General features: G+C 41.2%; 2 protein-coding genes across 3 annotated transcripts in view; one reads left to right on the top strand and one right to left on the bottom strand.

Moving 5' to 3' along the window:
• STAM (signal transducing adaptor molecule) overlaps positions 1-23,524 on the bottom strand; it is a 73,648-nt gene extending 50,124 nt beyond the window's left edge. Inside the window, exon 1 of the mRNA XM_067562313.1 lies at positions 23,341-23,524. Within this exon, the coding sequence (XP_067418414.1) occupies positions 23,341-23,380 (40 nt within the window). The 5' untranslated portion in view covers positions 23,381-23,524. The remainder of the gene's footprint in view (positions 1-23,340) is intronic.
• Positions 23,525-38,501: 14,977 nt separating this feature from the next.
• Positions 38,502-57,079, top strand: HACD1 (3-hydroxyacyl-CoA dehydratase 1). 2 transcript variants are annotated; one of them, XM_067562312.1, is made up of 7 exons: positions 38,502-38,942; positions 45,907-46,024; positions 47,252-47,270; positions 47,360-47,442; positions 50,217-50,338; positions 52,960-53,138; positions 56,871-57,079. In XM_067562312.1, exons 1-7 carry the CDS (start codon positions 38,815-38,817, stop codon positions 56,951-56,953), a joined length of 732 nt encoding a protein of 243 aa, XP_067418413.1. In that variant the 5' UTR covers positions 38,502-38,814; the 3' UTR covers positions 56,954-57,079. The 2 variants fall into 2 exon arrangements, with proteins under 2 accessions (XP_067418413.1, XP_067418412.1); XM_067562311.1 differs by having other exon boundaries at positions 47,354-47,442.
• Positions 57,080-72,089: the final 15,010 nt, after the last annotated feature.

Here is a 72,089-nt window from a genome sequence, read left to right as displayed (position 1 = left end):
AAAAAATCTCTTCACAAAAATAATTGCATTTTTTCTTTTTGTGTGTGAGGCAAAACTTGATTCCTTCCATCCCACCCATCTCCATGCCGTTTTAAAAAAAACCCAGCAGACTTCAGCATGGCAATAGGTTGTTTACTTCCCTATTAGTAAAAAGCATAACATGCTGACAACTTTGAGGGCAGTAACAATCTGGGATCAGGTATTAGTAATTAACTTGCACTCCCTCTGAAGCAGCAAACTACACAATAGGGATATTAAAGGATTAATAGCAATGGTTTCAGATGGACACAAGACTGCTGAAACCCCACACATCCTCCCTCCCAGTTACAGTCTGCATTTTAATTTTCAGTAAGAAAAATCACCTATCAGAATGACTACATCTTGTTCCTAAGAAGTATTGCTTTCCAGCCTGCATCAGTAAACGCATGACTGTCACTAAAAGTGAGACCACATGTAGAGAATTCATTCACTTCTAGATTATTTGCTCAAAATCAGGCCAGAGCTATAATGCTTAGAAGCTCTATTTGGTTGCCAATATGAAATGAATCCAGTCCAGAATCAACAGATATCCATATCACAAAAAACAGCTTACAATGTGTGTAGTAGTCCTGTCTCACCAGGTTATCCCTCCTGATATTGAGACATACCACCGCTTTCCCATGCAAACTCTGCTATAGCCAGTCCCAAGACCAGATGAAAATGGAGGAGGGTTGGCATCAGGCTGGCAGCCATCCATAAATATTTTCTATAAGCTGACACTGAGTCCTCAAATGAATAGGTATTCTAGAAATGACACACAGTGCCCCAACCAAATGTTGTGGAAAGTAGGCGAGCATTATGACTTTGTATGCCCAAGTAAAGAAGCTAGCCTAGAAAACTAAGGCCAGACTGGCAAGTAGGATGCTGACACACTAACTGGCCTTTACATGAAGCTGGTAGAGACACTGAAGAGGAGGAAGGTACAGATAGTGTACATCCATGAAACAAAATGGAAAGCAGAGAAGACCAAAGACACGGAAGAAAGATACAAAATAATTTACTGAGGCCTCAAACTCAAGAAACAGAATAAGTATAGCTATTGATAGTAAAATAAAGGAAAGAATGATGACAGTAAATAGAATTAACAACAGGCTAATGATCAGCCAGTTGGCTTTTGAATGTGGCTGGCTAAATATAATTAGCACATATGACCCAGTCTAGCTGTGCCGAGGATAAGAAGACAAGTTTCTTGGAAATGTTAGACACTGCTCTTTAGAAAATTCCAGGAAATAGTTAATGGTACTAACTTAAATGTTAGGGAGCTGGTTAGGGAGAAGATAAGGTCGGTACTACATGCGGAAGGAATAGACAAATGTGGGGATTTTGTGGTCACAAATATATTGGAGAGTGCTAAACAAGTTGTGTGTGAATCAAAAGGAAAAAGCCTTTCCTTCAAAAAAAGAAACTTGATGGTGGAGCAAAGAAGTACAAGTGATAAAAGATAAGAGAAAAAAGTTTAAACTCTGGCAAAGGAGTAGGAACAAATGAGATCTGGAGATATACAAAGGTGTAAATAAAATGGCCGGGAATGTAGTTGCCAAAGCAAAAACAAAGATTTTTCAGGAACTTTATGCAAGACTTTGAGCAAAGGAAAGGGGGGGAATACACATTGGTAAAAGCACAGGACAGAGTACCAAAGATATAAAGGAAGTGGGATTCACCAAAAACTAAATTTAAATTAAGAAAAGTCAAGAGAGCAAAGCAAGTCAATACAGGTTTATGGAAAATAGATCCTGTCAAACTAATTTGTTATCTTTTTTGATGAAATTACAAGTTTGATTGATAAAGGTAATATTGTTGACATAATATACTTAGGCTTCTGTAAGGTGTTTTGTGGTACCACACAAGTTTTTATTAAAAAATTAGAAAAATGAGAAATTAACATGACATACGTTAAATGGATTAAGAACTGGCTAACTGACAGGTCTCAAAATGCAAACATCAACAAGCGGGTGTCTCTCTAGTGGGATCCCACAGGGATCTGTTCTTGTCTCTATGCTATTTAATATTGTTATCAATTACTTGAAAGTAAACAAAATCATCAATAATAATGATTATAGATGACACAAAAATCAGGGGAGTGGTAAATAATGAAGAAGACAGGTTACAGATTCAGAGCATTCTGGATTGCTTGATCAACTGGACATAAGCAAACAATACAAGTTTTAATATAGCTAAATGTCAATGTACACATCTAGGAACAATGAACATAGGTCATGTTTACAGGATGGGGGACTCAATCCTGGGAAGCAGAAAGTCTGAAAAAGATTTGGGGGTCGTGATGAATAATCAGCTGAACATGGCCAGAAGAGCCAATGCAACCCTGGGATGCATAAACAGGGGCATCTTAAGTAGGAGTAGAGAGGTTATTTGATGCAATCACCACTGGAATACTGTGTCTAATTCTTGTGTCCACAATTCAAGAAAGATGTTGATAAACTGGAAAGGGTTCACAGAGCCACGAGAATGATTAATGGATTAGAAAACATGCCTTATAGCTATTAACTCAAAGAGCTCAATCTATTTATCTTAACAAAAAGAAGGGGTGACTTGATTACAAGTCTGTAAATATCAACATGCAGAACAAATATTTAATGATGGGCTCTTCAGTCTAGAAAAAAAAGATATTAACATGATCCATTGGCTAGAAGCTGAAACTGGATAAAAATGTATGCCTTATTTCCCATCTGAATTTAACAGTGAGAATATTTAACCACTGGAACAATTTACCAAAAGTTGTGGTGGATCCTCCATCACTGGACATTTTTAAAATCAAGATTGACTGTTTTTCTAAAAGATATGCCCCCTAGAAAATATTTTGGGGAAGTTCTATGGCCTGTGTAATACAGGAAGTCAGACTAGATTATCACAATGGTCTCTTCTGGCTTTGGAATCTATGACTTCAAAATGATAAACTTTGGTGCAGTAGAGCTTATCACACTAGATGAAGTGGCAAATGGTAAAAAGAAATTAAAAATAGTAAGATCCTGGCCCAGATGGAATCCCTACTGACACATGGAGAAACTTTGGAATAGAAGGCATCCATCTGCTGACACCTCTGTTCAATCAAGAGATAAGAAAAAAATACCAAACACATACAGAAAAAGTATCTTGGTGTCAATATATAAAAGAAAAGTGATGGTGGCAACTGTACAAGTTATAGAGGTATAAAGCTGATGAGTTACACAATGGAACTGGGAGAAAGAGTCATTGATAAGAGACTAAGAAGTGAAGTAGATATTAGCACAAAACAATATGGATTCATGCCAGGAAGGTCAACAATAGATGCTGGTTTTGCACTGAGGCAGCAAGTGGAAAGATTTAGAGAGAAAAGGAAAAATATTCACATGGCATTGATTGAGCTGGACAAGGCCTTTGACTGAGTTCCAAAGGCAGTCATCTGGTGGTGGATGAGGGAAAAAACGGTATTTGAACTTCATGTACGGCTTGTTCAATCTAACTATATAGGTACAACACCAAAAGTCAGAACTTCTAGTGTTGAAACAAATTAATTATTGGTAAAGGAGTGCATCAGAGATCAGCAATGAGCTCTTTCTTATTTATCCTCATCTTGGATACCCTTCACAAGGAATATACAGAAGGTGGCACTTGGTGCATGTTGTTTGCAGATGACATCACTATATGCAGTGAAGTCTAGACAGTCTAGAAAAGGATCTTGATAAATGGAGAGATGTGTTGGAGAGACATAGGCTCAAAATAAGCAGAAGAAAATTAGAGTATATGGTATGTAACTTCAACAATCTGAACACTGAAGAATTATGTTTGAAACTACACGGGCAAACAATACTAAAAATGCAAAAAGTTTTGAGTACCTGTGTTCCAGAATCCTGGAAAAATGGAGGATAAAAACAGAATTACGATAATAAAAGCGTGGCTCAAATTGAGAGAGTTAAATGAGAGGTATGTGAAAGGAAGATACCAGTAAGATTAAAAGAGCAAGTCTAAAAAACGGTGGCCTGTCCAGTTTTAGTGTATGACACTGAGTGTTGGATAACAAGGAACAAACATGAGCAAATGATCTGTTCCATAGACATGCAAACGTTGAGATGGATGAGTGGGGTAAGCAAGAAAAACCACATGAAGAATGTGTATGTTAAAGACATGCTCAAATTAACACCCATAAATAAATAAAGAAAGTTCAGGCTCCGATGGTTTGTTTATATAAAGTGCACTCCTGACAACTATGTGGGTAAGAGTACAATACATCAAGATTGAAGGAAAAAGAGTTCAACTCAGAAGCAGCAGTGGGATATCATATAGGAAAAGAAGATTACTCACCTTGTGCAGCAACTGAGGCTCTTCAAGATGTTGTCTCTGTGGGTGCTCCACTTTAAGTGTCCATGTGCCCTGCATATGAGATCAGAGTTTTATGGTAGCACTGCCTGGCTGGGTCACACATGTGCTGTCGCCACCTTGCGCTGTTCTTGGCCGTTACACAGCGTCATGCAACTAACCGTCCTTCTGTTCCTTCTCTACCGCTGAGCGTATTTTATCTTTTTATAATTCTGAAATAGAGGGGAGGTGGAAGGTTAGTGGAGCACCCACAGGGACAACTATCTCGAAGAACCTCAGTTACTGCACAAGGTGAGTAGCCTTTTCTTCTTCTTCAAGGAGCATCCCTGTGGGTGCCCCATTTTAGGTGACTGTTGAGCAGTGCCCCTCGGTGGAAGGAAGGGGCTTTGGAGTTGTGCTCTATATTGTTGATAAGACAGTGAGTTCGAATAGGGCATCTGAAGCTGATAGCTATTCTATAGCATAGCGTTTTGAAAAGGTGCAGGTAGATGCCCAAGTGGCTGTTTTATAAATGTCTGTAAATTGGTACATTGTTGAGAAAAGCAATGGATGTTGAGACTGCTCTTGTGGAATGTGTGTGGATCCCTGTTGGGCCTGTTGTTGGTGTTTTTGGTAACAGAAGTGAATACACCCTAATATCCACTTGGATAGTCTCTGTTCCAAGATAGTTTCTCCATTTGATCGCTCTGTTTTACAGATGAACCACCTCAGTGATTTTCTACAGCTTTTTGTTCTCTCTAGGTAGAAGGCCAGTGCTCTTCTGAAGTCGAGAGTGTGGAACGCTGCTTCTCTCTTATCCACTTGGGATCTTGGGAAAAATGCAGGTAAGTGAACAGGTTCGTTTAAGTGAAGGAAAATGCAACCCTGCGTAGAAATTTTGGATGTGATCTCAGGGTGACCTTGCCTTTAAAGAAAATTGTGTATGGAGTGTATGCCATTAGTGCACCCAATTCTCCTACTCGTCTAGCTGACATGATGGCAGTGAGAAAGGCGACTTTCATGGAAAGATGCAGCAAGGAGCGCATGGCAAGTGGTTCAAAGGGGAGTTCCATGAGTCTGCGTAAAATCAGGTTAAGGTCCCACATTGGATTTGGAGTTTTGGTCTCCAAGTAAGTGTTTTTATTGCCCTTGAGGAATCATTTCATTGTAAGATGGGTGAATATGGTGGCCCATCCACTTTGTCATGGAACGCTGTGATGGCCACCAGGTGTACTTTAATGGAACTTAGGGTAAGTCCATGTTTTTTTAGTTCCATTATGTAGTTTAGTACTTGTGGTAAATGAGAGGAAGTTGGAATAAGGTGTTTGTTGTGGCACCATGTGCAGAATCTTTTCCACTTGTGAATGTGTGCCTTCCTCATGTTTGGTCTTGTGCTGTTTAATAAGACGTCTTTTATCTCATCCGAACAGGTTAATTCTCTTTCCGTGAGCCATGGAGTAACCATTCTTTCAGGTGCAGGATCGTCAGGTTCGGATGATGGATGTATCCCAAGTCCTGAGAGAGGAGATTGTGTATTTGTGGAAGACTTCGTAGTGGGCACACTGCCATTTGTGAAAGGGTAAGGAAACCAGGTTTGCCCGAGTCACTTAGGTGCTAACAGGATGATTCTGGATTTGTCCCTCTGTAGGAATAAAATTGTAATTGTAACCCTGTAGCTTAATTCAGAGGTTTTTAATTGTAATTGTAACCCTGTAGATTAATTCATAGCTTTCAATTCATACCCTTATTTGTGTCAACCTCTATATGGTTATTATTGAAATCGTGTAACATTTGAACTTCTCTCAGTCATACTCCACATTGTGAATATAAAACCCCATTTTGACCTATGTACTCCATCTTGTGTAAAAACCCCATTTTGACCCTATGTACTCCATCTTGTGTCAAACCCTTTCTAAACCTTTAGATGAATAAGATAGTTATCTGAACAAGGTATGAATGGAGGCTGTATGTGTGTGTGAGTCAGACCCAAACTGCCAGCTTGTCTTGATGAAGTTGTCCTGATGAAGTGTGAAGTCCATCCTAGGCTGAAGAGTGTGAACATAGCCCCAAAAAGCAAAGAAGGATCCACCCCAGAAAAACTTAATCAAACTTAATCAAGACATCAAAGAACAAGCTGAAAGTCACGTCTGCTATTGTACCAGCAATCAAGGGTCACAGAGAAGCGACGTGACACAGCAGAACTGAAAAACCTATAAAAGACTGGGTGAGATTTCAAGGCTTTGGGGGAAAAACAGCGTTCTACACATCATCTAAAGAAGAGCGTCGGTGCGCGCCGACAAGGACCCTGCTCTCCTCGTGCCCAGCTTCCCTGGCCAGGTAGCTGCCACGAGCCACGAACTCCAGCAACGGACCCTAGCTACGGTCTCAAGCCACAATCAGGACTGGTAGCTATATATAACTATAGAACGCTTTCTGTGTGTGTGTGTGTGTGTGTGTGTGTGTGTGTGTGTGTGTGTGTGTGTGTGTGTGTGTGTGTGTGTGTGTTTAAGTTAGTTATTACTTTAGTTTCTGTCAATAAATGCGGCATACAGCCTTTTCCCCTTGAAAAAGTCCCGAGTGCTTAATTTTGCACAACACCTCCTGATTTTGTGAATGACCCGGGCTAATAGTGATAGGGGTGGAAATGCATACATTAGGGATGTATCCCACTTGATGAAGAGAGCATTGCCTAATGAGTTTGGACCCAGTCCTGCTCTGAAGCAGAATTGTGGGCACTTGGTGTTTTGTGCTGTTGCAAACAAGTCTATTGTAGTGAATCACCATTGACCAAATTTTGTGTGAAGGACTCCAGGATCCATTTCCCATTTGGGGCTTTGTGCAAAGTCTCTGCTCAGTGCATCCGCTGTCGTGTTCTGGGAGCCTGGAAAATATGATGCCATTATATAGATGTTGTAGCTGATGCACCAATTCCAGAGATGTACTGCTTCTGTGCATAGGGATTGCGACCTTGCATCCCCTTGGCAGTTTATGTAAAACATGCATGCCATGTTGTCCATTAGAATCCTGATTGATTTGTCCTCGATCAGTGGAAGAAAGTTCTTGCATGCATTCCACAGCAGGTTGTTCTGCTATGGTGTTGTTTCCCCCTCTGATTTGCTGCAGGGTGTGAGAACAAGAATTCATTATCTTTGAGGGAACATAATATTTTTTGTCCGATCTCTTGCACAAAGGTGGTGCCGTTGCAGGTGTCTGCCAGATCGTCTTGGCTGGTTCCATGATGGCATCATTAATGGGTAATGCTATCTTAGAAAAGGGGCCGGCTGTAGCATGTTGCACAATTTGTTTCATGACTAAGGTACTTCAAGGGGTATGTCGAGAGCCTGTGACACCCTTATGAAAAGGTCCTGGAATTGCCTGAAGTCATCCCGTGTGGGTGCATTCCGGTTCCATCGGTGGAAGATGACAACAAGTCCAGTGGAGAGGAGTCTTCATGACTGGAGACTTTGTTGGTGTCTTCAACTACTTCTTGTGGTTCAGAGGGAAGTGGAGCAGTTGTTGTTGAAGAACATGGTGCCCTAGATCTTGGTGGACTTAGGGTCTTTGGGTGTTGAGCCCTGTACATGGCCCAAGGGTCCCAATATTGCCATTGAGGTAGGAATGGTATGGGGGAGGAGGGGGGCGATATCAAGGGTGCCCATACCAACTGGGTGCTCAAGATGTAGAGCGATTGGATGGCCCCAATCTGGGTGAATCAGCAGGGGAGGAGTGATAAGGCAAGTATATTTCTCCTTCCTCTTCCTCCTCCTCATCATGGGATAGTGGAGGGGCAGATCTTTGTGGTGTGATGATGCGTCTCAGTACCGAGCACAACGGAGTGATGTCGGTACCAAAGAGAGGGGACTCTGGAGTTGCTGAGACTACCAGATCTCTCTGCCTCAGAAACTGTTGCATAGTACCAGGAGGGACGGTACCGCTGTTGGCATAGATGGTGGTACCGATGTAGTTGTTGTCGGTGCTGATGGTTTCACCGGTATCGTAGGTGGCGGCATGGACTGGAGTATAGTTGAGGTACTCGGTGCTGAGTGTCTTTTTGGTTCCATGGATCCTGAGGCCGTGGGCTTCTCCTTGCCCTTGGTGCCCTTCTCCAAGCTTGCCCTCTTAGGGTGTTTTGCTCTGTGGGTACCAGCAGCGTCTGACAGTCATGAAGTCTCAGAGTTCAAAACTCTCAGTGCCAATTGTACCAAAGAAATTTCCGTGGCCAAGGAATACTTTGTCTTGGTCGGTTCCCTCTGAGGTGAAGCTGAGGAGCACTATTTTTTGCAGTATTTTTTGGCACAGGCTCTTTGGTAGGCATTTTTGTGGCCAGCCCTGTGTCAGAGGCTGCCGATAGTGACTGTTGGCAAGGAAAGGAGCCTGGCTCAGGTTCCGCTGTGGGTCTCAGTGATTTCTCCATCATTAGGAGTTTTAGTTGAAGGTCTCTAGCGTTCCTTGCTCTCACCTTTAAGTTGTGGTAATGTGAGCAATTCTGGGGAATATGTGATTTACCCACGCAACGGCCACACTGAGCGTGACCATCTGAAAGCATAACGGAGAGCCTGCAGGTCAGGCGCCGCTTGAACCCCAGGCATACCAGGCTTTACAGTGGGGTTTTTTTGTCTCTGTCCCAAGGTGGGAAGGCATGATAGTTGTTATACTATAGCATAAATTCTAAAAAAAGACTATTTCCTAACTATTCACTATTAGAAAGGGAAGAAAGGGGAAAAGAAAATTTTTTTTTTCCTTGAGGATAGGGTGAACGAATAGGAAGAGGGTAAGTTATTGAAGTGCTAAATAATTCCTAATCTTAATAACTATCTACTACTTCAGTTCTAAATGAGAAAGAAGGGTGCTGCTGAACACTCAGTCTCAAGCCAAAGGCGGTAGAGAAAGAACTGAGGGATGGTTGGTCACACAGTGCTATGTAACTGTCAAAAAAAGCATGAGGCGGAGACAGCACATTTGCAACCCAACCAGGCACTGCTACCATAAATCTCTGATCTCATGTGCAGGGTGCACGGACACCTAAAGGGGAGCACGTCAGGGACACTCCTCGAAGAAGAAGATACATTAGATTTGGAGTTATAGAGGATATGGCGTTGAACAGAGTGCTTTGGAGGGAGAGAACTCAGAGCAAATCCCATTTGATGGGATTAATGCAAGGAAGACTATGACCATTGCTTGCCGATGCTATTGTTTTTCTGTATAGAGCTTTCAGCATTATCTAACAGCTTTCATAAGAACCAATCTCACTTTCACGCTCTCTGAATATACATCAGCGAGATTAGTTCTTATCAAAGCTATTTATATAGACACACATACTTTTGAAATACATACACTTTGGAAATAATGTAACATGAGTTTAGCATACCTGATAATACAAAAATATAAACTGGGTGTTTGGGTTTATAAAGTTTATGACAACATATCTGCTCTGCCAGTTGCTTTATTAAGTAAAAGAATACATTTTCCCTTACACCAGCCCTCCTACTCCGTATTTAAGACCGTTAAAAATTATTCAGTATGTTACATGATTATTACTTATTTTTCTCATTAGCTCATTCCAGAATCCATCAATGCCATTTATTAGTAAATCAAAAGGGTAACTAACTACAGAGTTGCAAGCCCACAACTAATTTTAATTTATGAAGCACAAAACAGTTTTGGATTGGCTCAGTGTTAAACAAAATATAACACAGAACAATCTTACTTGCAGATTTCTGTCTGCCAGTATTTCTAAAGACCCCTCATTAAGAATAGGTCATATTAGTTCTTTTTCCTAGCATTAACAAACCTGCTAAATGTTTACAGAAAGGGATTGGCAAGGCAATACAGAATCCTTCACCTCTAGATCTTCAGTTAAATTGTTCTGATGAGTAGAGGCTACTGGTCAACACCTCACTGTGGCTGTTCAGAGTAGATTCTCCGACACCAGCCATTTTAAAACAAGGGTGGTATCTCAGCCAACACAGCATCAACAATTTAATTACCATCATAACTGTGACAGTAGTATCTCCAATGCAATTTAGGGATGCTGGCAACATAAAAAAGCTTGGAGGGCAGTTGCCTATGCTGCATCTGTTCTGTGTATAGAAGACATGAGTCGCACTAAACTCACTTAAAACAATCTCTTCACTTATTCCACCATGTTTCTAAAGAATTATAAATGTTTATAGCCAAGACAACTCAAATTCCCCCATTAGATTAATCTAAATTAATCTCAGTTTATCAGCAGCTGACACTCAGACAACCCGGGAATACCGTCATTACTATAAACCATATCTTGACATCAAAAAAGGCCTCTGATATTGTAAATATGAATCTCTTTTTAAAATATTGGTGCGGGAGGAGAAAAAAAAAAAGTATCCAAAGCCATTTTTAAATTCAAGTTGTTTCTCTGTCTTCTGATTTTGTGATCGCAAATCATTGTCTCTCACAGCTGTCATCGCTTCACTGCTACTCACATCCCCTGTACTGCCATTGTTATGAAATCACATCATCAGGTTATTGGCTGCAAAGATAAAATCTGACAACATTTTCGAACCAAATGTTTGCAAATCATTACTATACTTGTATGTTACATTCTTTCCCTTTGTCTTGTCTAGTTAGGTTAGGGATTTAAAATACTAAATGATTAATCAATAAGTATTAGTTTTACTATTAAGACTAATACTTATCGGTTAACTGGAGGCGTGGGCTCTCTGTCTCCATGGTGATGGCGTCGGGCCACGGCAGAGGCAGCCACGCTGCTGCTGCTGCCCAGGGAGGTGGATGCCCTGGTGCAGCCGCTGCGAAGCACCCCACTGTAAAACATCAGGGACCACGGGTCTGAGATAAGGGGTCCCCCATTAAGCTGGGCTGGAAGCGCTACCTGCGAGCTGAGGGGAAAGGGTGGGTTGTGGGGGCGGACAAAAAATTATATCGGTTAAACTGTTAACCGATATAATTTTAATAGTTTAATCAGTTACTTTTTTAAACAAAATTTACATCCCTAATTTAGGTATAAGCATTTTGGGGCAAAGACTATATTACTCTGTATTTGTATAGTGCCTAACACAATAGGATCCCATTCTCAGATGGCCACTGGGCAATATAATAATGTCCAAAAATCTTTCAGCAAAGCAAGCGGGAGTTGTGGTATAAAAGTATAGGTTGGTGCATATTTCCAACAACCTCCACAGAAGCTCACCTAAACTATCTACTCCTGCAGCTTACCTTCATCCATATGAAACACTCTAGTATGAGCCTATCTCCTACCTTTTGAATGTTACTCCTTCCTTCCATAACTAAATGTTTTCAAGGGTCCTATTTGTCTCGATAAACAACCTTATTTAACCCAGATACACTGACCAGTGGATCCCTTTACCCTTTTTTAATCCTATTTTCACAATAATCTAGCATACCCATTCACCATCTTGCGTGCTTGTTCTAATCAGATGTCTTTACCAACTCTAGTCCAAGGAGTAAGCAACTTGCAAGAAAGCACTGAAATTCAAAATTGAATTCTCTACTGGATGGATGGACTGTTGCTGTGGTTAACAACTATCATTTCTTCTTTGTCACTATACTGACCATTGCAGCTCTAAGGACATTCCAAAACAGATATGAGACCAGCAGTCAGGAAGCAGTGATAGAATTGCTTACATGCCAGAGGTCCAATAAGGGAAAAAAGCAATGATTTATTACTAGACAAAGATATGAATGGGGACTTGGACTGAATGTATAAGGAGCATAAATTTAAGGAGCAAGATTCAAAGACTGGACTGGCTCAGGTAGAAAAGCAGGGAACCAATGCAGCACTATTTCTGAACAAGAGGAAAATGAAAAAAAAAGTTATAATTTGAAAATTTCAACAGACAGAAGACTGAAGACAAGAGCATGCTCCTATAGCTGCAAATAATCATAGCACACTACTACTTACTGGATCTACCATTTAGCTCCCTCATTCATGTGTGTCCCATGCATTCTATCACTCCCAATATACATTCAAGTGACATCTGATATGAAGGTTGTCGACCATGACATTTCATCTTTTGCAGTTGCAACAGAGGTGTAAAACTTTCATTCTTCTTTGGATACCAGTCCATCTAGTGATGTTTTCAATGTAGTGCGCTCTCCTACTCCCTCTTTTTGCTTTGCCTGTGAACTTGCCTGACAGTATGAGTGCTGAAATCGAGTCACTCTGTGATCAGTAAGCAATGTGTCTGCAGAAAGATGTTATTCTCTTACTTTGGGTCTCAAGTAATTTTGCTCTTTTTTAAATTCATCCTCCTTATCACCTCATCATTCATAGTTTTGGTTATCCAGCTAATTTTTAACAGTCTTTGTACTCAGTCATTTCTTAGTGTCCTTAAGGGTCCAGTTCTCACATCCATGCAGGAGGCTTGACTATATGTAACACTTCTGCAACCTAGTGAGGATGTACAGTTTTAACTTTCAACATCACAGAAGCCTTTGAAAGTTGATGAATGTATTTTTGCAAGCTGTATTCTTCTCTTGATTTCTTCATCAGATCCATCCAATGTTATTTAGACTCCCTAAACAGAAGGAACTATACAGTTATTTCACCACTTGACCATGAAATTTAGGTGCTACCTACCTCGTACACTGCTGTTTACACTTATTGTCATACTTATCTTCCTAAATTTGTCATTCCATATTTCTTAGTGGCATTATTCACGGCAATAAGCATGTTCTGAAGTTCTTCCCTACCTGAAGTGATGTGAACTAGGTCATCAGCATATCTCATGTCATTGATGTATATGCCATTGACCTGTACACCCTGGCTGATGTCTTCTAAACTTTCCATCATTATACCTTCTATATATATGTTGAACAGTTATGGCGATTGGATGCAACGCTGGCGTACACATTTACTGATGTTGCTATACTTGGATATTTCAATTTGTTCAAATTGCAGCTTTCTGTCTAGCTTTTTATTAATTGTAGATCTTGGAAATCAATACTACATTCTTCAAGAACATGTATCATCTTGCCATGCTGCATTTTATCAAATGCCTACTCAAAATCTATAGTGCACATGTAAATTTCCCTTTACACTTGATCACACACTCACATACGCTCCTCAGAGCAAAAACTGCCTTCTTCATGCCTACTTCTGGGTGGAAACCAAACCAACCTCCGCTAATTCTTGTCTCAAGATGTGGATGTACTCCTGTGCCAATGATTTTCAACAAATCTTTCAGTGTGATCAGGCTTATAGTTTGATGCTTTTCACATTCTCTACTACCATTATCATCTTTGGGAGAGGAATGAAGATGGGTCTTTCATTGTGGGAAACAGAAAAAGCACTAAAAAGTATAAAGTGAGGGAAAGCAGCTGGGGAGGATGGTATTGTGATTGAAATGATACAACTCCTGAACAAAGATTCAAAAAGTTATCAGCTAAAACTTTGCAGTCAGATACACACACACACAAAGGAGAACTTCTGATGACTTCTGATGACAAAGATACTTTGTAAAATAGTACAATAATCTCTCTATTGGCCTTTTTATTGTGAACATATTACCTAGATTTGCAACTTTGTTTATAAAGCAGACTCTGGAAAAAGGACAACTAACACATCAAGCGTACTGTTGCTTAATGTCAATAAATCATCAATTACACATCCATAAATTTCCTCACCATAACTAATTATGATAAAAATAAATGCCTGAGATCAATAGTAAAATACTACCATCACAAGTATATAAAAGTCTCTAAGAAATCCATGTGATAAAACCATAAAAAGAACATGAAATTTCACTAACATACATTAAGACTAGGACAACGGTAACATTCCATTTCACTGATCTACCCCCTCACTTCCACAGTCAGAAAGTGTGAGCAAAGAACAGTTGTAGTTGAGGCAACAAACACACTTGCATGTTATGCTAATTTAAATTAGCAGCCTCAAGCATACCATCTTGTCCAAACTACTGGTTCCTCACTTTTGCATTCATCTATATTATGCAAAATGCAACACATTGATATTATAGCTGCTACACTGGTAAGAAAACTGTCATGGTAAGTCAGATATCACCATCTTCCTTTCAGTCTCCCAAAAGCACAATCCTCCACCATCTTGCACCTACCAAACAGAGTTGCATCTCTCAGGAATGACCTCATGAATTATATTAGGGGATGAGCAAAAAAATGATATTAAGGTCTTTCAGAAAATTCATGAGGACAAAGACATAAATGTCAATGTTTTACAATAGGATAGAGTCCTCCTTTGTACAAATCCAGAGTTTTGTTTCCTTAAATTCTGGCACCATGCACTCTGCCTAGCCACCTTGTATACACATACAGGAATCTCCCACAGTGATTTACTAAGGCTTGCATCTCCACTAACTCTTCTGTTAAAGTACTCCTGAAGTTGGTGGTGGTGGAGGTACAAGCAGATCAAAAAATGAGCATTTAGATTCTATCAAGAGATCTTGCACACTTCGGGAATCAAAACTATTTAAACCATAGAAATGTAGGACTGCAAGGGACCTCATTAGCTCATTTTGCCCAGTCCCCCACACTGAGGCAAGACTAAGGATTATCTAGACCATCCCTGACAGGTGTTTGTCTAACTTGTTCTTAAAAACCTGCAATGGAGATTTCACAATCTCCATAGGTAATTTGTTCCAGTGCTTAACCTTGCCCTTACAGTTAGGCAGTTTTTCCAAATATCTTAACTAAATTTCCCTTGCTCCAATTTAAACCCATTATTTACTTGTCCTGTCCTCAGTGGACAAGGAGAACAGTGTATTAGCCTCCTCTTTATAACAAATTTTTACATACTTGAAGACCCATGTCTTCCCTCAGCCTTCCCTTCTGCAGACTAAAAACCCAGATGTTTCAATCTTTCCTCATAAACCATGTTTTCTAGACCTTTAATCATTTTTCTTCTCTCCTCTGGACTTTCTCTAATTTGTCCACATCCTTCCCAAAATGTGGTGCACAGAACTGGACACAGTATTCCTGCTGAAGCCTTAAAAGTGCTGAGTAAAGTGGAAGAATTACTTCTTGTGTCTTGCTTACAACACTCCTGATAACATATCCCAGAATGAGATTTGCTTTTTTGCAACAGTAGTACACTGACAACTTTCATGTAGTTTATGATTCACTGTAACCCCCAGATCCTTTTTCTGCAGTACTTCTTCATAGGTAGTCATTTCCCATTTGTGCAGTTGATTATCCCTTTCTAAGTGTAGTACTTTGCATTTGTCCTTATCAAATTTGATTCTATTTATTTCAGACCATTTCTCCAGTTTGTCAAGATCATTTTGAATTCTAATCCTATCCTCCAAAATGTTTGCAACCCACAGCTTGGTATCGTCCAGAAACTTTGTGTCCTCTCTATGCCATTATCCAAATCTTTTATGAAGATACTGAATAGAACCAGACCCAGGACAGCTCCCTGGGTGCACCGGATATGCCCTTTCAACTTAATTGTCCACCACTGATATTCTCAGAGTACATTTTTCCAATTAGTGGTGCACCACCTTATAGTAGCTGTGCCTAGGCTCTATTTCCCTAGTTTGCTTATGAGAAGGTCCTGTGAAACAGTACCAAAAGCCTTACTAAAGTCAAGTAGTATCACATCTGCTGCTTCCCCCTATCCACAAGGCCTGTCACCCTGTCAATGAAGAATATCAGGTTGGTTTGACATGATTTGTTATTGACCAATGCATATTGACTGTTACTTATCTCCTTATTTTCTTCTAGGTGCTTATAAACTGACTTATTATTTGCTCCATTTTCTTTCCAGGTACCAAAGTTAAACTGACTGGTCTATAATTGGGTTGTCCTTATTCCTTCTTTTATAGCTAGGTACTATATTTGCCCTTTTCCAGTACTCGGGTATGTCTCCCATCCTCCATGAGTTCTCAAAGATAATTGCTAATGGCCCAGAGATCTCTTCAGCCAGCTCCTTAAGTAATCTATGATGTATTTTGTCAGGCCCTGATGATTTGAAGACATCTAGCTTATCTAAGTCATTCTTAAAATGTTCTTCCCTTTTTTAGCCTCAGATCCTACTCCATTTACAGTGATGTTCACTATGTTAATCATTCGATCACCTTTTTGGTGAAAACTGAAACAAAACGGGCATTTAATACTTTGGCCGCTGCTGTTTTCTATTGTCTTTCCTGCCTCATTGAGTAATGGGCCTACTCTGTCCTTGGTCTTCCTCTTGCTTCTAATGTATCTGTCCAATATTTTTTGTTTCGCTTTATGTCCCCAGCCAATTTAATCTCTTTTTTTTCTTTTTTTTGGTCCTTGTCCTTTCTAATTTTATCCCTATATGCTTCTGTTCCTGTTTTTATATTCATCCTTCGTGATTTGACCTAATTTCACTTTTTTTGTATGAATCTGTGGTATGTAACCTATCATTTAAATCAGTTTCTGTACCAGATGAATGAAGGATAGCTAATGTGATGCCAATTTTTAAAAAAGGCTCCAGAGGCGATCCTCGTAATTACAGGCCAGTAAGCCTAACTTCAGTCCTAGGCAAACTGGTTGAAACTATAGTCAAGAATAGTATGATCACGCATATAAACAAACAAGATATGTTGGGGAAGAGTCAAGATGGCTTTTGTAAAGGGAAATTACGCCTCACTAATCTACTAGAATTTGTTAACGGGGTCAACAAGCATGTGGCCAAGGGGGATCCAGTGGATAGAGCGTACTTAGATTTTCAGAAAGCCTTTGACAAGGTCCCTCGCCTAAGCAAAGTAAGCTGTCATGGGATAAGATGGATCAGTAACTGGTTAAAAGACAGGAAACAAAGAGTAGGAATAAGTGGTCAGTTTTCAGAATGGAGTGAGGTAAATAGTGATATCCATCCCTCAGAGGTCTGTACTGGGACCAGGACTATTCAACATATTCATAAATTATCTGGAAAAAGTGGTAAACAAAGAGTTGGCGAAGTTTGCAGATGATACAAAACAACTCAAGCTAGTTAAGTCCAAAGGAGACAGCAAAGAGTTATAAAGGAATCTCATAAAATTGGATGATGGTGCAACAAAATGGTAGATGAAATTCAATGTTGATAAATGCAAAGTAATGCACAATGGAAAACATAATCCCAACTATACATATAAAATGATGGGGTTTAAATTAGCTATTACCTTTCAAGAAAGAGATCTTGTTGTCATTGTGGATAATTCTCTGAAAACACCCACTTAATGTGCAGCAACAGTAAAAAAAGATAACAGAATTTTGGGAATCATTAAGAAAGGGATAGATAAGGAAGAAAATATATTGCTTCTTCATAAATCCATGGTATACCGACATCTTGAATACTGTGTGCAGATCTGGTTGCCCCACCCCAAATAAAGATATATTGAAATTGGAAAAAAGGTACAAAAAAGGACAACTAAAATGATTAGGGGTATGAGAAATCTTCCATATGAGGGGAGGTTAATAAGACTTGGACTTTTCAGCTTGAAAAAGAGACGACTAAGGGAAGAATATGGCAGAGGTCTACAAAATCATGACTGATGTGGAGAAAGTAAATAAGAAAATGTTATTTACTCCTTCCCATAACTAGTTCCCAAGAACTAGGGGTCACCAAATGAAATTAATAGGCAGGAGGTTTAAAATGAACAAAAGGAAGTATTTCTTCACATAACGCACAGTAAACCTGTGGTACTCTTTCCCAGAGGATGTTGTAAAAGCCAGGACTATAATAGGGTTCAAAAAAGAACTAGATAAGTTCATGGAGGATATGTCCATCAATGGCTGTTATCCAGGATGGGCAGGAATGCAAAACCATGCTTTGAAATATCCCTAACCTCTGTTCGCCAGAAGCTAGGAATGGGTGACAGGGGACTTGATTACCTGTTCTGTTCCTTCCCTCTGAAGTGCCTGGCATTGGCCACTGTTGGAAGACAAGATATTGGACTAGATGGACCATTGGTCTGACCCAGCACAGCCATTTTATGTTCTTTTTTAAGTTTCAGGTTGTTGAAGATTTCCTCATTAAGCCATGGTGGTCTCTTAACATACTTTCTATCTTTCCTCCGCATTAGGATAGTTTGTTCTTGTGCCCTTAGTAGTTTTTTAAAAACTGCCAGCTCTCCTGCACTCTTTTTTCCCTTAAGACCCATGGGAAGCGAGTCTATCTCCAAAATCCCTGAGCTTGCTAACTCTGCCTTCCTGAAGTGTGTCCTTATTCTACTGATTTTCCTCCTACCATTTCTTAGAATCATGAACTCTATCATTTCATGACCTCTTTCACCCAAGCTGCCTTTCACCTTAAAATTCTCAGCCAGTTCCTCCCTATTTTTCAGAATCAATTCTATGACAGCCTCTCCCCTAGTTACTTGCTCATCTTCTATAGTAAAAAGTTGTCTCCAGTGCATTGCAAGAACTTACTGGACAGTTTGTGTCCTGCGGTATTATTTCCCAACAGATGTCTACCTGGATTTCAGCAAGGCCGGTTGACACAGTTCCACACAAGTAATTATTAGTTAAACGGGAGAAGATGGGGATTAATATGAGAATTTAAAGGTGGATAAGGAACTGGTTAAAGGGGAGACTACAACGGGTCATAGTGAAGGGTGAACAGTCAGGCTGGAGGGAGGTTACTAGTGGAGTTCCTCAGAAATCGGTCTTGGGACCTATCTTATTTAACATTTTTATTAATGACTTTGGCACAAAAAGTTGGAGTGTGTTAATAAAATTTGTGGATGACACAAAGGTCATTGGGAGGTACTGCCAATATGGAGGAGAGCTGGAATATCATACAAGATCTGGATTACCTTGAAAACTGAAGTAATGGAAATATGATGAAATTTATTAATGCAAAGTCATGCACTTACAGACTAACAACATCCTGGGCACTTATCAGTTGAAAATGACAGTGTACTGGTTGATCACAGGATGACTGTGAGCTACCAATGTGATGTGGCCATGAAAACAGCTAATGCAGTCCTGGTATACATCAGGTGAGGTATTTCCAATAGAGACAGGGAAGTGTTAGTACTGTTACATAAGGCACTGATGAGACCTCATCTGGAATACTGTGTACAATTCTGGTCTCCCATATTTTAAGAAAGATCAATTCAAACTGGAACAGGTGCAGAGAAAGGCTATTAGGATGATCAAAGGAGACTAAAAGAACTTAGCTTGTTTTGCCTGACCAAAAGAAGACTGAGGGGAGATATGATTGTTCTCTATAAATACATCAGAGGGATAAATACCAGGGAGTGAGAGGAGTTAAGTTAAGCACCAATGCGGATGCAAAACAAATAGATACAAACTGGCGATCAAGAAGTGTAGGCTTGAAATTAGATGAAGGTTTCTAACCATCGGAGGAGTGAAGTTCTGAAAAACTGTTCCAAGGAGAGAAATGGGTGCAAAAGCCTAACTGGCTTCAAGGCTGAGCTTGCTAAGTTTATGAAGGGGGAAGTATGATGAAACTGCCTACAATGGCACGTAACCGATCTGTGTCTGCTAGTAGCAAATATCTCCAACCACCCATGATGGGACACTAGCTGGAGAGGGCTCTGACGTACAACAAAGAATTCTTTCCAAGGTGTCTGACTGATGGGTCTTGCCCGCATGGTAAGGGTCTAACTGACTGCTGTATTTGGGATTGGAAAGGAATTTTCCCCCCCACATCAGATTGGCAGAGACGCTGGAGGTTTTTCATCTTCCTCTGCAGCCTGGGGTATGGGTCACTTGCAAGTTTAAACTAGTGTAAATGATGGACTCTCTGTAACATGAAGTCTTTAAATCATGATTTGAGCACTTCAGTAACTAAGCCAGAGGTTACGGATCTATTACAAGAGTGGGTGGGCAAGGTTCTGTGGCCTGCAGTGTTCAGGAGGTCAGGCTAGATGATCATGATGGTCCCTTCGGGCCTTAAAGTCTATGACTTGATTGTTGAAGTCTCCCATCACCACCAAGTTCTGCACTTTGGATGATTCCTTGTGCTTAAGTAATTTGCATGTCACCTGTATGGCCGAGCTTCATCACAGAATGTCAGTCATGAATGATAAAAGCATCATCTTCACTGCTTGAACAGAACATGCCACAAAAGTGATGCTCAACATCGATATGGCAAGCAAGCAAATCATGAAATTGCTATAATAAGGCACTCTCTTGTTAACAGGATGTATACTTATTCCCCTGATGGTCATTGATGGTATTTAGAAAACAAGGAGCTTGCCAGCACCTGAATGACAAAAAGTCGAGCAGCAGATATTTCACATGCCTGCAGTATACTGTCAAACATGGAAGTGTTTCTGCCTTGCTGCTGGGCTTTCCTGTACACGCTTGTCTAAGTGTCAGAAGTGTGAAAACATTGACAAAATAAGCTGCTGAACCTGTCATTCACAATGACATGTCCAATGAGAGAGACTTTGAAAGTAGACAATCAGAGGGGGAAATAAAAATGTATTTTACTCAGGAAATAGCACTTCAGTGTCAACAGCAATACACAGTTCAAAATGAACACTGGATTTGAAGAAAATAAAATGTTGATCTATACAGATAATCACATCAATTCATACCAATCCAGATAAGCTGTCACTTACAAATATTTGAGAAATACAGTAAATATCATATACAAGGGGATTCCAGTAAAAAGGTTTGTTTTACTTTTCTCAGTGCTGTTGCTGAGGAAAATATGCTGGCTGTCAAAGAAAACAGTAATAGTTTAGGTATTTGCATAGAAAAAAGTATCAAATGTATTAAATTTACATTTAATATTAAATGTATCAGTTAGTCTGGTATACAAACACTTCTCCTGAGGGAAAATGGCAAAATAGTCCAGCCTACAGTAAAAGATTGCTAAGAAAAACAAAATTATGGGGATCGGGTAATACCTTGACCTATATTTACTAACAAAAGATAGACATGGTAATGGATTGCACATTATCTGTTAGACTGAGGATTGTAGAAAATATTAACGCATAAAACATCCCAGTAGGGCAAGAATTTTTAGTTCTTTAGGATATTTTATTGCCTATAAAAATAAAGAAATTTTCACTCAAACTGGCTATTTGCAATATTTTTTTCTTGTATATGACTTCTAAGTTTCTCAGTCCATTCAGCTCTGCCTTTAACATACTTCCATATACATTTCAATCGTTTTCAGCCAATATGGGCCTTTAAAGGGCAAATATTAATCAAGTTATGGACAAGAACCCTTTGTCAGTATAGCATCAAAATTGGTAACTTTGGACGTGCTGAGACAGAAAACTCCAGAGTTTCTTGGGGAGAACTTTTAACACAAGGTCTTTTGGGCTATTGGCTACATAAATCTGCAGAGAGTAAGTAGTGCCAGAATCAAACTCATTTTCTAAGCACAATAATTGGCCTCACGGTTCTGATGACCAAAAAATTATGTAACTTTGACCTCTTCTCCTATAATGCCACCAGAAGGCCTTTCAAAGCTTCCCACAAGACAATGCTGTGCCAGGAATTGTGCAATAGCTATCTAAAAAGTAAGCAAACTGTAATGGTGGCGAATAGTACATATGTAGGTGTGGGGTGGGAAAAAAAAAAATCACACCTGAAATAGCATGACTACTGTGAACACATTACACTATTGGTATCTATAACTGGTACTATTGCACTGATTCAGGCATCTACAATTCAATTCTCTAGTGTAGAGATTCTTAAATTGTCATCTGTGGAACACTTGATTGTGGTTCCCAGGAAGCTGACTGATTATATGGTGCAGCTGTCTGGGGAACTGGGAGAGTTAATGGGAGCCTTGAATTTTAAAAGAGTACTGATATATACAAATTGAATCATTCATTAACTTGTAGTTTATAAGTCCTGAACACAAAAAGTTATAAGAGTACTGAAGAAACTTGATCCTGAAAGCATATTTCAACAAGTACAATTTTTTTAGATCATGAGACAGGGTTTATTTGCTTATCAAAATAAGGTGAATCAAAGATATCTACCTTTAAAGCAGTTATGTCACAGATAGTGTAATTGTCTTTAAAAGCATATTTGCCTTAACATTAACTTCTCAGTGTAACACAGTACTGAAAAATGTGAAGCTAATCATTAATAAAAGACAAACTACACACAAAAATCAAATAGATAGGCAGAAAATAACTTCAGATCACTTATATGTAGCTTTCCAATTTGGCAGAATCAAGACACTAAGCATAATTTAGATCAAGTAAAAGGCACATATTTCCTCTCCCTTCAGTTTAGTCCTGGTCAGGAATAGAGCAGGGAGGAAAATAGATCATATCAGACCTGCCAAGTCTCATTTATCAGAGAAGAAGAAAGTTCCTCTTTGGTGATTAACTCTAAAGCAATGTTTACAGTCTGTCTCTGGGGAGAAGGATAATTGTGCTGCCTGTGCTTCTCTCTCAGTAGTTACTGCAGGTGGGAATTTTACTGTGTGTATGTTTCAACAGGACATTCACAACCACAGATTTTTTGCAGCTTCCTTCTGATGCAGCCCCTGTGATAAAATACATCTGAGTGTTTCATTAGTCAAGTCAGGGGCCTTGTTGCCTCTGTACAGCAGCACATGCACCAATGACACCCACAACAACCAGCAGAACGAGCTTTGTTTGAGTCACTCAGGTAGACACCAGCTCCTCGCAGTCTCCACAGCGCTGTCATCAGTGAGCATTTCTGTCCGCTTTGTGTCGTGACTGAGTCCAGCCCCTGAGGGCGCAGTGGTGATTCACAAACATACGCAGGGCTCAGCACAGCCCATCCCTCTTGCCTGCCCCTTGGTCCCAGCCCCGTCTGCCCCTCCCCCAGACAACAAAGACATGAACAAGGGGGCTCGTGCGGGGTGGGCAGGCAAAACAAGTTTAAGGCGAAGACTGGAGACCACGCAGAGCGGGAGGAAGGGGCGGACCAGAGGTGACAGAGCCGGGGGGAGAGGGGCAGCGGGGCCAGGCAGCATAGCCACACAGCGGGGGGGGGGTTGGGCGGGTAAGACACTAGGAGCCCGGGGTTGGGTGCCCGGCAGCAGGGGCCGGGCGCGGAGGGAGGCGGGCCGGGGCTGCTGTCTGTGTCTGTGCCACTTACCCACATCCTGGTCAAAAGGGTTGGTGGCGAAGAGCGGCATCTCGGGTCCGCGCGCTGGGGGCGAGGAGCAGCCTCAGCCTCCCCTGCCGGCCGTGGGGTACGGGCTGTGAGTAGTGTCAGTGTCTGTGAATGCGATGGAGGGGGCGGGGGGGGGAGCCCTCGGCGGCGGCCTCAGCTCCTCCTCCCAGTCGGGGCACCGGTCAGGAGCCGCCGCCTCCCCGTGCTCGCAGAGCATGCTGGGGAAAGCAGGGCTGCCCTCCCCACTGCCTGAGCGGGAGGCCAAGACGCCCCTCAGCAGCGCAGCCGCACAGGACTGGGAGGGGTTCTGCCCTCGAGCTGCAGGTTAATGCCGGTGCTTTCACTGCTCGGCCCCCCCCGGGTGACTCGTTGGGCGAGTGGCTGGGTCAGCCCGCAGAGGACGGAGGCCCCTCAGGCGCACTCAGGCAGCTCTGGCCCTAGCAGTCCGTGGCTGTGTGTCCTCCTCCCTCCCACTGGGGCAGCTGTGGGGGGACGGAGCCGGGCACGGGACGTTACACCTGCCAGCAAGCGGCCCGCTTTCACGCGAGCGGTGCTCTCCCTTTAGGGCGTCGGGAGAGAGAGGCGCGCTCATCTGCCACACACGGGCGGCCACGCAGCACCCACCGCGGCAGCTCGCGCCTCTTAACCCCACCGTTAGTGACAACGGCGGGCCGGGGGGGTCCCCTCCCCAAGCCCCGTGACTGCTGCTGACGTGGCTTGCCCGAGGGATGGATGGGGGGAGTCACGAGGCTGGACCCGGCACTGTTGGGTGGATACAGCCGCGCGTGGCTGGGAGTCCTCGTGCTGCTGGGCAGCTCAGCTGCCGCGCGCTGTGCGTGGCAGTGGCAGTGAGAGAGCAGCACAACACCTCCCGACTGAGGGCCTGGCAGATGAGGGGGCCCTGGAAACCGCAGCTGGGCGCTGCCCGGGACCCGGACCCCGACCCCCGCCGCTTCATCCTCCCTATCCCCAAACTAGCTTCTGCCCTCTCAGTGCCTGCTCCCACCTCGTGAGAAAGAGCAGTGGCTTTTTCTCTGGTGGGTGTGACTCATTCCCCCCCTCAGCACCTTCCTCCCTCCCAGCTTCATCCAATTCTGGCTGCCCCAGGGCAAGCAATTTAGGGCTGTAAGGTCAAGGAGCAAGTAAAATATCATTAAAAGGGACCTCCTCGTCCCCATCCCTCCTCTTGTTGCTGTCCCAACTCCCAATGGTGCATGAGTCCGTTTGTGCCCAGATTAGTCTATCTTCAAGGCTTTCTGGGGATGGGGCTGATCTAATGCTACTGCTGTTAACTCCCTCAAACCTTTGAAATAAATGACAAAATTAAGGATGGGTGTCAGGGTGATGGCACTGTTAGATTATGTCAAATAAACCTGGACTGGTCACTTGTCCAGATGGATTATATGTAGATGCAATTTATTGATAAAAGTATTATTGTTTATAGGGTAATAAATATTTACATGATATTAACCATAAGGCCACATCTTGTTTCCCTACTTCGTAGGAGTGACCCCATCACCTCCAATGGAATTTATTCCATGAGCAGGATTTGGGTCACAGCATATGATGCATTTCCTCCTTATCCCTGCCATGCAAAGCTTAGTCGTTTTCTTTTAGGGCAGCATAATTAGTTAGTTGGAAAAAGGGTAAATGGTAGTGACAGAGTCATAAGAAAAGTATCTGCTTAGGAAAGATGGTGTTGAAATATAAAAGAAAACAAAATAGCAACAAGCATAAATAAAAAATAGTATTTATACTAATTTCAGCAGCACTTAAAAGAAATTGGAAATATCTGTTATTTCCCTCTCTGCTTGGTCCATGTCTTCATGACTTACTGATGTCTCATATGCTTGGAACAGCCTTTCACAAAATCCTTCAGAAAAACCACTTAAAAATCACCTTTCTTCTGCATAGGAAGGTCTACAGGCCTTTGAGACAGGGACTTATTATATATTTGGTACCCTTTACCTTTTATATAGTAGTATTAATAGATATGTCACTAATTTATTAATAATAAAGCTCAGTTAATTATCTTTGCAGCTTAGTCAGTTCCTGTTTCTTAATCTGTCTGTGCTTACACATACCTCATATGGGGCAGTGATATCCATGTGACAAATTACAGAACCAGGTGTTACATGTATTTTTCATGTTTCTCACTGCCTCATCTGCTTTCCATCCATTAAGTCAGGACTTGTTCTAATATTCCAAACCCCTGAGCAGCTTCATATAGTCACCATTTTTATAAAAAACAGTTCACCAGAGAAACATTGCCTGCATATGTTATAGGAAAAGACTTTTTCAAATAATTACAGGAACTATTTTTTTATCTGTTTTTAAAAGGTTAAAGTAGCTTATGCATATAAAAATGTTCTGCTTTTAAAGTACTGTTATCTCAGGCCTTTACAGGTTTAGAACTGATTTGTGGATCTCATTGTACGTAGGGAATTTCTCCTGAATACAATAAAGCTCCTGTTTCTAGAACTGCAGGGATGTAGAATCATGATTTTTAAAGCCCTGACATATAGAAAACTTGACTGGCCCAGGACTGCATTTTGTTTTTCTTGGTTTCTGGGCCTGTGTAATTTTGTGGGAAATTCCACATGTAGGGAAAAAAGCAATCATTTATCTGAAAATGTCTCCCCCCTCCACACTTTTTGTTTTTTCATTTCTCTGTAACTAATTTCACAATTTGTAAGCCACGCACACATCTGGGTATTTGTTTTTAAATAACTTGGATGAAGATTGATTCTTATTCTCACTGGTCTAGAAAATATGAAGGTTTTCAGAAGCCTGTCTCAAATTGCATAGAATACTGTACTTTGACATCTTAAACAAAGGATTTTATGTCTGTTGCATATTATGTACAGCAAAAAAAATGAAGGATAGTTTTACTAAAAGGCAAAATACTCTGGAGCAAATTCTCTGCTGGTGCAACTCTTTGGACTTCAGTGGGGTTAACCATCAGAGAATTTTGTCTCTATATTTGTTCATTTCAAATTGCAATCTAGTTTCAGTCCCAGCTTTACAGACAGTAGTAGCACTGTTATAAACTTATTTATAATTAATATTACTTAAGTGATTTCCCTTAAACTTTCCAATTTCCTTAGATAATTAGATTTCAATATTTACAGTATTCTCTGCAATTACTATAGAGAGTATTTAGAGAATACTTCAAATGCTATTTAGTAAATAGGGCAAAATTAGAAAGATTTTAATGGTGACCATTATGAATGTAGTATTCATGAAATTTTCTAGGCTAACACCCCAGGGGACTGAAATCTTCACCTCATTGATAATGCTTTAAAACCGGAGGGAACAGCTTGTTGATCTAAGCATCATTTCTGGTATGCTGAGGCTCCTTGGAATCACAGGGTGCAGTCCAATCTGACGTGATTTAGATCTTCATTTTTCCAAGATGGATAATTTTAGAACCATGCCGTTTACTGTGTGATGATATTTCAGATAAGACTTTAAAAACCAGAGCTGTTGCTGCTCTGCATAAATATAAACTACAATGGCAATTTAAGAATAGAGGTTTGCTTGTCTGTTCTAGGCCAGAATTGTCCCGTCCTCTTACTATTTTGCAGCACTCTGTGTGATGGTTGGCTGCAGTTCAATGATATTTTAGGTATATGGTTTGTGAAAAGCTTTGGGATGAAATAGGGTGTGTAAATCATGAAATATATTAATTTTCAAAGTTTTCTATTGTAAAATTTCTATTGGGATCATTAAAACACCAGCAATATAGCACTACCCTGTTTTGAAGGACCATCTGTAGGTATGAGAGAGAGAAGTTCAGTCTCCTTCGCTTTCTTGCCAAGATTGACAACAGGTGTCAGTTATGAAAGATTTTTTGGAATATGGCCGGCCACCTGTCCACTATGAAATTGACTGAGATTCCCAACTTATTTCACAAAGGCCATCAAGTAGTCTTCTAATAATAATAACTTTCAACTAGTGCTCTGAAGCAATTTACTCTAATAAAACATAATTAATATAAAAATATTACACAGACAATACAAATAAGTAATTTATTTATTAACTTACAAAGTGCATTTTTTCACATGACTCAGGGGCAAGCAAATCCATAGCCACATGTGACTTCTTGGTTATCAGCATGTTATAGATCACGACTGCTCAGAGCTTCATAGGAGCACCAGGGATAGAATTCAGATTCTCCAACAATGATTTCTCCAAAATCATAAGCACGTAAGCCTGATGCACAAAAGGCATTAAGTGCCTGAGTCCCTAGGTTCCAGTTTTGGAACTACTCTGACACACAAAACTCTCTCTGAACCTTGTACACACCTATGTTTTTGCAGTAGAAGTTCCTTAAATGTCTATGTTTCTGCTTCTTAGCATACATACTCCTGCCTCTTTCTAGGGGCCTATCTCCCATCTAAGCCTCAGAGTGAGTCACAGACCAGGGGAAGATAGGTGTTCAGCCACCTAAGCAGCATGCATGGCCTGATAGCTAGCCTCTGAGCACAGCTATGTTATCTGATCAGGCCCTTCAAGAGAATTCACACAAAACAGCCAGAGAGAGAGAGATTCCTCATAACTTTTAGCATAGTGGATAGTGTACTCACTTGGGATATGGGAAACACCCAGTTAAAGTCCTCCTTCCACCTAAGATGAGTGTTACTGCTCAGGTGTCTGCTCTAACCATTGAGCTATGGGATGTTCTGCTGTTGAAGATGTTACACTCTGGATAAATAATTAAAGAGGCATTGAAGCAGGGGGATAGATCCTAGGTTTCCCTTCTTCCCCAGCAAGTGCTCAAACCATCAGGCTATAGAGCAAGTCTCAGAGTTGTGCTCTCTCTCAAATAGTTTCTCTTCCTCCTCACTCCTCCATCCCTATTTTTTGCTAAAACAGTGTAAGCACCTAATGCCAGGAGGGGTTTACAGCTGAGAATCCCAAACACAGATAGGTTTTTAAGTCTGGGCTGCATGGAGGCACCTATCACTGAGACCGACAGGGCTTAGCACACACCCCTCTTGTCACCATCTCCCATTGGCTAGCTTAGGCAGCTCCCTGGCTTTTGTGAATTGCAGTCTAAGGGTACATCTCAACACACACACACAAACTGTAGCAGCAAGTCTCAGACCACCCCTGGTGAAATGATTCCAGCTTGCAGGGATTAAAAATAGAAGTGTAGACACCCAGGCTCAGGCTGGAGTCCAGGCTCTGACTCAAACACAGCCAGGTGGAATGGTCTTGAAACCAGTCATGCTGCAGCCTGGAACGTGTAGACATACCTTATGGTGCCAATCTCTTCCCATTCATTGTATAGGAGTTTAAGCACTGAACTCAGACATTGTGAATCAGTGATTTTCTAGGCACCTAAAACGTAGGTGTTGTGACACTCAGCGTCACAATGCAAAATTTCCATTAACTTGTAGCACTCTAGGGGCTATGACATACAGCTAAACAACTCTGATTCCATTGTGGTACAGATACACAGACTATTGTATATTACCTTAGTCAGACAAAACTTACCTGAGAATAGAAAAATACAGCCAAATGATATACAGCCAATGAAATCCTCTACACTAGAACGTACAGACTAAAGACTATGTTGTATCACATTGTAATTATAGTCTTAAGTTAGTCATGACTGAAATTAATAGTTATTAAAGAAATATTTTCCCATGCTTATTGAGTTTTGCAATCCAGACCAAATTTGATTTGACAGCAATAAATAAGCACATGTTGAAACATTATTTGCTTCTGGAATAAACAAACAAAAAAACATCTTAAGGGAGAGGGAGGCACCTGCACCATTATATTTTCATAATATCTGCACTCTGTCCTCTAGCTGCTTAATTTTAAGTCACTTAAAATGGAATGGAATTTTGAGTACATCAACACTCCACTTCTGTATGTTAAAGTCTTACATTGAAACAAAACTTTCACAACCCATAGACACATACACAGTAGAACCTCGGAGTTACGAACTGACCAGTCAACACACCCTCATTTGGAACTGGAAGTACGCGATAAGGCAGCAGCAGAGACCAAAAAAAAAAAAACCCCAAAAAACAGCAAATACAGTACATGTTAAATGTAAGCTACTAAAAAAAAAATGAAGAGAAAGTTTAAAAAAAGATTTGACAAAATAAGGAAACTTTCTGTGCTTGTTTCATTTAAATTAAGATAGTTAAACGCAGATTTTTTTCTTCTGCATAGTAGTTTCAAAGTTGTATTAAGACTATGTTCAGGTGTAGACTTTAGAAAGAATAACCATAATGTCAGAGTTACAAACAACCTCCATTCCTGGGATGTTTGTAACTGAGGTTCTACTGTGTATACACACTTTTCAATTTTTCTTTTTGCTGTAAATCCAAAAGGACTTTTTGTTAGTAGCTATTTAAGATGTTTTGTTCACATAATGTGTCTGTTACGTTTGATTCTAGATAGCAAGTTCAGTCATGGCAAAGTTAGATGTTGATCATAACAACATAGTGTACCCTATCTCCTTGTTTTCTAACTTTTAAACAGTTATTTCTACATTTGAACTGGTTAGGCCAGTTGTCAGGATATAGCCTATTTCCAGTCAGAGTATATTATTTGGCAGTCTGTTGGTAAGCCCACACTGCAGTGAGCATATTCTTTAGAGACAAAAATACTGTGACCATCAAAGGAAGGTCAATTGGAGTTCCAGGGAGCATGTTCAGTGGAGAAATGCTCACACCTGACATCCATATTTAATGTAGCACACCTGCCCAGCGTATCAGCATGAGATTTTTAGCGGCTGCCCTTGAGTGACATGATCCAGAAAAGAACTCATACAGATTGTTCTGTGCCTGAGTCTGATACTGAGACCAAACTTCCAGCCAAGGTATCAGCCACATACAGGACTCACCTCATGAGTATTTTAATTTTAGTTTTCCAGGGAGATCCTTTGTTATAAATTGCTTTTTTACTTGGAACTATGCACAGTGGGAACATGGATGCAGAAAACAAAATCTCAGAACAAAGGAATTGTCAATAGCATATCTAATCCCATATCCTGTCTTCAACAGTGGTCAGTAACAGACCTTTAGAGGAGAATGCAAGATCTTCATAATGGATAATATAGCAATATGGCTAAGGGGAAATTTCTTCCTAGTCCCGGCCAGTGATAATTTGTTGTAAATCATGAAGTATAATGATTGATTTCCCATGTAAAATTTTATATTAAGAGTAATTCTGGGTATTTTCTCTTATCTCAATACATCTACTCCCTTTTTCATTTCTGTTAAATTATTTCCCTCAGTACTGAATAATATGGAATAATTACTCATTGTGTTAACACAATTTAAGATTTGCTGCCTTTTCATCCAAATGTGTGTTCCTTTCTTCCTATATTAAGTATGCAAATGAGGATGATATGAATCATGTAGCTGGAACTCCCTGGGGTCATGATACCACTAGAACAAGGCAATTATTACAAAATATATATTAGAGAGACAAATAGGTGAGGTAATATCTTCTATTGGATCCACTTTTGTTGGTAGAAGGTACAAGTTTTTGAACTACACAGAGCTCTTCTTCAGGTTTGGGGAAAGAAATTGACATGTCTGAGCTAAATATAAGTTGGGACAGATAGTTACGCTTTGGGACACCATATTAGAGGATCACTTGAACAAATATTCACAAACATGTATTAGACTTTTGAAAACAAATTCACTTTACCTATATGATAGGTTCTCAGAGGGCCAGATAGTCTAGCAGTTAGTGCACCTGTCTTCTGGCCCTATGCGTCCCTGGCAGCAGTGCCAGGTCCCAGCCTAAGGTCAGGAATCATTTGGTCTCCACTTGCATTGGGGCTTCAGTCCTGAAAGAGGTGGGGTGGAGTGACCTAGGCCCTCCCTCTCCATGGAGTCCCAGCACAGGGCCCTGTGCAAGGCAATACCCACAGAATCCTCCCGGCACAGAGTGTTGGGCTACTTCCTACCCATGTCCCTTCAGTTTGTGGCATGGTCCGTTCAGTCCAAACAGTCTGTTGTGGCTCTCCAAAAGTAGCATCCCCTTGTGGACCTTTTGTGGCATCCTGCTATTGTCTCAGGACAGGGTGGATGTAAGATTGGAGGGGTTCAAGCCCCATAGTGTCTTTATAGTCAGATTCTACAGTTCACATGCTGCTGGATGTTCCCCAGCTGTCTCTCTCACTCAAGGACACGCTGCTTCTCCACTGGTGGCTGTCCAGCTTGTGATGCTCCCCTCATGTCTAGAGACAGTTCTGTCTCTTTTCGGAGTCAACTTTGAACTGAGCAACATTCTCTCCTTTTCTTTCACCTCCAGGCCTGGCATTAGCTGCAGGTACTGCAGGGCAGCACTAGCAGAGCCTATAGGCTCTCTTTAATCCTTTTCATGCTGGTGTGAGGTATCTCTCCTTCATCACAGCCTGTGATCACTTTGAAAAAAGCAACTACTGCAGAATATCCACAGAATACAAAATTTCCCACTCATATTTGCAGGTATTGCACCAGAAACATGGCTCTAGAATTTATGCACATCTAACCCAGAGACAGCTCAAGTTGTTTGTTTTTCCATACTCAGAAACAATATTTGCAGCAAGCAGTTAATCAGCAAGCCCCAGGCTGAAATATTTACATCAAAGTTTCTTCAAATCATTTTGAACAACAAAAATCACTGAATTCATAATCGAGTCAGAGGCAATACATGAACAGAACCAGGGCTAAATTATTTAAATCATTTGCTTCTAATAGGCCAATGATAGTTGATTGTGATATACCTTTAAGAAGCAGGCACTATCCATTTGCTGTATCATTTCTACCTACTGCATCTGAGGAAGTGAGCTGAGGTTCATGAAAGCTTATGCCTGCTAAAATTAAATTTGTTAGTCTTTAAAGTGCCACAGAACTCTTGTCGTTTTTGCTGTATACCGACTAACACGGCTACCCCCCTGGAACTATTAGTTTTGTCATCTGCAGGTTTCTTAGATTCCTAGGTGCAAGGTCCTTCGTGCTAGGTGTTGTTTGAAGCTTTTGGAGTTGCCGGGGGCAAACTGCCAGGGCCATTTTTACCTGCTGGGCCTCATTTGGCAGTTCCCAACACCTCTGTATTCCTTATCCTTTTACTCACTAGCATAAGAACAGTTTTAGACACCACTAAGGGACATTAAACAGTTCCTTTTTTCCCACCTTTATTGACTGAATCCATCTCAGAGCTGTATTTTTCACATGGAATGGTGACTTCTGTGTAGAGTTCTAATCTCTCCCAAGGGAGTCATGAGCAAGATCAGGCAACAGAATTTTTCTTCCCTTTAAATTTGGCAAACTGTTACCTTATATTGAATAATGTTTCCTAAATACTATATAGACAGCTCCTTTGGTGGATGTATATATTCTTTTTATCTTCAGTCTTTGGCACTTTACTGTTATTGCCAAGAAGGATCCGGTTGTCATGGGCTTTTTTTGGTACAGACACCTGTTCTGTTTGTGACCACAAATCCAGTACAGATGCAGCGTGCCCAAGATGGTCACTTTAATCTGCTGATAACCTGGGCCAGATTTCAACAAAACATTGAAGTGAAAATTAGCCTTCTCTCCCCACAATCGCTATGCCATTTCAGGCCCCCACCAACTCCAACAAAAGAAAAAGGGGGTATTTCCATTGACTTTAAAAGCAGTTGGATTGGGACCCTAGACCCTAGCAAAGTAGGCCTCTTGAAAACTATTTCTTATTTATATTTATTTTAAATAAGTATGTCAATGCTGTGTGAGACTGATAATGGAAACATTCCCAGCATTAGAGCCTGTAGTGCTCTGGTGTTAGACATTTATTGTTGAAATTATAGTGAAAGATAGCAGGGTAATTTTTCACCTTTATTGAATTGAGTGTTGCAAGCCCATCCTGTAAGATGCTGTATTAAATTAAAGAAAATCATTGCAATGTACTTGGTGAATAGCATAGTCTTTATTTCACATAAAAATGACTAAAGTGTAGTTATTGTATATGTTTAAAGGAGGGGACTGTGAGAATAAGATACGTAAGTGAGGTAACAATGAGACTGCAGCAAACACTTTTAGATGGGATTCACAAAGGTATTTAGGCACCTAATATGGCAGTTAAGTGCCTACATACCTTTGTGAATCCCACCTGAAAGTATTTGCTGGAGTCTCATTGTTACCTCACTTACGTATCTTATTCTCACAGTCCCCTCCCTTAAACATATACAATAACTACGCTTTAGTCATTTTTATGTGAAATAAAGACTATGCTATTCACCAAGTATATTGCAATATTCTGTGACTGACACAGCTACAATATTGCACACAATAATTTATTTAGACTTCCAAAAGGCTGTTGCTGATAAGGTCCCTTACAAGTGTCTACTAAAGAAACTAAATAGTTTGGAGGTAAGACACAAAACATTGCCTTGAATCAAAAACTGGCTAAGAGATAGAAGACTGAGTGTAGGTATAAATGGTCAATTTTCATCATGGCAGAAAATTAACAGAATGGTTCCATAATGTTCTGTACTAGGACTTGTGTTGTTTAATGTACTTATTAACAATATAGAAAAGTGGATGAGCAGTGAAGTGGCAAATGTGCAGATGGCACAAAATTATTCAGTTGAGGCAAGTCCAGAAAGGACTAAGGAACTCCAGAAGGAACTAATCAAGGTGAATTAGGTGAAAGGGCAACTTGATGGCAGGTGAAATTAAATGTTGATAAATGACAGCTAATGCACATTACAGTAAAAACATTGAATTGCTTATACATGTTAATGAGCTCTAAATGAACTATATCAGCTCAGGAAAAGGACCTGAGCATCGTTATCGATAGTTCTATGTGCAGTTGCTATAAAAAACAAAAACCACAAAAATCTAAAAAAAGAGTTTAGGATGCATCAGGAACAGGAGGGAAAATAATATAGAAAATATTATAATGCCATTATATAAATCATTGGTTCGGCTTCATCTCCAATACTGTGTTTGGCACTAGTCACTCCATCTCAAAATTGATACTGTAGAATTTGAGAGGGTTCCGACATAGACAAAGAGAATGACTGGGGGTATGGAAAAACTCTCATGTGAAGAGATTGGAAAAAATTGAAATAGTTTACCTTAGAAAGGCAATGGGTCTTGTGCTCCTAAACCCCTTAGGCACTTTTTAAATACTTTCAAGATAAATAAGAAGGGACATGATAAAAATCAGGAATTCTCTTTATCTCATAACACAAGAACCAAGGGACATTAAATTGAAAGGCAGGAAACTCAAATGATAAAAAGAAATACTGCCTGATCAGACTGTGGAATTCATTGCAACAGGAATTATTTCAGGGAAGTTCTATGGCCTGTATTATGCAGGAAATCAGACTAGAAAGATGATCATAATAGTTCCTTTTTGCCTTTAAATCTATGAATCCAAGAAGTTGAAGCCAAAAATTTAACAAGATTCAAAGAAGAAATTTACACTTATGCAGGTAATAAGAACACGCAGAATTATAACAGCAAAAATTTAAACAAAATGTTTTGGAATGGGTATAAAACCTCTCATGCTTCTGGATTTATGCCAATCTCTAACTGTTCGGGGTAGATGTTGGATAATCTGCCCATTATAGGGTTTGTTGAAACTTCCTCTGAAGCATTTGGTGCTGGCCACTGTTGGCAACAGGTACTAGATTAGATGGACCCTGGGTCAGATCCAGTCTGGCAATTCCTTATGTCTATATAAGGAAATTTTATTAATAATAGGGCTCAGGCTAAGATACTTTTCCTAATATATGTATGTGACACCCTCATGTTCACCATTTTTGTAAGGTTATAATATATTTTGTACAAAGAATGCCTGGTAAGGTATCATTTGAAAACTCATAATATGCTGAATGTTATTATCCTGTTGAAATGTGTGTAACATAACAGCATGTAAAATGATGAGATTTTGCTATATGATCGTTACTGAAATATGTTGTAATTCTGGGTAATGCCCACAAACCATTTTCTCAGAGACAAAGGCAAACTAGCATGCCAGCAAGATGCTAAAACACCTATCACTTACTTAATTGTCCATTCACTAGTGGGATTGTGAGAGAGGAGGAAGGTATAAACAAGAAATGTAGGTTGCATCACAGGAACATTTTAAATCTCATGTAGACAGGGAATTGTTTGTCTGCATCCCAGCAGGGGATAATCTTCAAAGAGAGGAGGAGGGTATAAAAATAAGAGACAGTAACCTTCACCTCACCTCTCTCCTCATGTCAACAACATCTCAAAGAACTGAAGAAAGCGGGGTGTGAGGGGAGTGGTCCCAAACTGGAAAGGGACAAAGCCTATGAAATGTATTGCAGCTCATGGTGAGACAAACTTTTTGCTTTTAAGCCTATTAGTCTTGGTAAAATTTAGGAATTAGCTTGTATGTTTATCCTTTTATTTCTTTTGTAACCAATCCTGACTTCTAATCACTTAAAATCTATCTTTCTGTAGTTAATAAACTTGTTTTATTGTTTTATCTAAACCAGTTTGTTTTGGTTGAAGTGCCTGGGAATTTCTGCTTTGGTCAACAAACCTGGTAGGTAATCATTGCCCATTGTTGGAATGATGAACTATCTATGAGTTTGTACTGTCAAGTGGGCACATTTCTGGGGAACAAGGCTGGGGCAGAGGGATATGTGGATGTTACCTTGTATGTAATTCATGGAGGGCTCAGCACAGCATTAATGTATTTAGCTGGGAGTGACTTTGCATGCTGGTGGCTGTGAGTAAGCAGAGCCTGGAGGTGCTGCTGTTCGTCAGCAAAGTAGTGTAAAAGACACCCAGGTTGGAAAGCTAAGACACAGCAGTTCAATGGTTCAGATTGCACCCTGGGGAATGTCACAATGTATATGCAGGGGAAACTTTTCATATAAGCAGCAGGGATCTGTACACTAAGTCTAGGCTCTGACTCAGATTTGAGCCCAAGCCCCCATTCCATCCACGCACAAGTCAGTCTGACTCAGGTCAGCAAACACTTAGGACCCACTCAGTTGCACACATACAAAAAGGGAAATGACTGTCTGGGAAGAAGCACTGTAGAAAGGGATCTTGGGGGAGAGGGGTCCGGTGATCACAAGCTAAATGAGTCAACAGTATAACACTGTTGCAAAAAAAGCAAAACATGATTCTGGCATGTATTAGCGGCAGTGTTGTAAGCAAGACAAAAGAAGTAATTCTTCCACTCTACTCTGCGCTGTTTAGATCTCAACTGGAGTATTGTGTTCAGTTCTGGGCACCACAGTTCAGGAAAGATGTGGAGAAAGTCTAGAGAAGAGCAACAAAAATGATTAAAAGTCTAGAAAACATGATCTATGAGGGAAGATTGAAATAATTAGGTTTGTTTAGTCTGGGGAAGTAAAGACTGATGGGGGACAGTTTTTAAGACCATAAAAGATTGTTACAAGGAGGAGGGTGAAAAATTGTTCTCTTTAACCTCTGATAGGACAAGAAGCAATAGGCTTAAATTGCAGCAAGGGGTGGGGGTGGGGGGGAGTTAGGTTAGACATTAGGAAAAACCTCATCAAGGTAGTTAAGCCCTGGAATAAATTGCCTAGGGAAGTTGTGGAATAACCATCATTGGAGATTTTTAAGAGCAGGTTATACAAACACCTGTCAGGGATGATCTAGATCAGTGTTTCTCAACCTGGGGGTTTAGAGCTGTTGCAAGTGCAGAGCTGGTATTGGGGGTGGCAAGAAAGGCAATTGCCTGGAGCCACAGGGGCACCATGAAACTAAGTTACATGCCTCAGCCCCGTGGGGGTGGGACTCAGGCTTCAGGGGTACAGTAGTTTGGAAAGGTTAAGAACCACTGATCTAGATAATACTTAGTCCTGTCTTCAGTGCAGGGGACTGGACAAGAAAGTCTCTTGAGGTCCTTTCCAGTCCTATGATTCTAAAGTCATAAGCGTGGGCCACACAGACTAGGATTTACAATGCACTGTAGACATACCCAGGGTGACTGCATATCCAACATGTGCTTCCAGGGATCACCTAAGTCCATGTTTCTCAACCTTTTAAGTAGAAAGTACCTCCTAGCTTCTGAAAATTTCAATAAGTACCAACACTCAATTTTCCACTGGATTTTATGTTTACAGACTAATGTGAGCCATATGTTGGAAGAAGGGCCAAATATATAAGGCCGTGATATGACAGATGTCAGACCTAGTGTGGGTAGAGTTACCATCTTTATACCAGGGTTGTGCAACTCAAGTATGTTCCTGGGCTAGAGGTGATGCTGGCCAAAGGTAGGAGGCTTTGAGCGGCATGCCAATGCTGGGGAATATAAAGCACCATGCCAAATTTTTTGCCACAGATTTGAGAGGAGGAAGGGGTGAGAGAGAGACAGGGAAGGAGGGTAACTGGTGAAATCTGGGGCTGTCATAGTTGTCAGTTTCACTGCTCAGCTAGAGCAGTGAAATTGACAAGTTTTCTGGGCACTGGGCTTTGAGCCAGGGAGTGGGACTGCCACCTGGGCAAGTTGTACGTGGCTGCCCAGGAGGTGGGGGACTGCCACCCAATCAGAGCTGGGGCAGAGGAGGCTTCCGCGTTGGCTGGGACCTAAGGATGGGACCTAAGGATGTGGCCTGGCAGTTGCTGCCTGTCTTCAAGCTGCAGCGCTGGAGGCTGTCCCTTGGCTCGGAGCTGGGGCATGGGTGGCTGCCACCCAGCTGTGCGCCCAGCTCGCAAGACACAGGAGGCTGCCACCGGGCTCCCACCTGGGAGCTGGGACCCAGCGGGAAGCAGGCGCCTGCAGCCCAGCTTCCCAGGACTGTAGCAACTGCTGCCCACCTCCCAGCTGGCAGCTGTGACCCGGCAAGAAGCGGCAGCTGCTGCGCACCTACCCCCACCTCCCAGCTGGGTCTGGGTGGGAAGTGAGCTGTTGCACCAGGCTTCCCCAGAAGTCAGCAGCTGCCACCCACCTCCCCTTCACTGTTTTTTCCGGGGTACCCCCTGCCTGGGTCTCACGTACCACCAGGGGTATGCGTACCACGGGTTGAGAAACTATGCCCTAAGCAACAGGTACCCCTGCGCGGGCAAAGTAGCCATTTGGACATACACTTGGCTATCCTGCCAACCCCTCATCTCGCACACCTAGCCAGTTCTCCTCCCCGCAGGGATATGTTCTGTGGTTGCAATTTAGGGGCGCGTGTAAAACCCTCCCTCTCCGGGCTCAGAGAAGCTAGACTGGAGAATGCGCGGCTCGCGGCAATCGGGGGGAAGCCTCTCCCCGCAGCCCCGCAAGCCGGGGGGGGAGGGGGAGGCTCGCGTAAGTGAGTCTCCCGGGAGGGGAAGGGAGGAGCCGGCAGCACCATGAGAGCCGCTGGCCGGGGGCAGCAGCAGCCGTGAAGACAGATGGGGTGAGAGCGAGTCAGCGCCAGCTGACAGCGCGGCGTCAGCCCTGCCCCTGCCGCCTGCGCCCCTCCTCCCAGTCCCCACGCGGCGTCTTTCCCCCGGCCGCGGGCAAACCATGGCGTCCAGCGAGGAGGACGGGGGCGGCAGCGGCTCGCTGGAGGAGAAGGAGAAGGGCAGGAAGAGGCGCCTGGGCGCGTTGGCGACAGCCTGGCTCATCGGCTACAACATCGCCATGACCGCCGGGTGCGTGCCGGGAAGGCGCCGGACGCGGCCAGACACGGCATGGTCGGGGGCAGCGGGCGGCCGCACTCCTGGGGCGGGAGCTGGGCTGGGGGGCCCGGCAGCTGCGGTGACAGAGGGCGGGGGCTCGCGGCAGAGAGACGTGGGGGTGGGGGGCGGCAGAGGGGGCTGCCTGCCTGCCTGGCATTTCCTAATACGGCGCAGCGGTAGAGCCGCGAGCGCGTCATCTCTCAGCCCGGCGGGGAGGTTAAGTATAGCCCGAGCCAGGATCCCAGGAATGCCGGGCGGGGCTGCCGGGGGCAGGCGGCTCCGGACTCCCCTAAGCGGAGAGTCACCGCGGCCGCCCCTGCACGCTGAGCCGGCTCCTCGCTGGAGCTCCCCGAGCGAGGCCCGGTCCGCGCTGCCGCTGCTGACCCCAGAGACCCAGCAGCGAGTGGAGCGGCTCTGAGATTAATCCCCGCCCCCTGGGGCGGGGGCTTGGTCGGGGTTGGCTGAGGCTGCAGCGCCTGGCTGCCGACGGCTGCCTTGGGGCTCGCTCCGGGCTCTGAGCAGGGCTGGCTGGAATTCCAGCCGGGCCGGACCAGGCCACGCAGACAGCTGTCTGCCAGCTGGGATGCTGTGGCTGTACTTGTCCCAGGAGCCTTGGCAGATGGTGATTTCCAGAGGCCAGTGAAGGCTTCCAGAGGGGCTGCGAAGCGTGGGGAACCCTAGCTAGGGTGACCAGATAGCAAATGTGACAAAGTGGGACAGCGGTAAGGGATCATAGGGACCTAAATAAGACAAAGCCCCCCCTATTGGGAGTGTCCCTATAAAATCAGGCCATCTGCTCACTCTCCTTATAGCAGGATTCATCAGTTTTCTCCAAGGCTTGAAGTTTGGGACCCACTGAACCCCAGCAGCAAGCCTCCCTTGCACTGATGCTGGCTGAACGCAATAGATCCAGGGGGTACTCCTGGCCTGAAATGTCTCAATAGGTTTGGTTCACATTCTTGTTTTGGAGAGCACTTAGGAAACAGGCAAACTGATTTTCATTTCTTCCCTCTGCCATATTAAGAATAAACGGCAAGAAACTACTACTACTATTATAGTGAAAACCCATCTTGGCATCAGTCTAAGCAGCATCACTGATCAATATTTAGCAGATATTGAAACAGTATTTTAAGATGTAAGTTTCTTTTTTCCCAGTCTATCTTGGTCCCCCTAACTTGCTGCTCTACAAATCAAACAGTCTCTCAGTATTGTGACTGAAAACAGAGGTTAAAGGCCAGATTCAGCCCTGACCTAAGCAGACACAACTCAATGAAATCAATGGAGTTACACCCACTTGCTGAAGCGGAATTTGGCTCAGTATGTTGCAATTCAATTTTTGTCATTAATTCAACTACTGGTAGGGCCATTCCAATCTGAGTGCTTTGGAGTGGAACTGTTAATAACCCCAGGGGTGCATTTAAACTAATGCCCAGTATTACAATGTATTCTTTTGAGAAAATGTGTATTGGTGCTGAAGGATTGCACTGTGTTTTTATGTTAAGGGAATTCTGGCTTATATTTAAGTGGTTGGTGTACATATTTTCATTTCTTTTCAAGATTTGTCATGTTACTAGCAATAGTTTTCATAACATACTTAAAGTTAATTGATTTAATTTTCTGTTGAATGTCTGAAAATTGTCAGATTCCCACAAATTTTAATACTTAGGGTAATTATATGTTGGAACATTTTACGAAGGGAATTGTTGAAGTCAAGCATGGGCTCTATCAGAGTATAATTGTGTCAGCTTTAATTGGAGTTTTTACTTACTGGTCATAATCTTTGCTGGTTTGAAATTAATATGTTTCCTCATTGTATTCCCCAACAGTCCACCCCTTGCTTTGTTGTTGTTCATTTACTGATGAGCACTGGGCTCCTGCCACAGACTTTTAAGGTGGAAACATTCATTTTAGTTGGGATCCTACCTGGTGCTGAAGCATCACATCTCCCATCAAAGCTGCTACTAGTTGAGAGCAACCAGCACTTGTAAAAATGGGCCCTTTGTTTCTTGTGTGGGATGGGAGAAAGAAGAAAAACATTTCATCATCTTTTCAAACCAATAAAGCACAGTAGATATGCTGATGGGGAGACTGAAGGGTAATAAGAGTATGGACAAGTTTAGCCACTTGGCAAGACAGTACTTGTTAATAAAATTCTAGAAATACCCTGGTTCATCAGTAATTGTGCTAACTCCTCTTTTTAGTACGGGATTACATTTTATCATTCATACTGGTAAATGCATAGCTGGAGATGTTCAAAGGCAAAACTGGCAGATAGGTAAGTACCCAGAAAGCCCCTTGAAAGTCAATGGAAGTTAGGCCCCTAACTGTCCTTTAGACCTCTGAAGGCTTCCCCCAGGGGAATTTATCATGTAGAGTATATTCATACTCAGTGCTAGTCTGATGTTGAGTGAAAATTGCCATTTTTCTATATGCAATACGAAGGCTCAGAAGGGATTAAAAAAAAAAAGTCAAAGAAGTTGCAGGTCACTGAAAGCCAAATAAAATGGTCTGTGGAAGTACTTGTCTAAAGAATAACCTATCTAAGCAGGAGACCTACTAACTTTTTTTTAAAATTAGTGAAACATTTTATGTTCCCTTTTTGTTGCAATATGAGGTTTAGAGAGCCTTTTTGGTTTACACTTATTGCCTTTTTGATCAGATATAATATGGCTTCTCAGAGTATCTCTAATATAAAGGTACTGCTGTCACCTGCCATACAGACAAACATAAAAATCCATTATAATTCCCTTGACACACACTTCACCATAAAACATTTGGGGCCCAGGACAGCATTATTGTGACCACAGGATGAACTGATGAAGTTAAAATAATCCACTGATTTCAGTAGTGGTTGGAGACCACCTCTAATTTTGCACTCTACAAAAATGTACTCACATTTTACACTAGCCATAAAAAAACCCCTAAATAATACCTGTGGGTATTGTTTAAATGGCACTTGTGTTCCATTCTCAGGGCTACAAGTGGAATTCACCCTGTGCCCCAGCATTACAGAACCACAGTAGCTACACTACACATAGTATGCAGAAGGGGCAGGGAGAGGGAATCCACATCTGCAGTGTATGGTAGAACCCAGTTCCATGTGAGTTCCACCTATTGAAAGAAAGTCTTGGAGATGGGCAAAGGGTAGCCATCATCACAGGGAGTGATGCTCTATAGGGCATAGTTTCTCAACCTGTGGTATGCGTACCCTTGGGGGTACGCAAAACACAGGCAGGGGGTATGCGGCGAAAAACCCAGTGAAGGGAGGCAGGTGGCAGCGGCTGACTTCTGGAGAAGCCAGGTGGCAGCTGCCCGCTTCCCGCCCGGTCCCAGCTCCCATCTGGGAGGTGGGCTGCAGCCACCAGCTTCCGGGGGAGGCGGGCAGCAGCCACTGGCTTCCTGCCCAGTCCCACCTCCTAGCTGGAAGGCAGACAGCAGCAGTCCCAGTCCTCAGAAGCTAGGCGCCTTGGATGGCAGCTGCTGGCTTTTTGAGAAGCCGAGTGGCCACTGCCTGCATCCAGCCTGGTCCCACCTCCCAAGTGGGAGCCCGGTAGCAGCCTCCTGCGCCTTGCGAGCTCGGCTCACAGCTGGGTGGCAGCCACCCGCACCCCAGCTCTGAGCTGAGAGACAGCCTCCTGCACCCTGGCTTGAATATGGGCTGCAGCTGCCTGCCGCCTGCCCACATCCCCAGGCCCCAGCCTGCGCGGAAGCCTCCTCCGCCCCAGCTTCCGGACTGGCAGGTAGGCAGCAGCTGCCTGCAACTCGCCCAGGTGGCAGCTCCCCTCCCCAGCTCAAAGCCTGGTGCCCAGAAAGCCAGGCGAAGAACCCAGGGGCTTGCCCAGTCCTGGAGCCGGGCTCTTTCCACAGATTTACTTGTCAATTTCACTGCTCCAATTTCACAGCCCCAGATTTTACCAGTATCACTCAGTGTGATTTGCCCCAGGCCCGCACTCCCCTAGGGACAGCCATGGGGAGCGCTGCTATCCACTCTGGTGGGCCGCTAGTGCCTGCTCATACCTCACAAGTTCCCACCTGTGTGAGGAGAACACCACATGACCCTGCCGTCAGGCCATAGTGATTGGCTGGCGTTGACCTTTGCTCCTATATGGAGGAAGGTGAGGAGAAAGGAGGGGAGAAACAGCAGCGCGTTTTGTGATCTGCCACAGCCACACAGCACTCCTGCTTTACAAGAAATACAGCGTCCAGCAGTAAAGGGGGAAAAGATTGTATTTCTCAGAGTGGAAAATTGAGTGTTGGGGTACTTATTAAAACTTTCAGAAGTTAGCAGGTACTTGCTACTTAAAAGGTTGAGAAACACTGCTATAGGGTCTCCTTCTGGCCAAGTGTGGAGCTGTAGGTGCTCCTTGACTCACTTCCCCCTAATGTCATCAATAAGGTAACTAAAGCTTTACATAGCCTTCTGAAGGGTCTAGTTCATTAACCAAAGACCCAATAAAAATACCAGCAAGCCCTCACCCCAGTATTTTATCTGAGAGTCAGAGTCAGTCACACTTTATTAATTCCTACCTGGGTCCAACACTCTTCTCCAACAGGGTTCTCTCAGTTCAGATCCCTTCTGCAGAGTCAGGCCTCTTGATACTACCTGGGAAGAATGTTTCCCCAGAGCCAAGACAGAATGTGCAGAGATCTGTCAGCTGTGGCCCTTCTCTAGGGCAGCACAGAGTTCCTACTGTTTGGGTACTGGGACATGGGTGGGCACAAGCCCACCCGTGAGCACGCATTTCCTAACAGGCTGGACCTTCCGCCACCATTTTGGAGTTTCCTGTCCCTCTGAACACACCTTCCAGGTCCCCTCACTCCAGTGAACTCTCCTGCGCTCAAGAGCTTCCTGTCTCTAGGATCCACCTCAGTTGACCCCTGATAACCATTTATCAGGCTCACTAGCTAATTAGCTACCAGCTAGCCACCTAGAGATTTAATTCCTTCCAGGTGGGTCTGACTTGGCTTTTCCCTTACAGGAGCCTGTCACAGGTAGGTAGGTCCCTGAGGCTATGTCTACACTGATGGCGGCAAAGTCACCGCCGTCAGATCGACTTATCTGGATCGACAGAGCGGTCAGTGAAGACCTGCTCCGTGGATCCAGAAGTCGACGTTATTAATCCACCCCCACAAGTGACGTAGCGCTGTGTCGACGGGAACATGGTTCCCATCAGCGCAATGCAGTGAAGATGCAGCGCAATGCAGAAGAGAAGCACAGCAGTTGACAGGAGTTATGCAAGTTCTTTGCGTACTTTGTGTAACTCCTGTCAAGTGCCGCCGAATCGCGGAGGTAAGTGTAGACCAAGCCTGAGTTTCCTAAAAGGGCCTCTGTTGAGTTTCAGTTATGTGGACTAAGTGACCACAAAACTCCATATAAGCAATATTTAGGGAATGCAGCTCCTGTCCCAGGCAGGGACTGAAATTGCTGCCAGTGAGGGGCTGCAAAGCTGCCATGCACTCTACAGGTTTTGTGTGCTTCTGTACGGCACATGTTTAATTTGGCTTTTTATAGGGATGGTAGGTCAGGGGATGATGGGAGTGGATGATTTGCACCCAAATGGAGTTCAGAAGAAAAACGGTGATGTTGAAGTTGATAACATTGAATTACTCCTGTATTTTTATATAGATGTTTGTACATCAACATGTAACTACTTTTGTGTTTTTGTTGGTGTGTATGTAATGGAACTTGAAATTTCATTTTTAACCTCACAAAGACCAGGGAATTCAGAATGAAAATTCTTATGGTATCTCCCTTGCATGTGAGCATTATGATATATTATAAGAATGAAATGAAAGATCTTAACAATGGAGCATGTGACAAACTGTTTGGAAAATCTGAATTTTATAAATGTGGGTTAACTATGTGGAAGAAATTGGACACGCCTTGGGTTATTATAACATTTATTTTAGCTCAAATTTGTTTGATGTCAATAAAGAAAGCTTTAATTTGACTGACAATTATTAGTTTCAGCAGAATGAATCTTTAAAAAAACCCTTTCCACATTTGATATCTGTACGTGATTACCAAGATGTCTGTTCCAGAAATAATCAGTTTGGCCAACATTTTCAAAAGTGATTCAGTGATTTTGGATGTCTGGAGTTTTGAGTGCCCAACTTTAGACGCTTCAATTTGGCCTGATTTTCAGAGGAGGGTATAGAAAACTTTCTGAAAATTGAACCCCTTTATGGTGTCTCAAGCTGGACACTGACAAATTGAGGCACTCAGAATCACTAGTTGCTTTTGACAATCTTGCCCTTAGGTCCCAATGTGCCAATCCTTCAAAAAGCATTGTTTGGGTAGAAGCCCACTTTCAGGGGTGTCCCCCACACAGAGCTCCTTGCAGGATTGAGATAAAGTTTGGAAATGTTGGCCATAGTACTTTTTAATATATTTTAAGAAACCAATACATATATTCAAATAATTTTTTCAATTTCCTAACACTATGGAACTATGATAAGCAATTTGGGATTTGAGAAAGCACTGCAGTCTAGAACCATCACACCTGGTTGTTCAGAGGTTTTCCAGTTGGAGACAGCCACTGGTTCATGGAGAGCTGGCTGGCCACCTGGAGTTGGTACCCTTTTTCGTAACTGCTAAGTCATATTAAAAACAGCTAACATACATGAATGAATACTCTCTGAATAATAAAGATATGGGCCATACTATGGAAAAGAGAACATCTTAGCTACATAACACTCAGGGCTTTTTGCAAAGAGAAGCAGGGCATTCTTTCTATACTTTTCCACAAAGTTGGTTACAGGAGCTAAATAGTTAATGGATTTTGTTATATTTTAAATTATCTTTTCACTCTCTTTTTAAACAACATCAGTAGAAAATCAAAGTTCTTCAAATATTCGAGATGAAAGTAATCTAATGAATAATTTAGGGTGTTCTTAAATTCTCATTTGAAAATTATTCATTCTCTTTCTTTTCTAGGTGGCTGGTACTGGCTATTGCCATGGCACGGTTTTACATGCAGAAAGGAACATACAAAGGCTTATACAAAACCATTCAAAAGACACTTAAATTTTTCCAGACGTTTGCTGTGCTTGAGGTACATTTTTAAACGCTACACATTGCCTGATTGGAAAATATTTACCCTAAACAAAAAACGTCATTTACATGGGGTTAAGGATGAAAGACCTCTCAACATTTCCAGTCTTTCTAATTTTATTTACTTTTAAGGTGGTTTTTTTTTGGGGTGGGGTAGGGGGCTAGTTGAAGGGAATGGATACGTGTTGTAACCTTAACTCTAGGTCACTAAATTATTTGGTTAGGATTTATTTTACATTTTAAAAATATTTAAGAATTGCTTAGTGACAGATCTTGCAAGCCATACAGGGGCTCGATTCCTTATGGACTCAATTCCTTTGCAGACACCCTGCTCTCCTCCATAGGTGATTGCCTCCTTCTCATTGCCTATTCTGGACTCATTATCCCCCATATGGCTTTCTCTCTTTTGCTCCTTCCAGACTGGACCCATGTGCCCCATATGGTTTGCTACCAATCATTCATTGAACCATAACTTTCCACAAAGGGGTAATGCAAATTTTGCAACGCACTCTGGAGGCTGCGTGCACTTGGCAAAGCATTCATCAGACTGATACAGGTGTATAATACATTCATCAAGCGATATGGGTGTATAATACATACATCAAGCAATATGATGTGCCTATTTTAACAAGTATGGTTATCTGTGTTTTGGTTTTTATATGATAATGATACTGTTACACTTCTAAATAATTCTGCCTGAACCCCTCAACACTAGTCATAGATTTAATTAGCAAAAGAATTAATAAAAACCTTCTAACATGAGCAACAAAGAAAATTTTAAAATCCTTATATGTCTGAAACACCTTATGTGTCTTGCTTTAAATTTTCCAGAAGAATTCTGATCTGGATAAGTTGTTGCATGTGAAACTGAGGTTTGGTTTTGATGAAGCTGAAGAGCAAGGTGTGTGTATGTATCTGAAAATCAGCCTTATGTAAAAGTTCCTTTGGTAAGCAAATTAGTCTTGATTCAGTGGTATTACAAATCAAGGGCCTGATGCTGTGAGGAGGCAAGCACAGGAATTTAGGGTACTTGGCACCTCACAGAATTTGGCCCTAAGATCTTAATTTTTGCTGTCATTAAAGTCAATGAAGTGTAGCCTGAATAAGGAGTAAATACTAGGAGCAAGCTTAGATTTATGTTAACAGCAGCATTGTCTTTGTTTATACTGCAAACAGTAAAATGATTTTAAACCACTGACTTTTCATTTATACTTATTTTTATTTACAGATAGTCCACTGTGCAGTTGGTGAGTCTTTTGCTTTTAGTTTCTCACGTAACTAATTACAAACATGAATTATGGGACATGGATCATATATTTCTCTTTTTAAGGAATAGTTCGCACCTCTGTGCTTGTGACTGGGGTCCAAGTGAGTTCAAGAATCTTCATGGTATGGTTTATAACACAGAGTATAAAACAGGTGGGTGCATAAGCAAATTCTATTTTACTCTTTACAGGAAGGGCTGATGATTAATAAAAAGCTCATTTCAGCAGGAAGTATTATTTAACAAGTAATAGGATCTAGCAAGCACTCCATAGAGAGGGCTCTCACACACATCAGTTACAGTTCTGCAGGTAGAGAAATTACAGGATCAAGCCTATAGTTTATAGTTACTTATTCACAGGATGCTGGGACTTAAATGCCATTGGAGAGGGACAACTGAGACATCGTGGGTTGCTGCCAGGTTTGGTCTGTCTGTTAAGCAAGATCAAAGGCTAGAGCTTCTGTTCATCAACAAATGTAGCATGCTGTCAACCATTCCACTTTGAAAAAGAACTTAAATTAGCATGTGTTGAATGGACAAATGGACATAATTCTTAAACTGAATTAATCTGGATAAACACTGTTGCAACATTTTATACTGGTGTTTTCTTTGTAGTTTGTATTAAATCCTTTCTTAAATTTTAAAATTAATATATTAATATTATATGTTTACAGCATGCCACTGTAATAGACTGTCATTTAAAAAACCACAGAAAATCTTCCAGTAAACAAAAATTACCCAAATGCCCCCTGAAAGTGTTATTTATATGGTTGGTAATAGGTTTAGTGTAGATTCTATTGGTTTGTGAGTCCAAGAAAGAATGGTCAGAGGAATCTGATTCTTGTAATGAATGGACTAGGACTTACAGTTTAGTTTGTCTGAAAGTTTTATTTTCTTTGCAGGGCTTTAAATTCATATTTTTGAAAGGTAAATATTGAGTAATGGATCTCAACTTTTCGGTCTCTACTCTTACGTGCGTGACGTGGGTCAGAACTTTCTTAACTCAAAGGGTTAAGCCTTTAAACTTTCTCACCAGCAGGTGGCACATGCCTAACTACTGATGAGCTATAACAGGGAGGAACTGCCTCATTGTCAATTCCCTTTTTATCTGCTCACAGAAGAGAGCTCTCTTATACACTTTGTTTCCTTTACCTCCCCTTTTTGTAATATGAAGTATCTCTATCTTAAGGTTTGTTTTTTTTTAATTAAATGCCTCCTGTTTTGCTTTTAGAAAAAAAGAAAAAGAAAAAGAAAAAAGTTCAAGACGTGAACAATTTGTTGGTTACGTTGGACAAGTAAATTAAGGCTAGGGCATATGTCACTGATTCTCATCATTCTGCTTTTAGGTGGAACAGACTACACCTTGTTCACCCAGCTCTTTGTATCATTTGATTTCAGTACAGTAGGTCAAAGTACATCCAAAGAAGTCCCCATGTCTAAATGTCTGTCTGAGGGCATTTCTCCTTGTTATTTTTTGGCAGGCCTGAACATTCAAGGTCATGTGAGGGCATATGCAGTTAGAGACCTGTTAGTGATGATAGCCAGCCTCAGATCTCACTACTTGTCAGGAGATCTGCGAGGCAACCACATAGAATCCTCTACATTCAAAGCACTATTCAAAGCACTATTGCGTGGATTTAGCATTGTGACCTGAATCCAAGTTTAACCTGTCTGTGTTAGCCTGTGTTAGCCTCTAATTTGCTTCAGGTGGAGAGTAGCCTAATTCTTTTCTTATCCCTTAGCTATATATTTGAATATCTTTGTACTCAATTTGTTTGTTTGCTTTTGTTTGTTGTGATGTATCCTAGCCCTCTTATTTTATTTTATTTTTTTAATAAAAAATGCATCTTGTTTCCTATTTACACATAGTGGGCCTAATTTTCAGAGATGCTGAGCATCTGCACTTCTTTCAGATAGTTGTAAGTGTTCAGCATCTTTGAAAAGCATTAAAGCTTTTTCACTATGTTGCATTTTATTGAAAAACAATTTTTCCCTTTTCTGTGTTTGTAACAAAAAATGTTACTGTATTTTATTTTACAGAAATCCCTGGAGGTTTTCAGCCTTCAGGCATGGAAGTCTATTACAAAATTTTTCCCCTTTTAAAGAAAAGAATTAAATCACTTGTGTGTAATTCTTCTTCTCAGAAGGTATTATTTGTGAAAGATCCCCAACCATCTTCTTTGCACAGTTGGAGTTTCCACCCCTCCTTTTATGAAAAGGATCTGATGTTTTAAAGTAGCAGGTGGATATGCTACCTACTGATGATCCTTTCACGACTCTTCATTCAATGATCCGACCCACTCCCAGCTGTCTAACATACCTCTGAACACTCCAACCTAATTTGCTGCTTCCAGGTTCACTGTGCAGCTCACGGAGCACACTGAACAAAATGGAATTGTCCATCTGTATCAGGGAGACATTAATAAGCAGGAGTGGGGGAAGCAACAGTGGACATGGGCTAGGTGAATATAAGAAGACCAACAAGGCAAAGAATAGTGTGGTGTGAAGTTGGTCCTGTCTAATAAAAATGGAAGAGGAACATTATGTATAGTATTTTGAGAAAAAGAACACGAGAGAGACTAAACAAAAGCAAATAGACCAAAAATCAGAAGAAAGAGATCAAATTAAAAGGGCAGTTGCAGAGTAAGTAGAAGAAGGAATAAGTTCTAGTAAATAGTTCAGTGTTTTGATGTATTTACAATGGTTACAATCACATTGTACTGCTTAGTTAGCAAAATTTCAGTATGTTGGTGAGTAGCTGTAATCAAAAGTTAACATGATGGTGACTACAGCTGCTGATTTTTGATATCAAGCTTTCCTTCTCAAATTCTTAATTCTATTCCAAATGTCATAAGTGGAAGTCTATTGCTGTTTGCACAGAAAAGCAGTTTGAGGGTGAAGAAAATATTGGTTCTTTATACTTTCACAGATCCAGAATGAGGAGAGCGTTATTCTTTTTCTGGTCGTTTGGACTGTGACAGAGATTACACGATATTCCTTCTACACATTCAACCTGCTCAACCATTTGCCATACTTCATTAAATGGGCCAGGTGGAGATGTCTTGCAGTTTAGTTTCTCATAGTTCTGTGCATGCTAATTTCATGCATGCTGAGCTAACACACAGGAGATCAGACGTGTGAGGTTTGGCTTTGTGTCAGCAGAATGTGGTTGGTTGCCTTGTATATTTAGGAATATTGCCATTTGATTTAAAATGTAAAGGATATTTTAGCTCAGATGGTTGGATGTGATTTGTGTTTTGATTTCTGTGTTTGACAGGTATTTTCATTTACTAGTTATCCCTTTCTCTTATGCTTGCAGGATTACCTTTTAACTTGTAGAAGTTTAAGTTGCATTTTGAATACAATGTAAAATGTACTAAATTATCTTCCTTAAAAAATGATCCTACATCTTAAACTAGGCCATAAAGAAAAAAAAATCCTTTTGTTGCCAGAAATCTAGTTGTTTGCAGAATCTGGGCCTACGTTTGCAAGGTCTTACCCATAGACACTATGAGTGCTGACTGCAATGGGACTACTCACAATGCATAAAGCTGAGCACCAGTGTGCCCAGTCCTTTGAAATTGCTGGGTGTTTTGTGCTCTGATCACCTTGCAGGCTTCATCCCATATGCTGTATTCAATTTATGATTTAACTAGAGGTTTTGCAAAGCCTCCATTGATATTTTCACTAGTTAGCCTAAACAACAAGGTCATCTTTTTACAGAAGCAACCTTGACTTGAGATGTCAATACTTGAGTATGTTACTTAATGTCAAATAGAATTATGTTTAGGTTGAGTATTTACCATGAAGCTTAACTGGATGAATTGCATCCTCTGTAGTTATTGTATGAAAAATAAATATATATCCAGAACAGACGTAGCTTTTTATGAAGCAGATAGTCTGATTTTAAATTAATTATAGATGATTATTTGTTCAAAAGTATATTTTTGTTTGTTTGTTTATTTTGCTTTATTTTTGTTTTGTAGACAACACAGTTCTGATGCTTCTAATGCACTTCTTTGATATGGCTGATATTTATGTCCATTCTTATAATACATTGTCTTTCTGCTCATACAGTATGTGGTAGGTTTTGGCATGTTTAAGACTAAATGGCAAACTTGAAAAAAAGATCCCCTGTCTTTAATTGCATATATATTTGGGCTTTACATTTAGAAATATTTGAAAAATATAAAATGATCAGACACTCCCTGTGCTGCCAGGTTAGAGGTTGTTTTCCATTTAAAATAGCCAACTTATAATAAGGCAGTAGGAAAAAACAGTCATTCTTACAACAGAGCCTTATATGTGTGTGAAATACCCTGGAAAACAAACATACGAAAATGTGTTTTCTGTCTCTTATTTCACCAAGGACTGACATCAGGATTCAGGGGGAAATTGCTAGATCTATGGCACAGATCTATTGGCTTATATGAGTTGTGTCTTCTCTCCTCCCCTCTCCCCCTTTGAGGAGTTTGGTCTTTTTTTGTGTATATAGATATGTATCAATGCACACATGTACAAAGCATAGTAAACTTCTGTTTAATGCTTTGGGATCACTAGTTTTTAATTTTAACTTTGAAAACTTTGACTTTCCATATTAAATAGAATAAATACACCTACGTTTTATTTCAGAATACCCCAGGTTTGGTTTGTTTCTGTTCTGCATATGGCCAAGTTGCATTTGGTGTTATGTCCTCAGTTCCTTCTTATAACTCACCTAATCTGTTCTATTTGACCTATATGCCCTCTAAGTCCATCGATTCCTAAGAGGGTTTCATATTCAGTTGCTGCCATTTAAAAACTCCTCTGGCTTGGTCATGGAATGCATATTGTACATTTATTTCAGACCCTGTGAGGCAGCTCTCATTGCTTTCCCTAGCCTGAACTCCAGAGAGCAGTTCTTTATGAATGATTGCATCTGTATGACTTACCTTGCATGAGAATTTTTCAAAACATTGCTGATTTCAGTTTCTTACTTTTCCACTGTGTATGTTGCATACGGTATTCAAAGTAGTTGGCTTCTTTCAGTGCCTTTGCTTTATTATTTATTTCGAAGTTGGTCTGTTTGTTCTAAAATGGGTCCATTGAGATATCTGGTCTCACTCACAGATGCTTTTGCATCAGTAATGCCCCATTTACATAAGTGGCAGATCCAGTACATATTTCGATTCTCCATATGGCAATGGGAGGAAGAGGCTTCTTAGATATCTTAAGATTCCATTAACTTAAATAAAATTACAAGGGGGAAGGGATGCACTTGGCACAGTGCACATGGGCTTGGTGAAGATATGTATTCCTACTTACTATTGGTCCAGACCTGCTCCCAGGCCAATCAGTGGCAACAGGATCAGGCTCTATAAATCAACCAAAAGTTGATTGTTGGATGATACAACTCTGGTTTTCAAACCTTGAATCTTTATCTTTAACATTGGAAAACCATGAAAACATTTTGCTGTTACTTCAGCCTAAATGTAAGGGCTCAGAGCCAGATCCTCATTTAGTATAAGTCAACATAGCTCTATTAGCTGTGCTCATTTACACCATTCTGGCCCTTGGCTTTCTCTTGCAGGAAACTACTGTAGTTCATTGCTGTGCCACTAATAATCAGAAGAAGAAAAGTTAAGTTCATGTTGTATCTTTCAAGAAAATAATTCTTACATTTTTTTTTTCAGATACAACTTTTTTATCATCTTGTATCCTGTTGGAGTTGCTGGTGAACTTCTAACTATTTATGCTGCATTACCTTATGTGAAGAAAACAGGCATGTTTTCACTGAGACTTCCCAACAAGTATAATGTCTCTTTTGACTACTACTACTTCCTTATTATTGTCATGGCCTCATATATACCATGTAAGTATTATTTAACTTTAATAATATCAACAGCTCAATAATAAATTATAGGCAGAGCTGGCAGTGATGCCTGTAGTTATCTTTGCCTATCACTTTACATTATAGGACCCAGTTAGTTAAAATTTTGCCACACTTTAACTGTTCAGGCTGAAATTTTCCATGCTGAGTGTCTGCCTCAGGCTGAATATATTTGGAAAGTTTCATTGAAAATGGTTTAGCCATTTCCGAGAACAAGGTTAGGTTAAAATAAGGTTTTTTGCAGATGTTAAAAGAATCCTACCACCATTTTGTTGAGAAGCTCTGTCCCCTCCACTATTTGGAGCAAGGACTTGAAATTTGGACTCATATTGGTGTCAGGAATGTGCATTTTGCAATTTCCATGAAAATCCACCTAAAATTGGCCTCTGAAAATCACTGTTTGCACATGCTTAGTAAAGGTTTGTTAGAGGCTAGCAGCAAAATTCTCTAAAAATTCCATGCTGCACTCCACTCTTACAGAGCTTCATTCCAACAACATGGAGCATGCTGCACCCCCAGAGAGCTCACAGAGCATGCTTCAGACCAGGGGGAGCAGAACTTTTCCTTCAGTTGCTGTCTCCTGGGGTCCGCTATGGAATTGGATACATTAACTGATATCAGAGAGACTGTTTGTCCTGTATTCTCAGTGCTCCCTACGCTGGCACCAAGACAGATGAGAGAAGCTGTCTGATTCAAATGCAGAGAGATGAGGAGCAGCATGGGCACAAGGCCAGACAGGGGAGGGATAGAGATATGCTAGAGTCTGCAGGCGGAGGGGGGATAGGAACAGGTGAGACAGGGACAGGCTGGGGTTGGGGGGAGTTGAACAGTGAAGAAACAAAGGCAGGCTGAGTGTGGAGGCTTGGATAAGAGCAGAATAGGATAGATGCAGGGACGATAGAAACAGAAGGGGACAGGTTGGGAAGGTTATGCAAGGGGATGAGGCAGAAGGAGGGATGTTGAGGAAGATGGGGCAGAAGGATCTGGAACCACTAGAACACACTGCCTTCCAGAATTTGGACTAGACCCTAAGCTTCCTGAGCTTCAGCATTTCTCTACTGTTCTGCAGATATATGTGAAACCCAATGGAAAACTGTGAATTTTAGACCAGTAAGCCCTACAACTGCACCTGACAAATTGATTGAAATGATAATTAGTAACAAAACACCTGGAAAATCATGATTGATCGGCTCTAGCCAGCATGGTTTCTGCAAAATAAAATCATGTCTCACTAATCTCTTAGAATTCTTGGAATGTGTCAGTAAACTAGTGGGTAAAGGACCAGTGGTTGATATAACTTATTTAGACTTTCAAAAGGCCTTTGACAAGGTTCCACACAAGAGGATACTAAGGAAGCTATGTAGTTGCAGGGTAAGAGACAAACTCATATGAAGAGAAATTTAAAAGATTTAGATTGTTTACCTTAGAAAGGAGACAGATAAGAGGGGACATGATAAAAATATCTAAAATAACAAATGGTATAGAGAAGGGAGATAGGAAGAAGAGAAGCTCCCATTCTCATAACAGAAGAGCAAGGGAACATTCAGTGAAATCAAAAGGTGGGAAATTCAAAATTGATAATACTCTTTCACACAATATGTAAGTAAACTGTGGAACTCATTGCCCCAAGAAGTTGTTGAAGCCAAGAACTTCACAAGATTCAAACGGGGATTACATATTTATATGGATAAAGAGAATATCCAGAATTGTAATTAATTATAACAAAAATTCTGAATGGGATAATAAACCTCATGTTGCTAGGGTTAAGTCAATATTTAATACTGAAGGTCAGGATGAGATTTAATGTGAGGGACAGTTTATCCCACATCTATGTAGTGCATGATTGTTACACCTATCTTTAAAGCATCTGGTACTGGCCACTGGGCGAGATAGACCTTGGGTCTGATTCACGATGGTAATTGCTATGTTCCTATGTGTCTCATCCCTTTCTAGTGCCTGGCCCACAGGGATAGCAGCCTGCAATTGCTGTTTGTTGCGGCTTTAGCTCAAGTGGCTGAGGTCTGTGCTTAAGATCTGAACCCTGCTGATGACCCATGCAAGGGCCAATATGGTTCCACATGATGGAATTTCTGTTTTTTCAGTTTACTTTGTTTAAAGTTAGGAAATAACACACACAGAAACTACATCGAGGTATAATTAATCCTGGCTCAATATGGGGGCTGGACTAAATGACATTTTGAGGTCCTTCAGCCCTACATTTCTATGGTTAAAATAACATTAAGATTGCAAAGTGAAGCACCCTGGTGCATATGTCTTATGATAAATACACAGTAAAACTTTCAAAAGTCCCGGAGTGACTTAGACTCCTAAGTCTCATTGAAAGTCACAGTGGGACTTAGACTCCTAAGTATCTTCATCCCTTTTGGAAATGGGACTTAGAGTACTAAATCATTTAGATGATTTTGAAAATGGTGCCCACAGTCTTTAATTACATGTGATTTTTTTCCCACAGAACCCCTGTTTTATTCAGTGCACAGAATGGCCTGTGCTCTGGGAATGAATCAGGGGTATGTAGCGAAGGAGACTATTTGTCTCTATGACCCTGCCTCATTTGTTGCAGAAGTTGGAAGGTGTGTAGTGAAGGAGGCAGGGGATTGCAGGAAGAGAAAGGATGGTCTTGTGCTTAAAGCAGTTGAATGCTGCCCTAGATAATTGGATTCTATCCCTGCCTATTCCAGAGTTCTTATGTGATGCTGGGCAAGTCAGTTAACTAAAACTAATTGTGTGTTCCTTATTTTCTGGATGCCTTTCCTGAGTCACCTATGGCCTGATATGGTGTTGAGCACATAAAGCTGTAACTGAAGTCATGAGAACTGTGCATCTGTATAAGATTCCAACACTGTCCCTCTGTCCGTGTGTCACTTTGAAGCCTAGAATGTCAGTGGAATGATGGCTATAAGCTACAAGCATGGCTACAAGCATGGCTGTTATTTCTTTTTGTTCATAATATCACCAGGTTCAGTCATCACTGGGATTCATTGTACCATCCAGTTTTTTGTTCTCAGCCATTTTCAGCATTTACAGATTACACCCATATGATAGCATGGCTTTTCAGCTACTAGCTGAACTTGTAAAGTTCTCTAAAAAGGGTATTTCAGGCCCTAGGCGCCTCAAATTGGGCACTCATAAGTGGACTCCTTTGGTCTTAACCTGTCTGTGTTGAGTCTCTTTGTTCCCATCTCTGAAGTGGGGATAATAATACCACCTTGTCTGACATGGGTGTTGTACAGATAAATTCATTAATACTTGTGAAGTTATTAGATACTACATCAGTGAGCAAACAGAAAGCCTTATGGGAGGCGGGGGTGCAGTGGGGAGGGCACTACAATAATTTCTGGAGGACCAGAGGGAGATAAGTTTGCATCCTCCTCCCAGCCCTGACCCATACATACCTCCCTTGACACAGATCCTGGACCATATGGAAGAGTCCACCAGGCCATAGAGGTTGCTGAGAAGTCATTGACCCTAATTCCACAGACAGGGCTGGGGGGAGATCCATGCACAGATGGTCCCCTCCATATGTGGATTTAAGTGATGTAAACTGGCCCATCAGTATTTAGTAATAGTTTGCCATAGTAAGCAACCTAATGTTACTTGTTCCATCTCCATAATCTTTCCTCTGTTTAATAGCATACAGTTAGAAACGTGTTTTTCCTTTTTTCCTCTAATTCGTTTATTTATTCTTTCATCAAGTGTTTCCACAACTCTACTTTCATATGCTGCGTCAGAGAAGAAAGGTGCTTCATGGAGAAGTGATTGTAGAAAAGGACGATTAACCCAACCTTTATAACCACGGTGCTTTTTACAGAATAATAAGAAATGGAAACAAAACACTTCATGTGATCCTTATGAGTCCAAGTTTTAAATTCTGGAACAAGAATAAATGGCTGTGCATGAAATAACATGGATTGTATCATTTTGTAAATGTAATATGTCTTCAGACTTTGCTTTTCATCTTTGGTTTCACATTTGAATCTTTTATTTCATTGATTGGTTGTTTCTTCAGAAAAACTCTTTTTCTTCCCAATTTGTTTATATAAATTGACAAATAGAGTCAGCAGATTGAATAGCTTGCCAAATTGCTTTCTGTTACAAAACTTCTAGTGGTCATTAAAAAAAAACAGAGTTAATGAGCAATACTGGAAGTGAGTATTCTGAAAAATAGATCATTCTTAAATTAGGTAATGGATTTTTTCATAGGATAGGTGGCTTAAATTGTATCCTTTCTTATTATTTTGAAAACATTGAAGACCTAATTTTTGTCAGTATTCAGAACTGAGAGTTAGTATCTCTTGAACCTTATGAAAACATACCATTAAAAGCAGTCAGCCTAAACTAAAGCTAGGGTTATAATTATTTAGGGTCTGACTCTGCAACCCTTACTTACTTTAAGTAGTACCTTCCTTCACAATTATCATATTGAAACTCCTGGAATACAATTCAGCGTGAGTAAGGGTAGTAGAATTGGATCCTTCATTAGGCCTGATCCTGAAGTGAGACTCTGCATAGGTGAAGTGGTCCATGCTAGCAGATTCAGGTGCAGGATCAAGGTCTGGTAGTGCTACAACCTTTTACTTGCAGGCTCATATCCTAGAATCATAGAATAAGCTTTTAAAAGAGTTGAACTCTTGATTCTCTATGCAGATCTAGAGTAGTGTATTTCAATTTTCTACTACTTGACATCCAGCTATTGCTGATGATGTGTCCAAGGTTTATTTTGTCCTAGGTGAATTGATTACCACTTCGTTCTGCATTCAAGATTTAGAAAACATGAGGGGTGGTGAGTAAATATGGAAGTACGTGTGGAAATTGCAGCTATGGCAAAGTATTTTATTTCTTACAATTAATCAAATGGGATAAAAATGGAAGATTTAAAAATACTTTAAAATGTCTTGACATGTAGATTGTATTTTGAATCAGCCCATTATGCACTTGTAATTGTTCCTTCAGTTAATTGTTTCATCCTCTTTATACTGTAATCAAGGAATAGTTTTGGATCTGGTTCTATTTAACATCTTTAATTATCTGGAAGAGGGTGTTAACATGCTAATGAAAATCACAGATGATACTAAACTGAAGATGTTAGGAACACCAGCATGAACAGATGAGTTATATAATGGGGCTTACAGAAGTTAGAAATATGGGCAGGAATTTAAAGCAATAAAATTGGAGTAGACCTGGGATGAGAGTGGACCACAGATTAAACGTTCATTTGCAATGTGATGTGGCAGTGAAAAAGACTAGTGCAATGTTGGGTTGCATATGCTGAAGTATCATATCTTGGAGCAGGCAGATGTGATTGTTCCTTTTTAGGGAATCTGCTAAGGCCATATCTGGAATACCATGTTAAGTTCTGGGTACATCAGAAGCAGAAAATTGTAGGTAAACCAGAAAGTTCAGAGAATAGCAACAAAAATAATTAATGGACATGAGTAAAAGGTAGGAAAGATTGACTTAAAAGTATTAAATATGGACAGCTTGGTTACGGCAAAATATTTGAGGAGGAAAAGGAATTAGCATGATACAAGGAGGTGTAAGTATGAGTCATTAAATGGAATAAAGAAATGGAAACTGTAAAATGAATATTAAGAAAAAGATCCTCACAATGAGAATCTATTAAGATGCCAAATGATATTCCAAGGCTCATGGTGGCAGCTCCTTTTCTTGGGATGTTTAAAGTCCAACTTGATAGAATACTAGGAAACGTATTGTAGGGAATAATCTTGCTTTGAGAGTGGATGGGGCTAGATACCCTACAAGGTGGTTTTCATTTCTAACATCTGATTATATAATGTAATTTTTAAAAAGAGTGGAAACATGTTTCCTGATGTGACTAACAAGTCTTTATATCCCTAGCTTAAGTCTTCAATTTTATACCTTAGACTTTCCAAATTTGCACATCGCGACATCACATGTAAACTAGCTTCCTTTTCAATTATTGGTGGATAGGGGGCTTGAGATGGCATAATGGTATTTCTGACAATTTGAAAATGAAATATTCTTGATTTGTTTTAAAACAGCGTATTGATCCAAGGTGCTATGTTAACTTATTAAAATATATTTTTATGCAGCTGAAATGATTTAATGTATTAAAATATCACATTTATAGTCTTGAGTCACACAATACCTATACATGTTACACATGTTTAGACTAAAAGTTTTATTTGTTAAGTGTCTCTTGCATAAAAATTGCTTCAAATACTGTTCTGATAAACTTCACTCAACTTGCACTCTGTTCCATATGAAATATCCTGGCAGCTTCTGAGTACATATTTTTCAGTGAGCAGGCAGAAGGCTCTCATGGAATTTGAATGAATTAATAAGATCAGGTTGTGTTCAGTATTACAATTTAATATCTTTTTACTGAGGTTTCAGCTCACTTAAGACTCTGATTGTTGATCTATTTCAACCCGTGGCCGGCGGGGGCTTTCAAAATGGACCGCGCTTCCCTCCCACTGCCTGCAAAAGGGAGCCGCTGCTGCCTGAGGACCCAGGTGGAGCACGTTGCCTCGGGGCTGAAAGACTGGTGCACGCTCCTTGCTGCAGCCAAGGGGACAGGAGATCAGCGCTCCCCTCCCTTTGACTGTAGCAGGGAACATGGCGAAGCGCTCTGCCTGGGTCCCTAGGCGCTGGGGTCTGTGCTGGAGCCAGAGGGAAGGAAGCACTGATCTCCATTCCCCTGGCTGCAGAAGGGAACTGCTGCCTAGAGACCGAGGTGGGGCTCATAGTTTCCCTGCTGCAGCTTGATGGATAGGAGATCAGCGCTCCTGGCTCCAGCAGACAGCAAAGTACTCTGCCTGGGTCCCTGCTGGAGCCAGAGGGAGGAGAGTACTGGTCTCCTGTCCCCCTGGCTGCAGAAGGGAGCCACTGCCAAGGGACCCAGGTAGAGTGCAGGGTTCCCTGCTGCAGCCAGGGGCATGGGAGATCCTCCGCACTGAATTCCTTCCTGCTGGCTGCAGTTGGGGAATGGGGGAGGGGGAACAGCTGGCAGAGACTGAAGGGTCTGTGGCCTTCAAGCCCTTCAACGTTCATATTCAACTTGAAGGCCACAAATATGATTTTTATAACAAACTCATTTGAGCAAGAATTCCAGGATCGGGCCAATGAAATATGCAATGCATTTCAAATAGATCAAGTCTTGCTCTACACAGGGTCTTAGAACATGGCTGTATTGGCTAGACTGCTGCCTACCCCCTCCATGGAGAACTGTGGAGACCAGCTTGGGAGATCTCCATGCCCAAAGGGAAAGCAGGGTCCCTTTGCATGACTTCTGTGCTCCATTGTACTCTGTCTAAAGTTTCATGAGCATACATTTTTCTCAGGAGCCGGTTCTATAAGAGCAATAATATGCCAACACTTCTATATCATGCTACTCTGGATAGCACAGTTCAATATTAATAGCCTTAGAGAATTTGTGCAACATGTTTCTGCTAATTCCCATTAAATAACATTAATTGTACATGACCAGTTACTAGTTATCTTCATGTTAGTGAATAAACTGCAGTGCACATTTCACAGTGGAACATGTAGAAGGCTTTTCTGTGACCAAAGGGAACATACTTCTTTCTGTCTAGGACATAAATATGTAAATGTTAAGTCTAGATGATGCAACTGCTCTGCCTGTGATACTTGCATTCTTGACCTAAGTGAAGAGTGACAGTTTTGGATTTTATTGTGAACTGATCAGAATAAATCTACAACCTAAAGTGGCATGTGCATAAGCTAGTTTTGGTGAACTGAGCTCTAGCTCAACTTCTGTTAGGAAAAGGAGGAGGAGGCATTAATGTTAAGAACTGATAAATGCAGATTTTTAACTAGAAATACTTAGCGTAAGTGTGCAGGACCGAACAAGAGGGTTTTGTAAAAGTGAGAATTTCAGATGGACAAGTTGACTGCAGTTAATCCTAGAGAATTAGTGAAAGTCTGTTTCTGAAAAACAATGCTGCAAGCCTTTTATAAATTCAAATTTGTATTTTAAAATGTGCTTACAGATACTATATTATTTATTACCAAACAGTTTACAAGTCAAGGACACACTACACGTCCATTTTTTGTATAGATACAAAACTGTGACCTCTTAAAATGTTAATCTGTTTTTATTACAATTAAAATTAAATTTAAGGAAGTAAATAATTGACATTTCTGCAAAATGGTTGTTAGTATGGTTTCTTTCTTGACTTTCTTGTTAGTGTGTGCTAAGCCACAATGCCCTGAAAGCAGCAAGTTGAAACTTGGCGAGGACATCTCTTTCAAGCAGATTTGCATGATCAGGTCTTAGTAGTGAACTGCGTGCAGGTGCAGGAGTCTAAGGGCTTGACATTACAAGGGACTGATACCTCCTGAGAGATCTTAAGGGCTTTCAGTTCCGATTAACTTCAATGGGAGTTGAAAATGTCTAGCACCTCTCAGAGGGTGATCAGCACTTTGTATTAGATTTGAAAGGCCTGATCCTGTGAACTCTGGGAGTAGTCACAAATAGTCCCACTGGCTCCTTAAAAGCTCAATCCTGGATGGTACTAATTACCTCTTGTAAGGTGCTGAGGGCCCTCTATTACAGATGGCAATGGGTGTAATCCCAAAAGGTGCTCAGCACATGCAATTCCAAATGGCACCCAGAAAGGCAGTGGCAATTATGGGTACTCACCACCTGTCAGGATTCAACCCTAGACTGGTAGTTTTGGGGAATGCATAAAATAAATTATAGTCTGCGTGTCATCAACCAAAATATGATGTGGTCTGGCTTATTGACAGTCTTCCTGCTTCTTAATTCATTTTCGTTCATATTTTGTCTTTCCAGTTGCTTGCTTTATACAAATGTAAGCACAAGCCAACTTATCTAATCATTTCATGTAAAAAATGTATTTAAAGATCCTTCATAATGTAAATGTAAGGGAGCTGCTCATTTATATATTTGTTAAATTTTACCTTTAGCTGCATTTTCCTCAAATGGTGTATCATATTAATAATTTATACAGATAGACTAATGCAGAGAACCATCCGAAATATAGACCTTTCAATAAAATAGTTCATAACGTTTATATGCAAAGATTTGTGGAGCTAAAGCTGCAAAGCTAAAGTGCTAATATTGAGCTATTAAACTATATAAGTAATTAAAAGCCCTGTGTTAGTAATTTGGATATTTATTTTTTATTTTGCAGCATATAGATGGCCTAGCAAGAGGTCAGTTCATGCAACCATACATTTCAGAGGGTTACAGGAGGTCGGTACGCAGATACAAATATTGTGTTTCCATAACCAGGATTACTGCACAAGTTCATCTTGGGAGCCTAACTAAAATATAGTACAGCACAGGATTTGGCTGCACACACTCTTCACATTTCACTCCCCGAAATATATTTTGCTTAAAGTAGATGTTGGTCCTAAGTGGTTTAGGTATAAAGGAAAAAATCCAGCCATTCAATATTGGTATATTTTCTCTTGAGGAGTAGGTAAAACTTCTCAGAACTAAAGAAATTATACAATATCTTCTTCCATCTCCTGCATGTAGGCAAAATATTATGACAATGAGCCTGAAATAGGGCGTGTTAACATGAGGTGTTAAGTACTGTTTGTGAGGAGCTGAGCATCCTCAGTTTCCACTGACTTCAAATGAGAATTGAAGGTATTCAGCACCCTGAAGGAATGGACTCTTATCTCTTCTCTGCCTCCCCAACATCTGCCTTTCCAGCCATCCATATTTAATGGAACCAACATGACATTGTCATAAAAATCCTGTTCTCTTTATATTTAATTTAAATTTTTTACAGCTGCAAATTTAATTAGTGGAAGTTTTAAGGGTACTGAGACTAGATATGTATAAGTTGATTTCGTAGCTGAACAGATACCACTAACCCTGAAGCTCTGAGGCTGGAACAACATGTAAGTAAAGATTTCACACTGACTTCGCTTGAATCAGACCATAATTTGTTTTGATTCCCACGTCTAGCAGTTGTAAATCAAGAGTCTTGTTTTGATATACAATTTTGATACCCAGATAATCAAGCATATAATGGGATTAATTCAGCAAGATGATTAGGTGACCGTTCTCCTTACTGAAAGATGCAGAACAGGATTATTTTACTTGGCAAGAGGGCAGGAACAATCCAATTCTTACCAGAGTTAATGGAAAACCATCCACTGATTTTAGTGTCAGTAAGATGGGACATAAATATTCAAGCATCCTGTTTTGTGTGTTCATTACACACTGGACCAAAAAAAGGTATAATCTTCATTATAATACCACTCTCACCTGATGTGAATCCTAATCTGTGGGGTCATAGAAACTCACTTCACATCTCTGCAGATGAATCAAACCTCACAGGCAGGGTAGATCAAACCTCAGAGCTGCTTTGACATTCCCAATTTGGAATGCTGCTGTCAGTGAACAAATCTGATTTTCACATGTAGGCTCTTGGTGAACTAGGCTCATGCAATTTTAAGGGAATGGCATTTTGCCTTCCTTTAAAAGGCTATTACAGATTCAATAGAACAAACTGTAGATGACAGGCAAAACTGGATTCAGATGGGCATACTATTTAACACTCCAAGCCCATTCTATATTCTAAAGAGAATCTCTGATGTGTAATTAAATGTATGTGCCTCTTTGTTTATTACACTCAATGGCATTATACAGTAGAATAGCTCTTTGAATGGTGGAGGAAAGAAAGAAACACACTGAGCATTTAAGGCTGCAAAATACAAATTATATCATAAGGTATTTCTGGGAAACCCATTAAAATTGCTATCAAAAGACAAGCTCATTCACAAAAAAAGGAGCCATGATAGTGTGGCTCAGAACACACACTATTCATCTGCAAAGAGAAACTTTCAGCCAGCTGAAAACAAATACTGTAACATCACTTGGCCTCTATTTGAAATTTAACCACTTTTCACATTCCAAAAAGCCCAAATATTTCTTTGCAGGTGGTTTAGCATGATAATTTCTTCTGTCAGCTTTTGCCATTATTGTATAGGACATGGAAGATAAATCACTACACTTACATAGATTTGGTGTAAGGATAGAAACAAGTAGATTGTCAGAGTAGGTTGGAACCATCATACTAGAACTTCCTGTTACTTGAGCTCTTCCAGGCTTTTGAAAGACCTTCCATTCTCTCCTGTCAATGCTTGCTTAATCAACTTTAATCCATAAAATTGAACAGACAGTAATTTTTAAATATGATATAATTCAAAAAGTTCTGACCTGACTCTCAGAACATACATGGGTTCCAATTTAATTAAAATATTTTATAAAATTGTGAATTACTATAAAACATCTATGCATGTCAGTTTTGCTCACAAAAAACAACCCCTTTCTTATCCATGTAGACAAATACTCATGTCTCTGGCCTTCCTTTGAGCAGGTCAACACGTTGGGTTTGTTTCTCAACAGCTATACTTCCCAAATAGAAGGTACTTGGGGACATGACTGAATAACAAAAATTCACCTCCCCAGTCATGCAAATGTTTATGTGATCTGCTACATTTCTACCATGATGACTATAATCCTGCAAATCCTCAACGACTTATGGCTGGTGGTGAGCAGATTTGTTATAGCCTTTTTCCTGATGGAAGTGCTGGGATGTGAGAGAATCATGGCCTATGGAGTAGCTTCCAACTGCCAGTTACAGTATTCTGTTTAGTAGGTGAAATTCTGGCCTTGTTGAAGTCAATGGGGCTATGAGTTTACACACACTGCTGCTATTGCCATTCACTGAGAGGTGATATCAGTGAAGAAGATACTCATCTAGAAGTCTTGCCTGAAGGAGCCCCTTAATGATCATCTCAGCTCAGAGTGTGTTTCACCTGTCACTGTCCAATATTCTGCTTCACACCAGGCAAACTTTCCAGGGGGTTCTGTCTCTGACAAGGTGACCCTGTTGAAATTTCCTTAAATACTTGTGGCCAGGGTCTGTTAGCCGCTATAAATGGAGCCCTTTGGAAGCCAGCACATAGAACACCCAAGGCTCTGCCTGTGTTTAAAGTAGGAGGGAATTAGGTGGTGTGGGTTTGAAAGGGTAGAAGGGATCCCTTGCAGCTGTAGGAAGCCTGATGAGGTAATTAGCTCACCACCTGGATAGTGCTAAGAAGAAAGCAAACAGGTGAACAGCCTGATCATGGGTATAGGAAGGGGGCTCCCTGTCACTGCTGGTATGTTGTGGTGCGTAAACAGCAATAAATACTCTGGGTGGATATACCCTGCTGGGCTGTGTGTGTTGTCCATTCATCGTGCTGCATATAAAATGCATTTGGAATATGAAGAGTAAGTAGGTAACATTTGCTCCAAGCAATACAAAGTTTCTCTCAAATGTTTTCATAATCTTCAAACATGGTTAAGCTAGAAGAATAAGGTAAATCAGATGTGAAAAATTTAAATGTTTTCTGATGCACTTATTAATGACAATACAATGCTAGAAAAGCAACTGGCAACACTAAAACTGGACAGTTCTTGGGTAAGAAAGGCACAAACTTACATAGGCTATCAGACTTGCCAGTGTACTAGAACTGTAAGGGAAAAAAATAGGACACAACCTTTAACTCTTTTGCAGGTGGCAAGAAAGAGTGGTTCAGATCCCAGGCCTGCCTGTGTCAGGCCTAGTAGTCAGAGCAGGTGTTGGAGTCAGGAGACAGTAACCTGAGCCAAGAATCAGAGCCAGAATCAGGAGTTGAGCCAAGGGTTGGAACTAGAGCCGAAGTCAGAAGTTGAGCCAAAGTTTGGGTCTAGAGACCAGGGCTGGGGAGCAGGAACAAGACAGGTCCACGTCAAGAAAGCAGGGCTCAGGTGTCAGGCAAAAAGGCAGGGTCTAGTGAGGCAGCCAGACAGGAATTCACCCAGTTGCACAGACCACTTTTTGTGCCTCCTTCTTGCTTAAATAGTGCAACTGGATCAATTGGCTGGGCAGGCACTCATGAGCTAGGGTTCCATTAGCCACTCAGCCCATGAGTTACTAAAAGCTGGTGGCTGGGATGTGATGGCTGCCTGTGGTCTGGTGTTCAAGACCTATAGATCCTCACAACCTATAAGCTTTGTGGAGTGATAAGTAGTGTAGACATGGAAGGGTTGCCTGTGACTGCTCTTGTGTTTTGGGTTTTATTGATTCGGTGGCTGATGGCTCAAGTTTTGATCAAAACGGAAGAGAAAATAATTATCTATCATGAGAAATGTATTTTTGGGTCATGGTGCAGAAAAAAGTAAATTTGATTTACTTGGTGTTATCTTTCTAAGCTGATACAGCTGAGAAATTTTTAGAATAAAAAACTGCATTTTCCCAGTGGTAGAAAGAAGAAAATAACCTTTTAACTCAATTTTATTTTTTTATTCATGAGGACATTATTAAAAAGTTACCTTCTAATGATTTTATTTCTTTCACTGGTTAATGTTGGGTAATTTTTTGTGTGAAGATTCTTACTCATACACAATTATTTATAGGATAATTAGTGTGTTATCTGGGGAGTATGTAATTACTGAGTGGTTGCTTTTGGCATATGTGATGCCAAAAGTTGAGTTGGTCTCATATTTTTATTCCACTTTCTTGGTCATTAGCTAGGATTCTTAGCTGCAGATGTTTGCTGATTGCAGCTTCCATGTGAGCTCAGGAGGGATATTATTCTTTAGAAATGTATTCCATATTTAAGCATGTTTCCCTTTTTCATCTTGCTGCTTTCTGATCTCCTGCAGCCTTTTAATGGAATTTTGAACAAGCAAAAAGATCACTTATTAATGGGGCTTTTTCTTTATGCTATTGATATTCTCTTACAATGCCTGAGCTAGTCAATATCATCCAAGTCTGAGGGGACTCAGTCACTTTCCTATTGTTTATTCAGTTTCCTTTCCATTATAGGGCCAGATTGTGGCCTGTCTATCTCTCAAACCTGGGAGTTAGGGGGTGCCCCCTTACTACTCTCACCAACCATCCTCATTATAAGTAGCCTCAAGAGGTGGAGCCATCCTCCACCCGACTGCTGCTGCTCTTCCTGAGCAGGTGGATGGAAGTGGGTGAAGCCTTAGCTCCATAGGCCTCCCCACTCCTAACTTACCAGTGCATACAGCTACATCAGTGTGCAGGGTGAGTGGAATTGACCCAGATTCCTAACCTCCCCTAGGACAGTAGGGGAAAAGGCCTGCTGTTGCTGTGTTACCTGTTGACCCTTACTCAGGGCTTGTGACAAAGCCGTAGTCCAGCCCTTGGTATCCAGGAGACATGAGAGATGTTATATTGAAGACGGGGTGTCATTTTATGTTTCTACTGTTTTTCAACTTTATCTGCACCACATGCTTGTAACTGCATAGTGTGTCCTATTTTTGTACATGTTACTAGTGAACATGATCTGTGTAGTTTGGGTCTGAGACTTCAGTAGCAGCTGGATAGGTCTGTATTCCTTAGATTGCTGTGTGTGCATTTTGGGGGGTATGAACACTTAAAGTAGTATGAATGCATCTGTTCAGGATTTTTGGTGTACTCTGTAAATAGTTTTGGCAGCTAATTCACTCCTCTCTTCTTTCCTTATGATGTCAGTATTTAAATCATAGTCTGCATGTTCTAAGTCTCTCTCCTACAGTGGAATCTTGTGCATGAAACAAAATCCTGTGTGAAAGGAAAAGTGGAAAAAAAAAACCTGTACAAAGACTAGTAAGCAAGCTTAAAAAAATAGAACGAATCCATTCCTGGTGAAGTCTTGCATAGGATTTGTGAGAGAAATGTCAGTCTTATGATTCTGAGAACGGACAAAAGGATCACACCCCCATGATCTCCAAAAGTGACAGTTTCGGTCAGGAAAACTACAATGAAATAGTTGGTTCATCCTGAATTGAAATATGTTGGTGTTGAATTTAGTGTTGAACTGTCTCATCTCCCTATTGTACTGCATTGCCTCATGGGAACTGTAGTACAGAGGTCACCTGTCACCACTCTCCTAGGGACTGGGATCCCTGGCCAGACTACATCTCCCATGATGTAATGCAATCTCGTGACTCTGAGTCACATGGTGCATCACGGGAGATGTAGTCCTGTGACAGAGCCAATCAGATAGGGGACAACCAGGGCATCAGATACCTGAACTACAACTCACCATGAGGCAATGTGCCACAATTAGGAGATGTTGTTTAATGTTGAACTGACTCAAAATGAAATGGTTCACAGCTTCTGGATTCAAAAATATTTCAGAACTTAATTCCATGATGATTTTGATATTTTAACTTTTTGTCCAAATTCAGAATGAAAATAAATGGTTAAATATAAAAATTTCCTGTGGGATGGAAATTCTGATTTTTGATCAACTGTGCTTAGAAGTGATACTAAAGGGGAACTGTAAGGCTGGATAGTTCACAAGTGCTATCTGCTGTCCACAGAACACTCCTGTGTTGTGTATGGAGCTGTTCTGTAATAATTTATGAATACTGTATATTATTGGGATGTTTGCAGTTGTAAGGTCTGAGGCCTTGGATTTTTTTGGCTAAGCAGTAGCAGCCTATTAGGGGAGACAGCAGCTGTAAATAAAGAAGACTGTAGTCACATCCTCACATCCTTGATATTACATCAAGACAATTTAATGTTGGGCTGTGAAGAAGGTGCTACTGTCCTAATAGTACCTACCATCTCCAGATAAAGAAGAGATCTTAAGATGTTTAAAGAAAACTTTTCTGATAGCATTCTGTCTGACAAGGAATCACTTATCAATGGTTGTGGTTGTAAAATCTACACTTATTGTTTTGCTTTTATGGTACTCACTTCTATTGTTTTATCTGAATGCTTTCTGTCTGATTCTTTAATTTGTTTCTGTCACATAACTGAAATATTTAAATCAATTAAGGTTTTTGAGTATGATTGGTTAAAGAATTATTTCACAAAATGTTAGGATTGGTCAAAGAATTATTTTTGTAATATTTTAGTAAATGATTGGTTCAGTGGTTCCCAACCCATGGTCCAAGGGCCAAAAGTGGCCCTCAGGGTCTTTCAAAGCGGCCCGCCGCTCCCCTCCCCCTGGTTGCAGAAGGGAGCTGCTGCCTAAGGACCCAGGTGGAGCGTGTTGCCGCAAGGCTACAAAACCGGTGCAGGCTCCTTGCTGCAGCCAAATGGATGTGTGATCAGCGCTCTCCTCCCCCTGGCTGAAGCAGGGAGCATGGCAAAGCGCTCCGCCTGGATTCCTAAGTGCTGAGGTCCCAGCTGGAGCCAGAGGGAGGGGTGAACTGATCTCCCATCCCCCTGACTGCAGAAGGGAGCCACTACCTAGGGACCCAGGTGGAGTGCATGGGGCTACAGGATGCATGTGGTTTTCCTACTGCAGCCAGGGGGATGGGAAATCAGCAAGGAGGCAGCCTCCTCACTGAACTCCTTCCATCTGGATGCAGTGGGAGGGGGGCCTGCTGGAAGATCAGCCAGGACCCACCATGCTTGAGGAGAGGGGCAGGACTCTCAAAATCAGTGCCTTCCAGTTTATCCTGCACTTAGCAGGCCATCGATCATGACTTAGCTGCCAGGCCATGTGCTTCAGTGTGTAGTGACAGTCAGTCATCTACACTAGTGTGTGAGTGTGACATACTGTGAGCAATTTGTAGGTGTAAAATAGTGAATGTAAATGAGCATAGGAGCATCAAAATGTTTACTTTAAATATGTAGTAATTTGTAGTCTTTAATGGTGCATAGATCAATACATTTTTTTTTGAGTTGATAGACCCTTCAGGGTTGTAAAAATATTTGGGGCCCTTGAGCCAAAAAGGTGGGGAACCACTGGGTTAAGGTATAGCTAAGCAGGACTCAAGTTTTACTATAAAACGGGGGTCCAAGATGGCGAGCAGCTAGGAAACAAGAAGAATAAGGAAAAAAAATAAAGAAGAATTCACCTCTTTCTTTCTTAAGACGCAGCCCAAGATCAGAGCTGCTAGAATCCTCTGCACGACTGTGACATGCAGCAACCAGAACAGAGACAAGAGTGACCTTGCCAGGCCAACAGGGAAAGTCCGTCTGCCTGATCAGATTTGGTGACCATAGCATTGTATGCTTAGCATGTGTATTTTGTCTGGTAATTGTTAATAAATAGAGGTTAAGGATATTATTGTGTAAGGCTCTCTCACTGGTAAAAGGCCCTGAAAACCCTCAGTAGAATATACCCAGAGCCCTACAAATTGGGTACGGGTGACCCTGAGCCCTAGAGTGTGAATTGGGTAAGGGTAGGTGCCTTTCCCATGGAGCCCTACGGATAGGAAAAGGTGTGGGTGCCTAAATTAACTGGGTTACAGCTGGAGCCCTACGGACTAGGAAAAGGGGGGGTTGCCTTAGTGTATGGGTAACACAGTATTAATATATTGATTTAGTTTAATATGGTTATAAGGAAAAACATATAGGAAGGAAAATGAATGACTCAAGGTTAGCCACTTCTCAGCAAGCCTTTGATAGTTAAGGAGTAATGTCCAAATTGTTACCTTTGAAGACTTTACCTTCTTCCCAGCTAACATACAAAACTAGTTTTGTCTAGAAGAGCCAAAGCCTAGGAAGGCAGAAGAACAAAGGACCTCTACCAGTTTAAAAAGAGTCTCTCTCTCAATCTCTCAAGAGGAGGAAATCTGTTGTTGGAGAGTTTGAGGCAACCAGAGTAAGACACAGGCCCTTGCTGGAGCATCTGAAGAAGTTAGGTCTGCCTAGGTTACCATCAGGAAATAGTGAGATTTTAGGTAAGATAGTCATGAGTGTAGAACTGCAGGTACCTGAACTCAGACTGCTGGGTAAACATGCTTGATACATTGGGTACTGTAGTCCAGGGCCTAGTCCAAAGGTGGCAGATGTACAGAATTTCACTCCAGAAGAGGTAAAGGCATGAGGTGTAATACCTGGGGGCTGCACATGGAGGGACCAGGAGGGGGATGTAACCATGACAGAAAAAACACAAGACAAGATTGTGAGGCCCTTTCTTATGCACAATATTCAATGGGACTATTGAAGTAAGTTGCTATTTAGGGAAAGTAAGGGTGTCACTATCTGGTCCAAAATTACCTGTGTAGCCCAATGTCCCTGTATTGGATTGTTTCCTCTGTAGTTTCCAAGTTTCTTGAGACAGACTCTGTCTTTCTTTATGTCTTGCACAGTGCTGGACACTCAGTTCTTAAACTCTAATAATTTCTACAGGCCAGATCTTCAGCTTATGTAAATCAATATAGCTCCATTGATTGGCACCAGAATGAGGATTTGGCACCATTTGCAGCACCAAACCCACTGGGAATTAATACCCAGTTTTACATTTCAAGTCCTGAATGTTTTTATTACTGCCAAGTCATTGCGCACAGTCCCAAAATGAGATTTTCTGGCCAAAAAAAAAAAAAAAGTAGACCAAAACAAAACTTCTTTAGTCCTCACCTCACCAGTGAGAGGTTGGTTCACCATCACAGGCATATTCAGAACTTGTCAGTCATTGCAGAGTGGACTGCTTCCCATGATTGTGAGCCTTCCAACTCCTTAGCTTGATAGTCAGTACCCAAAATCTTCTTTACTTATGCCAAAATTCTAAGGATGGGGGGCCAGCCTGCCTTGAAATGCAGCTTGGGGTTTGGGCTGAAAGTGATCTTTGACACTGGAAACTGGGCACTTATTGTTTTTCCTGTTGTGCTTGCGAGTGACCATCCCATCTATGAGTATAGAATTGTCACTGCTTTTCTTCACCTTCTAGATAAAACCTTGTTGTGTGGGATATGAAAGTTCAGTGGCAAAAGCAGGTCTTTATAAACCCAGGCAATTTGGAGTTCCAGTTCATTTGATCTGCCTACAGGATTGATTTTGCACATCTGACAAAGAGAAGCATCCCTCTAAACTAGAATTCAGATAGTTGCCAGGCTTTTGGTCAATTGAAGAAAATCCAGCATCCTTAGAAGAGACTCCATTGTGCCAGTTTCCTTTTATTATATTACATACCACATGCCATCTT

The sequence above is a fragment of the Emydura macquarii genome, unplaced genomic scaffold, assembly GCF_026122565.2.
Source record: "Emydura macquarii macquarii isolate MOO-44397 ecotype Brisbane River unplaced genomic scaffold, CSIRO-AGI_Emac_v2 contig_2422, whole genome shotgun sequence".
NCBI lineage: Eukaryota > Metazoa > Chordata > Testudines > Chelidae > Emydura > Emydura macquarii.
The sequence above is the reverse complement of the archived record's forward strand: the minus strand, read 5'-3'. Positions and strand labels throughout refer to the sequence as shown.

Coding starts and splice junctions, on each gene's coding strand:
- HACD1 (XM_067562311.1), top strand. CDS start 38,815: ATGGCGTCCAGCGAGGAGGACGGGGGCGGCAGCGGCTCGCTGGAGGAG. Junction 47,443..50,216: donor TAACACAGAGTATAAAACAG/GTGGGTGCATAA, acceptor ATACTTTCACAG/ATCCAGAATGAGGAGAGCGT. Junction 50,339..52,959: donor TACTTCATTAAATGGGCCAG/GTGGAGATGTCT, acceptor TTTTTTTTTCAG/ATACAACTTTTTTATCATCT.